Raw genomic sequence first — 72089 nt, 5'->3', positions numbered from 1 at the left:
ACCCCCAGTACCACAAAAAAAAAAAAGAAAACCTCCTTCATTACTTTATTCAAATGTCTCCTTTATCTGAAGTTTCTTTTGTTTCCCAATTTCTTTTTAGTTTCCACCTATGAGAGAAAATATATTTATTTGGTTTCTGCCACAGGCTAATTTTACCAGCATAATATTCTCAAAATCCATTCATTTCCTATGAATGAAATAACTTTTCTTTTTATGGATGAGTAAAATTCCTCTGTGTGCATATACCACAGTTTTGTAATTCATTCATCTGTTGGTGGACACCTAGACTGGTTTCATAGTTTAGCTATCATAAACTATGCTGCTGTAAACACAGAAATGCACCTTTCACCTAGTAATCAGATTTCAAGTCCTTTGAAACGATTCCCAAAAAATGGTATGGCTAGGTTGCATTGTGGCTCCATTCCCATTTTTTAAGGAACTTCTAAGCTGCTCTTCATAGCAGCTATTAAAGGGTTTTTGTTTCCCTACCTTCTCACCAGCACTCATTATTGATTTTATTCTTGATGATTAGTAGTCTAACAAAAGTTAGATGGAATCTCTGAATCCTTTTGATTTACATATTCCTTGATTACTTATGATGCTGAACATTTTTAATAGTTATTGTCCACTGTATTTTTTCTTTTGAGAAGTATCCTTTCGGATCCATCGGCCCTTTTTATTGGTTTTGTTTTTTTAAGATTGGGTTTTTAAAATTCTTCATGTATTCTAGATATTAATCCTCTATCAGAGGAGTAATTGGTCAAGATTCTCTCTGTTCTGTAGGTTCATTCTTTTGGTTCTTTGTAGTTTCCTCTGTTGTACCAAAGCTTTTTAATCAGATGCTATCTCACTTATTCATTTTTATTTTTATTTTCTAAGCTTTGGAGACATTATTGAAGAAGGTTCTATGAGTGCCTATGTATTGGAGAGTTCATCCATTAACCTCTTCTAGTAGATGCAAGATCTCTTGAGTTGATTCTTGTGCAGGATAAAAGGTTTATATCTAGTCCCATTTTTCTACATATAGTTAACCAGTTTTTCTAGTACCCTTTGTTGAAAAGCCTATTTTTTTTCAGCATCTGTTTTTAGTCCCTTTGCCAAAGATCAAATAGCTTTAGGTGTGAGGGTTTGTTTCTGTATCTTCTATTCTTTTCCATTAATCCACGTGTCTATCTTTGTGTCAATACTATGCTGTTTGCTTGTTGTTGCTGCTTTACTATAGCATTGTAGTACAATGTGAAGTCAGGTATAAAGTTTTCAGGATGGTTTTGGTTGCAAAGAATTGTTTTGTCTCTTCTTTTTATTGGTAAAATGTAACATGCATCTTAATTGGGTACAATCTGGTAGAGGCATACATGTGCACATCATTCATGTAGCCCTTCCACAGTTCTGTCCCACTCTCTTCCCACTCCCTCCTCATGTCTGGCTTACTGACTGACTTTGATATTTTTGTGACTGTATTTCATGTACATTAGAGAGTTTTCCTCTTCCCCTTGCCCATCACCCTCAATTAGGTCACCTTATTTGCTTTAGAAGTCTTCCTTTAGAGTTCCTCATATAACCTGTTTTCTCCCTAGCTTCCTAATATCAAAGAGACCATCCAATTTTTAACTTTATGTGACTGACTAATCTCACTTAGCATAATGTTCTCCAGTTTGATCCACTTTTTTTTTTACAAATAACATAATTTTGTTCTTTATAGCTGAGTAAAATTCTATTTGTACATATCCCATAGTTTTGTACTTCATTCATCTGTTGATAGACATCTTGGCTGGTTCCATAGTTTGGCAATTGTGAATTGTGCAACTATAAATATTTATAAATACTTGCTTTACTTTGGTAGTTTGTTTTCTATTCTTTTGGGTAGACATTTAGAAGCAGTATTGCTGGATCATATGGGACATTTATGCCCATTCTTCTGAGGATTCTCTATACTGTTTTCCAAAGTGGTTGCACTAATTTACAATTTTGTTCTTCCATGTGAAATTTGAAAGTATTTTTCTATTTTTGTAAAGAATGATTTTGGTATTTTAATGGGTGTTACATTTCATTTGTATACAACTTTTAGTAATATGACCATTTTGATGCTCTTTATTCTGCCTATCCAAGAATATAAAAGGGCTTTTCTTCTTGTAAGGTGTTCTTTTATTTCTTTCTTCCGTGCTCTGTAGTTTATATCATAGTCATCTTTTACTTCATTGATTAGAGTTATAACTAAGTATTTTATGATTTTTGGAGCTATCATGAATAAAATTTTTTGTGCTTTTTCAGTGGATTGATTATCCACATATAGAAAACTTATCTCTACCATGAAAATTATAAAACACTAAAGAAAGAAATTAAAGAATTTCTTAGAAGGGGGAAGGCTCTTTCATGCTCTTGGATAGACAGAATAACTATCATTGAAATGGCCATCCTTCTAAGAGTGATCTACAAATCTAATGCAATAACTATTAAAATGTCATAGTCATTTTTCACAAATATAGAAAAATCAATCCTAAAATTCTAATGGAACAACAAAAGACTCAGAGTAATCAAACTATTTCTCATCAATAAAATTCATACACTAGACATCACAATAGCTGACTTTAAACTATACTACAGAGCCATAATAACAAAAAACAGTGTGGTACTGGCACAAAAGTAGGCACATAGACCAATGGAGCAGAATAGAAGTTTCAGAAACAAACCTACACATTTAAAGCCAATTGATTTTTGACAAAAGGGCCAAAAGCATACACTGAAAAAAACAGATAGGATTTTCAACAAATAGTGTTGGAAAAATTGGTTATCCATGCATGTGCAGAAAATGGAAATAAATTCCACTATTTTACCCTGTAAAAGAGTCAATTCAAGATGGATCAAAGGTCTGGAATTTAGAGCAGAGACTTTGAAGTCTATTGAAGACGGTATAAAACCAACACTTCAACTTATAGTTATGGGTAAAAATGTTCTCAGCAAGACCTCAAAGGGACAAAACTTAAAATGAGGCTTAATACGCAGGCTTGCATTAAAATTAAGATCTTCTTTGAAGCAAAGAAAACTATGAAGAATTCAAATGAGAGCAGGCAGAATGGAAGATCTTTGCCAGTTACTCCCCTGATAGAAGACTAATGTCTAGACTGTACACAAAACTCAAAAATCTCACTGCCATAAAAACAAATAACTCAGTCAAAAATGGGCCAATGAACTAAATAGACACTTCACAAAAGAAGATATGCAAATGGTCAATAAATATATAAAAATGCTCAACATTATTAGTGGTCATACATGCAAATCAAAACTTTCTTTAGATGTCACCTAACCTCAATTAGAACTTCAGTCATTAAAAAATACAAACAATAATAAATACCAGCATTGATGTGGAGAAGTAGGAACTCTGATGCATTGTTGGTATGATTGCAAATTAGTGCAACCACTTGAAAAACTGTGGAGATTTCTCAGAAGAAAGAGAATGAACCTACCATATGACCCAGTTATACCACTCCTGTGTATCCACCCAAAAGAACTAAAATCAGACTACTATAATAATGCATGCATATTTATATTTATAGGTACACAATTTATAATTGTCAAACTATGGAACCAATCAAGATTTCCATCAAAAGGTGAATGAATTATAAAGTTAAGAGGATATGTACAAAATGGAATTCTACTCAGTCATAAAGAAAAACAAAATTATATCATTTGCAGGGAAATGGATGGAACCGGAGAATGTGAGATTAGTTAGGCACTAAAAGTGCAAATTTGGATGTTCTCCTTTATATGCAGAAGCTAGGGAGAAATTGAGACATATGAGGTGTTAGATGAATGTTCTTACTTCAGAACCCCCCCATAAGCTAAGTTTCCTTAGCTTATGTCATCAGAAAATATAGATAATTTCTTCTTTCCTTATTTGTATCCCTTTAATTTCCTTCTCTTATTTAATTAATTTAGCTAGAATTTTGACTACTATGCTGAGTAGCACTGGTGATAGTTGGCATCATTTTCTTGTTCTTGATTTTAATGGAAATTGTTTCAGCTTTTAGTCATTCAGTATAATATTGGCTTTGGGTTTATCACAAACTTTCTTTATGATGTTGAGATAATTTTCCTCTATAACTAATTTTAACAGTGCCCTTAGCATTATAGGGTGTTGATTTTGCCTAATGCTTTTTCTGCATCTGTTAAGAGGATATGGTTTCTGTCTTTTGTTCTGTTTATTTGATGAACTACATTTATGCACTTGTATATTTTTTGAGGTTTAAATTGTTTTAATGTTTGAATTTATTTAAAAGGTTAAAGTATAATAAAACATAATTAAATAAAATAATCAATGACTGATTATTAAGCATAAGGTTCAAATAATTACTAGTTTATACATTTGTATCAGGATCATACTTTTGAATTTATATATGTATATGAATTCCATATATATGTATTTAATTCATTCATTGAGTAATTTATTAATTTTATGAATTATTTTCATAAGTGAACAGGTATCTTAATTTATCTCTTTCATGCTAGTGTTTCCAACCGACAGAACAATGTCTTCAATATGGCAAAAATGCAATAAATATTTGCCTGGAATGAATATTTAAATGGTATAGATACAAATTCTGCTTTTTTAAATATATTTTATTTTAATACAATAATACTTAATAATACATTCTACACCAGTTGCTGTGTTTTTACTATGATCTAGAGCTGTTATATAAGACTATTGGTAAAAATAAGACATATATATTCCCCATTCACATTATAATTTAGCATCTAATGAAAATGAGTGATGAATTTAAAATTTTTAAATGCAACATAAGCAGAAAGAGGCAATTCATGATAGTGGAGGAGCAGGTGTCTAAAATAGGGTGGAAACAGGAGAGATTTAGAATTATACACTTGAAGAAAGAATAAAAATGTTGCCACTGCTTGAGTTCTAGGATTAACTAGAAAAAAAAAAACACTACAGGATTAATTTAAATCACTTATACAAAGGGCTAAGTAGGTGTATTGGCATTTGCAGATAGAGTAACATGGAAGAGAGGCAGCACTGAGAGAAGTTGAGGTTTGGTCATCTTCAGTTAAGGTGATTTGAGATGTCTAGTAGATTGCTATCATTTCACTTGTTAATTCTTATTTTAATTTCCTGCACTTTGGAGGTCTTATTGAGGAAGTTACTACCTGTGCCTATATGTTGGATTAAAGAATAGGATAGTAAGTGCTGCCCCTCAGTAAAGATTGCCCAGAGCTAACTTTCATTAGAAGTGGCGATCTTCAGTTAGCTGTGTCTGTGAATGCTTCCATGCAGAGGTGACACCTGAGAAAGTGGAAAAGATGAGGGGTCGCTTAAAGGAAAAAGCATTCTGATTGCAAGAGCGGAAAGGTAGAATGGAAAGCAGGGAAGGAGTGGATGGAAGATTTAGCACAGGGGTTGATGTTTCCCATGAGAGGCTGGTTAGGCAAGCAGGCAATAAACAGAACCTATTTTCACCATGTTAAAGGCCATTGAATGAAAGCTGTTGTTATGTTTTAAATAGGACACAGATCTCTCAAAGAATGTTATAGCAATAACAATGGTAGCTCCAATATGTTTATGTAATAAAGGCTTTCTGACTGGAGGAAGGTCAGAATCAGGAAACCTAAAGTGATTTATTTTATGATTATTTTTTAAGATTATGGGCCAGGCATGGTGGTGCATGCATGTAATCCCAGTACTTGAGAGACTGAGACAGGAGGATTACAAGTCTAAGGTTAGCCTCAGCAACTCAGAGAGAGCCTGTCTTAAAATAAAAATAAAATAGGGTTGCAGGTATGGTTCAAAGGTAGAAGGTCCCTGGGTTCAATCCTTAGAAAATAAATCAATTAAAGGATCCTGCTGTTTGTTGTAGATCCATGTTATAAAGATTTATTGGGATGTCCTGAGATTCAGGCATCACAGAGGTTGGATTCTTTGCATGTTACTCCTGTAAGTCCATCATTCAAGAGGCTGTCACAGACTTCGCTGCTAAATGGCTGCTGCTTCCCAACAGAAAAAGCCCAGACCTAGAACCCCTGTTGTAATTTAAAGGTTTTACTGAAGGCAAGAAGGGTCTTGAGTTTCTCTACTTCTCACATAAATCACATGGAATAAACAGGCTTTCACCATCGTGATTTGTTTGTAAGTTTTTCTATTCATGAAGTTATAGAACCATTCATTGTGATCTCTGCAATATGGGTTATGATTCTTCTTTTCTGGACCTTCTATAGTTTATTCAGGACCATGGTTCTTTGTCCCTGTAAATAAAAATAGCAATAAAGTTATTATATTTGCTGCAAACTTTATTTATTGCTCCTCCGGTTGTCGACATACATTGGACTTAGCTCTTTACGAGCCCATTGGGTTTGTCAAGGACTCAGTGTAGATAATGTTATTCATTACACTTTTTTCCCCTTTTGAAAAAATTGTGTAAAAAGAGCCGGGAACTTTAAATGACCGTAGGGGTTATGGGAGACACCTATCTTAACCTCAACCTGTGGTTTTATTTTTGTACTGGAGGTTGAACCCAAAGGCATTCTCTCTCTAAGCTACCCCTCTAGCATATTTTGTTTTGAAACAGTCCTGCTAAATTGCTGAGATCTTGCTAAATTGTTAAGGTTGACCTCAAACCTGTGATCCTCCTGTCTTAGCCTCCCAAAGAGTGGAATTACAAATGCATGCCACCACACCCTGCTCAACCTGAGTTCTTGATCACTAAGCATATGCCAAACCATCCTCTACGTGGGTTTCCTCAAATAAACCATCTTCCTACTCTGACTAGAGCCCTAAGCCAATCTATGGAATCTCACAGGCAAATAGAAACTTTCTAGTCAGTGGCACATACCTCTTCTACAGAGGAAAACACTCACTTAATACATTTGTCTTCAACCCCACACAATTTATTATTGACACATTTTTTTAAAGAACCACATTAAATTTTCTTTCTTCTGTATAAAGAGCTCAGAAAAATCTCACCAACCTGAATGATCCTGTTAATACTTGAGTCTTAATTCCGGGCATCTAAACCCTTCCTACATTCTATGCCAGAAATTTTTGGAATTGGCATGAACTAACACAATAGAAACTCTCCTGAGCCTTCTAGATGGTAAAAGTTGGCTATTCATTACTATGTGCAAGGGAGAAGACAGAATCAGCAGAACTGATGGCCACTTCCCTGCCATGAAGAACCTGGCACATCACACTCTACTGACTCCACCAATCTTCTTTCCCCAGGCAGCCAGCCACATCTTCTTGTACCCTGCCCATTTGGATCTCAAAGCCTACATTTACAGTCAGTGTTTTCAGTAACATATTTTTGAGAAAGCTCAATTTCTGGCAATGGAATATCTAACCACGGCTCTTCTCTATTGTTTTCCCAGCAAGAAAGATTTTTTATTACACTGAGTAATTTTATAGTCCTGCCTCTGAAAAAAAAACAACAACTAGATGACAGCATTGCTACAAAATAGATAAAAGCATTGCAAGGATGCTACTATTAAAAACTTCCAGATAGGGTTTCATTAGGTTCCCCTGAGAGCAGATTTCAGGTGCTAACATATCAAACTGGGTCATGTATATGTTTTCAGAAATGCAAAAGAATTCTGAACAAAAAGCAAAAAAAAAAATGGAAGAGATTGTCTCAAATCCATTATCATCATCCATGCTCTTCATTGCGACTGACAGATTAACCTTCTTTGGAATGGGGGGGGAAAGCAAAAAACATGCATTATAAAAGAATGAGAGATTTAATTAGAAATAGATTACCATTGATGGCATTCATCAGTTTAGCTGATATAAATTATTTTTTTCTCTCATATGAACATCTCCTAAAGCAGCTTGGGAGAGTGTGTTAGTAGGCCATTAGAGGTCCTTTCTTTTTATTATTTATGTATTTATCTATTTTTGTGCAATAATGGAGATTGATTCCAGGAGCTAAATCCCCAGTCCTATTTAAATTTTTCTTATGTATATATTTTCTCTGGTACTGGAGATTGAATTGAGAAACATTCTACCTTTGAACTACCTCCCTGGTTCTATTTAATTTTATTCTATTTTTATTCTGAAACAGGGTCTTCCTACATCGCTGAGACTGGCCTTGAACCTGAAGTCTTCCTGTCTAGTTTCCCAAGTAGTGGGATTATAGGAATGCACATTCACACCCAGCTCAGAGATCCCATCTTCACTCTCTGGAGGTGTTACTGACTTCAGGTTCTTGGGTTCAGACTTGATAAAAATGAAAACTGGACTCAGAAAGAATGGAAGCATAGGCAGGGCTTACCTTGGGGACTTTTGCTCTTGTCAAAAGGGAGAAAGCACTGAGAGAGTGTTAGGCAGCTCAAGCAAAGGACAGAGCAGTAGAGCTTCTACAGCATGGACAGAGTAGGCAGGGATTCCTCAGGGCCTTGATGCTATCCAGGGCAAAGGGAGGTTCAGCTGCCCTTGCCCTCTTCTACTCTTCTTCATCATGCTTCTTCAGGCATTTCAGGTCCACTATTACCTTAAAACTCCACCTAGGGGTGTGACTTTTACTAAGCTAATGAGGTAAAGGTAACTGTGGATGACTTCAGTGTCTTTTTTTTAAGTTTTTTATTGGTGCACTGTATTCATACATTATAATGGGATAAAAATAATACTTTTGTAGACATACATGCACACATCGCCCAGTTAGCCCCTACCCAATCCCCACCCCATTCCCTCCCCATCCCTCCTTCCCATGCTTGGCTTAGTGGTTGACATCTAGTATTATAGAAATTTATCCAATATTAATGTTGAAATCTCATATAACAGTTTCATTTGTCTGATACCAAGCTTTTGATGACTTAAACATAACATTTCAATATTTCTTTTTGCTTTCTTTCTTACCAGAGAATATTTCTTTCTTTTTCTTTTTTAAGGTGAAACTATCTTATATTTATTTATTTTTTACAAAAAGTCTATCCTAATATGGAATATGGACTCTAGATACCCAAAACGATCTCGAAAAAGAACAAAGCTAGAAGATGTATATTTTCTGATTTCAAACCATATAAAGCTACAATAATTGAAACAGTGTAGTACTGCTATAAAGGCAGATATATAAATTAGTGGAGTAAAATAAAAAGCCTAGAAATGAATTCTTTCATATATGGTCAAGTTATTTTTGACAAGGTTTCCACAAACATTTGGTGGAGGAAATAATTAGCTTTTAACTTAATATTATTGAAAAATAATAATTACATGAAAAAGAATAAAATTGGACCATTACTTAATACCATATACAAATATTAACTCAAAATAGATAAAAGACCTAAATATAAATCTTAAGACTATAAACTTTTAGAAGAATATCTGGGTCATAAAACCTCACAACATAGAAATTGGCAGTGATTGCTTGGATATGATTTCAATGGCACAGGCAACAAAAGGGTAAACAAACTCCCTAAAAAATAAAAACATATTGTATATCCAAAGACAATGTAAACAGAGTTAAAAGTTACTGATAAAATGGGATAAAATATTTCCAAATGCTATATCTGAAGGTATATTAGTATTCCAACTAGAAATCCTAAAAATTAGCAACAATAAAAGCAAACAATACAATTTAAAGATAGGTAAATGACTAACATAAATAATGAATCTCCACAGATAACCAATCTTAGTTGTCTGTTGGATAGAAAATCTTGTTTCTCTGGTTCTGGTGTGTGTTACCTATTTCTTCTTTGTAGTTAATCTCTTTGAGTATTTTCTCTAGCACTGGTTTTGAAGACATAAATTCCTTCAGTTTCTGTTTGTCGTGGAAGTTTCTTATTTCCCCATCTAATTTGATAGAAAGTTGTGCTGGGTAGAAAATTTTTGGCTGGAAGTTGTTTTCTTTCAGAGTTTGGAATATGTTACTCCAAGCCCTTCTGGCTCTCATGACTTGGTTTGGGAAGTCTGGAGTGATTCTAATTGGTTTGCCTCTGAATGTCACTTGGCCCTTTGTTTTTGTTGCCTATAAGATTCTCTGCTTGGCTTCCACATTGGTCATTTTGACAATTATGTGATGTGGGGATCCTCTTTTCCGATCCTGTCTAAAGGGAGTTCTATAAGTTTCCTGGACCTGTGTATTGACCTCTTGCTCTATGTTTGGAAAATTTTCTGCTATTATTTCTTTGAAGATATTACTTATCCCTTTGGTTTCACCTTCTTTTCCCTCCTCTAGTCCAATTATTCTTAGGTTAGCTCTCTTAAAATGGGCCCATATTTCTTCAATGTCAGATTTCTGCTGTTGAATTTTTTTTCTAAATTAGAAACTATGCTTTCAGTTTTTGAATGATCTTCTTCTAAGATCAAGATTCTATTCTCCATGTGGTCTAGTCGGTTGTTTGTACTTTGAATTGAGGCCTTTACTTCATTAATTGCATCCTTCATCTCTTTTTGACTCTCTCTGAATTCTTTTCGAAACACCTCTATTATTTCTACAGTTATTTTCCTGATTTAATCTTCTAGAAATCTCTGAATTTCTGTTTTATCAGGTTCTGATGTTGTGGGGTTGTGGGCATTCATTGCTCCATTGTTATTCCTCTTTCCCATGATTTAGGAAGTTTGTGCCTTCTCTGGGTTCTTCCCTTGGGTCACTACGACTTCACTTAAGGTGCTCTGGATCTCGAGTCTGTGGTATCTCGGTTCCCACTACTCCTGTACTGGGTTGTATCACAGAGTCTCAGACCCAGGGAGTCAATCGAGGCTGCTTTAGACCATGGGGGGTGCCAGGTTGGGCGTTCTCCTATGGTGTGATATCTCTGCCACCGCCACTCCTCCACTGGGTCAAGTCCTTGGTAGTACAGTACTGAGATTTCTCCTCCAGGGCCCACAATTTGACTCACTGTTTTTTATTACACAGTTGAAGCTGTAGTGGACTCAGTGAATTCTCTGCTGCTGCCGCCGGTGGCAATATGGCGCCGCTGCCACGCCCTCGGCCGTGAGGCTGGAGTATTTCTTCTCTTTTTTTGAACTCTGCTCTGAGTCCCTGCAAGGTGTGCCGAGCCCAGCCCCTGGGAGCTTTAGATGCTCCCTGCGCTGAGAAATCTGCCGATTTCCTCCTGGCTGATCCGCAGCGGCTCACCTTGGCTCGCTGTCCACCGCTCCTCTCTGGACCCTGGTGGGCTGTTGAGTGCGTTGGTCTGGAGCCGTCAGGTGAACTCGCCGCTGCCGCCGGCATTAAGCTGCTGCTGCTGCGTCCTCAGCCGTGAGGCCGGCGTATCTCCTCTGTGGCTCTGGGCTCTGTTCTGAGTCCCCCTCCTCTCTGGGGCCTGGTGCTGCAAGAAAAGATCTGTCTTTTCTATGCATCTGTCTGTAACTCACCCCTTTTCATCTGAGAAATGGTGTGGTACTGTTTAGAATGGGAAAACCTGTGGCCTTATCTTGGTGATTTTGCTTTGGCTGGCTTCGGCTTCTTGGTGTTTCTGTTGACTCCATAATCTCAAAACCAAAGTTGACTTTCAATCCTTCCACTTTCTGTCATGTAATATTTCTCCCATATCCACCAAGATTGTTTCAAATTTGAGTATGTATGTGTGTGTGTTACTGGAAATTAAATAATTGAATCCAGGGACATTTTATCTCTGAGCTATACACTAGCCCTATTTATTTTTATTTTGTTTTTTGAAACAGGGTCTTCCTACATTGCTAAGGCTGGCCTTGAACCTGAGATCTTCCTGTCTCAGCCTGCCAAGTACTGGGAGTACAGGCATTCCCTGCCTTGTGTTATTTTGTTTAATTTTTAACTATTAATTTTCTAGGCTGATAAACTCATAGACTGAGAGCTAGCTTAGTTATCTTATTTCCTCTTAGAGCTTTTAAAACTTATTTTAAAAATAAAACATAACTATGTCTTATTTCCTCTTAGTTTTTAGTTTTTAAAACTAATGTTTGTTTTTCCCCCCCATGGGGGTTCTTCATTATTGAAGAAAAAGCAGTTACAGAAATAAGGCAGTTCAAGTACCAGGATCTAGATTTTCCCATCCACTTATTGAAGCAATCAAAAGCTAACATGCCCAATAAATGCACAGAAAATACTTTGTATAAAGAGTAATGCATGTAAGGAGAATGAACTAAAGTGAGAACAAAAAGTCAGGGGCTATTTAACTATACACTGCAGGAGCCAGAGAAAGCCACAATGAGGAGGCCACTGCTCTTTATATACCTGTTCAATTAAGCATACCAAGCATGAACTCCACATGGCCAATCATTTCATCAACATATTAGATGAAAACAGAAAAAAAAATCCAATACAGATTTTACTTCTTCACTTCCAACTAGTTCCTTAACAATCAAATGTCCTCAGACGATTTGAGGATCTCATTTTTCACTAATATTCTTTATTTATATTTAGCTTAGATGTGTTACATAATTTGGAAGATATTACAATCTGGGCCAGGCACCACAGTTCAAGTACCCAGGAGCCTAGGAATATACTGAGAGAAGAAGTTGCTTGCAGGTTGGGGGCACAGTGTCTAACTGACGCGGCCAGTTCTTTCCAAGAGGCTAGGATTCCTCAGATCCAACTGTTTTTTCTAAGAAAATGAAGACCTAGCTTACTCTTTCACTTTGTGTGTACTCTAGCATTCATTTTTAAGTATTTTTAACAGGGCAGGGTGTCATATGCCTATATTCTGAGGTTGAGACAGGAGGATTGCAGGTTTGAGGAAATGACCAATGATTTAGCAAGACCCTCAAGTTAGAAAGATTTTTTTTAATAAAAATAAAATAAAAAGGGCTGAGGGTACAGCTTGCAGGTAGTGTGCCTCAGAGTTCAATCCACTATACTAAAGTGTAATAATAAATTTAAAAAGTAATTATTTTAAAATGCTATGCAAATTAAACATAGCTTGTTCATGGTTCACGTTTGATTTGCATTACAACTTTTCCCCTCCTGATTCAGACAAAATATTGCTTTCTGGGAGGGGAAGTAGGAGAGAATAAAATCTTCTATCTTGGAAGTTGTATTAGAAATTTTTGGAAATTTTAACCTATGGTGTTATTGAAATACTTTTTCCTTTGTCACTTTCACAATGAAGTTGTTAGAAGGCACTGTGTTCTCTTGCATTGGGATATTGGTGGAAGGACAAGAATTAGAGATGGCTGGAAAGACATGATCTGGAGCAAAAAGATGACAAAGTACAGAAATAATGAAAAAAATCACTGTTGAACATACATAAAGAACACTGTCTTAAACAGCAGAGAGAGAAATTTCTTTATTGTTTAATTACTTTATTGCATGTTTTTGGTTTTATTCTGTTTTTTACAGGTTGGGAAAAGAGAAGTGTTTGAGTTCCCAGCCAGCTAGAAAAACACACCACTCTTTGGCAGTATCATGCACTGGTGTCTGACTACATAGCCACGCCACGCTGGCTAGGAAGCAGAATTCTGGGCACCATATTTCCCATAATAATGTCTGGTTCCGATCTGTGTATGTCTGTCTGTCTCCTTTTAAAGGCTTACACACACACACACACACACACACACACACACACACACACACCAAAGATCTGTAGCACTTACAATATTAAAAGAGAATTTAATATTAGAATTACTTTCAGACATGTCTACTTTTTATGTTTATTGAATGATTTTGCCATAAGTGGATATTCCTGTTAAGGTATATCTACATTCAGAAATCTTTTAAGATGAAATACTTCACTTTTAGATTAAGGATCTTTCTTAAAGTATTTTATTATGTAATTATGTTAACATTATTTGTACAAATTAATAGTTTTACTGTGATGTGATATATATATATATATATATTGATTTGAGAATATCCACCCTCCCTTCTATACTCTTTCCTAGTAGTTCCTTCAGGATACATTTTTTTCATTACTGTAGTTTCTACGTATAAGAGAAGTATGCAATACTTGTCTTTCTGTTTGTGTTATAGAATGTGACATGAAGACCTCTAGTTCCATCCATTTCCCCACAAAAGATATAATTTCTTTCTTTTTTTGTAGCTGTAGATTTCACGGTGTGCATAAACCATATTTTCTTCATCCATTCCTCTGTTTATGAGCACCCATGGTAATTCTAAAGATGGATTTTTTATTAATATTGAAATAAAAGTGTATATATATAATTTTTTTGTGTGTGGTACTGGGGATGGAACCCAGAGGCTTTCTACCTCCAGGCTATACTCCCAGACCTTTTTTATATTTTATTTGGAAACAGGTTCTCACTAAGTTGCCGAGAGCCTCACCAAGTAGCTGAGGCTGGCTTCGAACTCGTGTGATCCTCCTGTCTCAGCCTCTCAAGAGTGGGGATTACAAACGTGTGCCACCACACCCAGCTACAGGCAAATATTTTACATACTGACTTCGTATTCTTTGTGCATATATCTAGGGATGTATAATTCCATTTTTACTTTTTAAGGAACTTCCAGACTGTTCTCTAAGATGGCTATACTAATATGTATTGACACCAACAATGAATGAGTCTCTTTATTTTCTCATCATTGCCAGCATTTTATATTTTTAATAATACCTATTCTGACTATATTGAGATGGAATCTCAATATATTTTTGACCTGTTTTTACCTGATAAAGATGTTGAGCATTTTTCATAAATATATTGGCCATTTGCACATTTCCTTTGGAAGAATGTCTATTCAGATGATTGGCCCATTTATTGATTGGTTTTCTGATTTTTTTTACTTTTTCATATATTCTGGATATTAGTCTTTTGTCAAAAATTTCTTCACTTTTTATAGGCTGTCTCTTCAACCTGATGATTATTTCATTTGTTGAACAGATTTTTAATTTGATATAATTCCATTTGTCAGTGTTTTTTTTTTTCTGAACGATTAGATTCCTGCCCAGGTATAATGGTTTGGAAATAGAATATCTGCCTATTCCTCAAAGAATAAAAGCAGCAATGTTGGAAGCAGTGTTTGGTTGCTAAGGAAGTTCCTCTGGCAGTGTGGCCCTGGGGGTTCCTCTTCCTCTAACTTGTTCTCTCTTGCTTCTGGCCTCCATGGTATGAGAGAAAAATTTTTACTCTTTCTCTCCCCACTTCCCATTGCCTCATACCCTGAAATTCTGGGTCTTTGGTCTCACTCAGACTGAACCTCAAAATCCCCAAGGGAACAACAATAAATAAAACCATAGAATAATATTTTTGATTAACATAGGTACAAAAATAATCAACTACATGAAAATTGAATTTGACAGTACATTAAAAAGATTACACACTATTATCAAGTAAACTTGTTCTTTTGAAGCCAAGAAGAGATCTATTAAACAAGATAGCCCATTGTTGGCTTTAGAAATGAAGATATCAGTAATTGTAATCCCTGAATGGCAAGAAAAGTATTTATTTTCTCCCTTAGAAGGGAATTTGATCTAAGCCAAAAATCCTTGCAAGTCAGTGAATATGAATGGCCATGAATCTGATGTATCATCTGACTATTGGCATAAAGATTCTGGAGGAAATTTTCTCTAATTAATTGCACTAAAATATCAGGAAACATTCACAAATGAACACTAACAACAAAGTAGAAAGCAAGCCCACTGAGTAAAGGCAAAAGAAACAAAACCCCCCAAAATTTATAAATGAAAGGTTTTCCAGATGTTGGAATAGTCAGGTAAAGAATATAGATGATCTATACAGAAAATGCCCTATGCTTCCTTTTTTTTTTTTTTTTTTTTTTTTTTTTTTGGTGGTACTGGGGTTCCTGGAAGCCCTTCTACCTCCGGGCTACACTCCCAGACCTATTTTTACATTTTTATATTTGGAAACAGGGTCTCCTAAGCCAACGCGCGCGGCTGGCTTCGAACCTGCGCGATCCTCGATCCTCCTGTCTCTGCCTCCCAAGCGCGGGGATTACAAGCATGTGCCACCACGCCTGGCTATGCTTTCTTAAGAGATAGATGCATATACTATATGAAGCAATCTTTTTTTTTTTTTTTTTTGCAGTGTTGGGGATGGAACGGGGCATTCCACCTCCGAACTATACCCTGAGCCCCATTTTTTAATTCTTTATTTTGATACAGGGTCTCACTGAGTTGAAAAGCTCCTCACTAAGCAGTTGAGGCTATTCAAGAACTACAATCCTCCTGTCTCAGCATCTGGAATGCTGAGATTACGAACAAGCACCACCACAGATGGCTGTATGAAGCAATGTTAAACACTGAAATTTTTTAAAGTTACAATCTGGAAATGCAAACTACTATTATTAAAATTACAAGTTAGAGGACAAGGATGCTGAAGATTAGCCAGTCATAGAAATAAAAAGGTCATATGTTTTCTCTCACCTGTGGAGTCAAGGAAGAAATTGAGATATAAGAGGAACTTCAGATAAACAATGAAAAACGTGAATAAAGCAATGAAAGGGATCCAGGGGAGAGAGAGGGGAAGGGGAGAACTGATAAAAGAAACATTACCAATAAAGTTATGTACATATGTGAAATTGTCAATACCAATCTCAATATCATGTATTGGGAAGGAGGAGCGGGATGGGAGCCAGGGGAAAAGCTCACCAAGTGCTATAATGTTCCTTTTACTCTGAACTTCATTATGATATGAAATTATAATGGACAAATAAAAGTTTATTTTATAAAAATAAAAGAGGAACAAAAAATAAAATATCAGAGATTAAGATATATAGACTATAAATAAGAAAGTCAAGCAGATTAGTCAACTTTGTTTTTTATTGCAACCAGAAATTATAAAAAAATGTTCTGGATTAAAGAAACAAAGTTTATCATCCTAAAATTTTCTAGGTGTGGGCCTGTATAGAATCAAGGCTTTGGCATGATCTGGAGGATTAGTTAATTCCAGGCTCACTCAGATTGCTGGCTGACTAGTTCTGTGTGGTTACAAGCAAGAGTTATGTTTTCTTTCTGGCTGTTAACTGTGAGCTGCTTCTAGTTCCAAATGTCTTCTCTTGGTCCTTATACATGACTTCCTCCTCCTTTTCCAGAGCCAGCAAAAGTATGTCAATTACTTCTCACTCTTGAAATTTATTTTTCTCTTCTGATCCAAATCATTTCCAGTTGGAAATAGGTTTCTATGTTCAAGAAATTATGGGACTACATTGGGTTCACTCATGTAATCCAACAGTCTCCTTCTCTTGTGGTCAGTTAATCTGTAGCCTTAGTTATATACAAAAAGACTCTTTTACCATGTAACATGACATACTTAAATTTTTGGCATCAAGGAGATTAAGATAATAGAAACTAAAATTCTATCTTTCACATCTCAGATATATGCAGCATAAAGAACAAGAAAGAGAATATTTAAAAAGAAATTTCAAAATTAAGTCAGAATATAGAATATCACAATGTGAAATAGATCCAAAGTTTGAAAATGTACAATTCATTGAGCCTGATAAGCACCAAAAAGGTTTCTTATTTTACCAGCTCCAAACAGAGCTGGTAAAAGAGATACTTTAACACCTGGAATGATCTAATGAAGCTAGTAAGAGAGATTCCTTTGTGCTTTGTTCTTCATGAAACTAATTATAAATAAAATAAGAAATTTCTGGAACTGGTTCTTATGATGACACAGAGCACAGAGAATATTGTCCTATTATTTTTATTGTTTGGGTTATGGTTCAGTTGTAGACAACAAAAACCACCTTAAATAATTTAATGAGAAAGTTACTTATTATTATACATGGCCAGCACATGCTACTACTGCATATCCCCTGATATCTATGGCCTTGTAATATGCTCTCTTCTTCAGTGTATGGTAATCCTAAGTAATTAACTCAAGTAAAGATAATATGGAAAACCAAAAGACCCAGAATGGCCAAAGTAATTCTTAGAAATAAAAAAAATACATGTAGGAGACATCACAGTATCTGACTCCAAGTTATACTATAGAGATACAGTAATAAACAACATGTTAGTGTCATAAAAACAGGCTCATAAATTAATGACAGAAGAGAATATACAGAAACAAATTTACACTTATAGTCAATTGATTTTTTTTAAAAAGGGGGAAAATGTACATTGGAGAAAAGATATTTTTCAAATAAATGGTGTTTGAAAACTGATTTAACATTTGTAGAAAAGTGGAATTAAATCCCAACTTCTCATCCGGCACAAGAATAAACTCAAGCTGGGTAAAAGACCTAGAAATTAGACCAGAGACCTTGGAATTACTAGAGGTGGGCTTAAATCCAATTCTCCAACATATGGTCATGGAAAGAAACTTCCTCAATAAGATATCCAAAAGCCACAGTAATTTTTAATTAATAAAATAATTAATAAATAGGATGTTATTGAGCCAAAAAGTTTCTATTCAGCAAAAGAAACCATCAAGAGTCTAAAGAGAGAGATTACAGAATGAAAAAAAAATCTTTTTCAGTTATTCCTCTGGTAGGGAACTAATATCTGGACAATTATCTAGAAAGAAGTACTTAAAAGACTTAACATTAAAAAACCAAATAACACAACCAAGAAATGGGCAATTAATCTAAATAGACACTTCACAAAAGAATAAATGCAAATGGCCGACACAAATGAAAAACATGTTCAACTTGTATCAGCTAGGTGCAAATCAAAACTACATTGAGATTCCATATTACCCTAATTAGAAAGGCATTCATCAAGAAATCAACTGACAATAAATATTGGCAAAAATGTGGAGAAATAAGAACTCTTCTTCACTATTGGTGGGACTGAAAATTAATATAACTACTATGTAGATTACTGTAGAGATGACTTAGAAAACTAGGAATGGATCCACCATATGATCCAGATACACCACTCTTGGATATTTTTCCTATGGGACTGAAATTAGAATATTATAGTAATACATGCATATCCATGTTTATATCAGCACAATTCACAATAGCCAAATTATGGAACTAACCTATGTGTCCATCAAATGGATTATAAAATTATGATTAAATTCTACTTAGCAATAAAGAAAAGTAAAATTATGTCATTTCAAAAATGGATAGATGCTGAAAACATTATGTTAAGTGAGAGATTAGCCAATCACAGAAAGCAAAGGGTCATTTTTTTTTTCTCATATGTAAAAGCTAGGGAGTAATTGGGCTACAAGAGGGAGTTTATCTATTGGAATAGAAATCCTAGTGCAATGGGGGAGGTGGTCTAAGGGAGAGGGTGTGTAGTAAGAACCGACATTTTGTACATATGTGTGAATACTAATGATAATTTTATTATCTTGTATGAGAAAGGGAAAGAGTGGGGAGGGAGGTGGGAGAAAGCCCCAAAAGTGCTGTGTGCCTGTATGTCACTATTACTCTGAACTATATTATGATATGAGACTATCATAAGCCAATAAGAGTATTTTAAAATACTAAATTGAGATAGAATTTAAATTAAGTAAATACAGAAAGCACAGGGGATATTTGTCACTTTGGTTATTTCCTACTGTAAAATAGCAAAATGTCACATTAAGTAAATAATAAACATCTAAAACATAAGGAATTATGGCAAATGTGATGAGATTTATTTCCAAAATTCTTGCTAACATCTCTCTCATGTATTCACCCTCTTTGAGGTTGCCATATTGTGACCCACGCCATGGAGAGGCTTATGAGTTATAGACCTGAGCAAGGCTTCCAGCCAACAACCAATGAGGAATCTTACTGACCAGGTCAGCTCACCACTTGGATGAGGTACAAGCAGACTCGAGCCTCCTGATGAACAATCAGATAAAACCATAGCCCCAGGCGGCATCACAATAGCCACATGTCTGGACCTCGGTCACATGCAAATAATAATTCTTTGTTGTATTAAGTCACTAACATTTAGAAAAAAATTGTTATAGGAAATGGCTCAGTCATACATGATAGAGTTGGTGGCAGACACAAAAAAATTTTAAAGCTAAATAACAGGATATACACTGAGCTTCCAGGGACAATTTCTACTCTTAGAACTATGTAGTTTCAGAGCAGCAAACTATCGGATCTAAAAAAAGCCCCTATGTGAATACTCACTGGAAGAAAAGAGTGCATCACAGTGAAAAAGAAGACCCAGGTTATATTCCCCTCCAGTTACCAGGAGGTAACTGGAGGATATACTTATATCCATGTATATAAGTATATATGTATGTATGTATGTATGTATGTATATATATATATATATATATATATATATATATTCATATATATAAGTATATATGTGTATATATATGTATATGTGTGTATATATACATATATAGCCATATATATAAGTATGTATGTATGTATTAGATGATACATTTCTGCCAGGTGCATACTTGTAATCCCAGTACTTGGAGGTTGAAACAGGAGAATCTCAGGCTTGACATCAGATTTAGTAACTTAACAAGACCCTCTACAACTTAGTGCGATCCTGTTTTAAAGTAAAAAATCAAATAGTGCTCCTCGATATTGGATAAACAAACAAAACAAAAAGATAAACTTCCTACACTAAAATATACGTAATTTATTCAACAAGATGCTATTGACTATGATATTTTTTAGTTTCTTCTTAAAAATCAACTCTTCCAGGTGCTCAGTATTGAGAATATGATGTGGTTACTAGATTGGAAATTTAGTGATTCATAGCAAAATTCATGAAATACCACCAAATTAAAATACTAATAAAGTACTCAACAAAAGTTTAGACTTTTGAGGATGAAAGAGGTGACTTCTATACTAACATGTTTTAAAAGAACTCTAGAAGCCAGGCATGGTGGTGCACACTTGTAATCTAAGCATTTGGGAGACTGAGACAGGAGGATGGTGCTTTGCAGACAGCCTCAGCTACTACTTAGTTAAGTGTTTTGCAACTCAGTGAGAACTTGTTTCAAAAAAAATAATTTAAAAAGGCCTGGGAGTGTAGCTTGAAGGTAGAATGCCCATGGGTTTCATCCCTAGTACCGCAAAAAAAAAAAAGCAAAAAACAAAAACAAACATTTAAAGTCACTAACTTTGGCCATATGAACCCATCATCATGATATTATAAAAAAGTCTTATTTATCCTAATTCATTCAGCTTCTTTTTACCATTATTATAGGCTACTCTATATTATAGGGATATAGGCTATCCCTTTCATCATAAAAAATGTTTTGCCCTTTTTTCTTATTTATGACCTTATTTTTATATTTTTTGTTAGAGCATTATAGCTTCATATCACAATGTAATTCGTAGTGATAGTGACATACATGCACAGAAACTGTTTTTCATAAAAGTTACCCAATACATACCAGTAAGTTTGTTATTCACTTTATTGGAAAACAAAAAGGTTTTAAAAATTATGCTGTATTAGTAAATTTCCTTTGGAAAGTAGACACACAACGCTGGCTCCTTTGTGTTTCCTTTAGAAAAAAGAGAGATAAGTGAGGGGGAGCAAGTCCAGTAATAGCTATTCAGGAATAATTCCTAATATAATTACAATCTTCAACATTATCATGGTGAATTTACTACCTCCAAATATCTCTATTAGTCCAAAAAAGTGAAGAATGAGTAAAAATACTGATAGAGGTTTTCAGCCTTAACCTTGCACTCATACCCTTCTAAACTGGAAGGTCAATACATCTTGATAGAAAACATGAAGTTTATTTTTATGGTTTGATCAAATCTATGTCAGATATGAGAGAAAAGAATTTAGTTGTAATACCAATTGATAAAACAATCAAACTTTTATGTCAGAATAAAAATGTGAGCTGTGTTACATATAAACACACTGAAATAACTATTGCTCAATATAAAAAACACTATTGGTATAGGCAAATAAATTTCTGACTTCAACTTACTGTATATTTTTTATTTTTTCAGGGTTTATTCTGAAAAACACTTTTCTATCTAGTTATATAAATCCATGTTATGACTTTTGATACAAAATAAAAGATTAGATATACAATGCATTCTTTCCGGGCATGGTGGTGCACGCTTGTAATCCCCGCAGTTGGGACGTGGAGACAGGAGGATCGCGCTGGTTTGAAGCCAGCCTCGCTGGCTTAAGAGACCCTGTTTCCAAATAAAAAATACAAAATAGGTCTGGGAGTGTAGCTCCGAGGTAGAAGGGCTTCCAGAAATCCCAGTGCCACCAAAAAAAAAAAAAAAAAGATTAAATATACAATGCATTCCTAACATATAATTAGATTATGATCATTAAGCAAAATCCTAGTTCTGTTTCAAAATATCTATTGTTCAGCTTTTGAACATTTTGAAGTATATATTTTTTATTGAAGAAAATAATTTAAACTAAAGAAATGTATAATTGAGGAGAGATCTTTACTCTCCACTCAAGTACTTAGAACTGGAGATATTGAATTGCAACACAAAGTTGTTGTCATTCACTGATACATAGCGAATTATCTGAGAAGACTTTGAGAGATGTGACAGGAACAGTAGTGCATTGCCAGTTCTAGGAAAACACTTTCATTACAAGTGAGTATATAAGAAATAAGGATTATTTAAAATATGTAATAATAAACAGTTATATTATAAATTAATTTTAGAAATTTAATTATGTATACTTTATTTACAAATGAATTAAATATTTTCAATCAGATAGCACTTTAAGATGAAAAATGACAAATTTGAAACTTTAAGTTTATTATACGAAGTAACATTTGAAGGATCATTTATAAAATACTTAGTTACATTGTTAACTTGACAATAATTATATTTAATAATACAATTATATATTGAACATTTTAAGAAAGAAGATTCTTAAATGGCAAGAAATGCATGAAATGATGTTTAACATCTTTAATCACCAAAAATGCAAATTGAAGTGACAACCAATTGAATAAAGTGGACAAAATCTACAAGTAACCCAGTACCCATCACCATGTGAGTGGATAAAAAATTGTTATATATTCATAGAGTACAGTGCTTCTCACTGATAAAATGGCAACATTCTCCTGCACACCTCAAACTCTCTAAAAAATAGCTTTTGACTAAAGAAAATTTAATGTACTAGCTTAAATAAATGAAAGAATGATTCATTCAAAATTCTGTGTATGAAATTTCATTTAGTAACACATGAGTTATATTATATGAAAGTGTTTAAGTGTGGCATGAGAGCACCAACAGTCTCAGTAAAGATTAACCTGAGTCATTTGCACTTGAATATGTGTCAAAGAAGCATTGTACTCTCTGAATGTATAACCATTTTTTATCCACTCACATGGTTACGGGTATTGGGTTCACTTGTGTTCCCGCGATCTTCTAAATTAGGGCCAATAGTGCTAACACATGGATATATGCGTCCATATGTTTGCTTGAGTTAGTACTTGTGAATTTATCTCTATTCAGAATTGAGTTTATCATCAATATTTAAGTTCTTGCCTCTTGTTTTTAGAAAATGACCTTTTTTTTTTACCTTTATTTTTAATTCACTTTACAGTAAGACAACTTGCACTTAATAACCACTTAAGGTATAAAGTGCAGTGTACTTTTCTTACTATACACACTAAAAAAGTCTACGTACAGAATATCTCTATTATTTTAACAAGAACAATTGCAGTCAATTTCATCAGCCTCTAGCTCAAGGAACCACTGATTTTATTACTATCACCATGGATTAACTATGCTGGTTCTTTATTTTCCTATTAATGGAATTATATAGTAGCATGCATAATTTATAGAAGTGTTCTTTTGATCAATAATGTATTTTGAAAAGTTTTCTACTCTGATATATAGGGAAAGTTTATGCCCTTTTATTAGTCACAAGCATTGCTCTCTGTTAATGCATAACAATTTGCTTATCTGTTAATGTGGTGATTGATATTTGAGTTTCTCACAGATTTCAGACCATCTTATGAATACTTTATTGCCATTTCAATTTTAATTTCTGTAATGATTAAAGATGTTAAATATTATTTCATGCAATCTTAACAATTTATGTACATTTTTACAATGTCCAAGTCATTTGCCCAATTTTATTTTAGTAGTTTTGTGTTCTTATGATTAAGTTATAAAATGTCAAGTATTCTTGATTAATGGCTTTTCTCAGACATAAGATATTATGGATATTTTCTTCCATACTACTGCTTGTCTATTACAAAGTAGAAAAAAATAAGTGCTGGGGTGTAGCTCAGAGGAAAAATTCAACTGAACCTAATCCCCAGTAACAAAGTAATATTTTTCTACTTTATGTGATAAAAGTAGCTTACAACAATTTTTGCTTCTTCATATATTATATCATCTGCAACAAATTATAGCATTTTCATATACCATTTATCTTTTAAAGACAATTTTAAAAAGGTAAATAAAACCCCTTAGTAAGTATGTATAGTCATTCTAGAGATCTAAATTGTCTTATTGTGCCATTTTTAATATGTAAATATCTTCCCTTATTAATTCAGTTTTCTTTATTTTAAAATTGTATTTCTGTTTTAAAAATTGAAATTTGTGCATTCTTTTGCTTAACTTGACAAATGTATGTCACCTTTATTTTTGAATATGTATTTCTTTTAAATAGTGGTCTAGGTTGTCATTTTTCTTTTCTGTTAGCCTTTAAAACTATCATTTCAATATATGTTGCAGTAAGGATTTTGATAATTTTTTTAACTTAAAAAAAAGTTTGAAATTATTTTCATCTCTTTATCCTATATGTAGTATGTCCATTTTCTGTGTTTTTTAAGACCAATTACTCTTATCCAGGTATGGAAGTGCTATGAAATTTTATATTTATGGTACTTAGAATTCATTGAGTGTCTTGGTTATGTGGGTTCACAGATTTTTATTAATTTTGAAGAAATGCTGGCCATTATCTTTTTTGTTAATATTGGTTCCTTCACCCCTTTTTTCCTTCTTTGGATCCAATTGCAACTATATTTGTGGTCTCATTTGTTAATTACCATATGGTGCTTTGTAGGTCTCTAGAGTTCTCTCCCTGTATGTGTCCCTCATCTCTGGAATTCATCTCTTCACATTTTAGCTACCTCAGCATCCATGGATTCCGTTCTTTCTGACTGTCATATTTTACTTGAGTTGCCTCTCCTGGAAGTATATAGTAGCACTTTTGTCCTGGCATCAAGCTATGTATGAGGTGACATTTCCAGATTCACCTTTGTTTTTATTTCCTCTTTTCAGTGAAAGCAACCCTACATTCTCTATTGTCCAGTATCTGAAAATAGTTGTTTCATTCCCCCCCTTCTGGTTTTGACTTATTTATGGCAGTAATACAAGCATTCAATGCTTGTCCTTGGCCAAAGACAAAGTCTTACCTTAATTTTTGACAGATTTTAATTAAAGAAAAAACAATAAAACAAAACATTGTGCAATACATTTGTCACAACTGGTAACCACTCTGCCTCCTACTCTACTGGATTTTATCATCATCTCTAGATACTTACTGAATTTAGTTGCCTGGGAAGAGGTAAAAATGTCTGGTCAGAGTCTGTCTTTCAATAGAGGGCATCTGAATTTTAATTCCTGGTTCTTCAAATGATCTTTGAACCTAAAAATTAGAGGATCTTTGAGTCCCACCCCTTGTGTGGCAGTCGAGAAACTTTGGTACATAATAGTCATACATCTTAATGGAGTACAGGATGGTGGAGGCATACCAACACATACCACCCAACTAGCCATTACCCAATTCCTGCCCAATTCCCTCCCCCTTTCTCATTCTTATGTGTGGCTTAATGATTGATATGTTTATTAATGTACATCATGAACATTAGAGAATTTCCCTCTCCCTCTCCCATCCCCTCAGTTAGGTCACTTTATTTGTTCATCTATAGTATCTCTTTCTTCTTGTAGAGTTCCTCCTATGACCTATTTTCTCCCTAGACTTTGCATATTAGGGAGAGCATCTGATTTCTAACTTTTTGTGACTGAGTAATCTCACTAAGCATAATTTTCTCCAGTTCCATCCATTTCCCTGTAAATGATGCAATTGTTTTTCATTATGGCTGAGTTAAATTCCATTCTGTACATATCCCATGGTTTTGTAATCTTTAATCTGTTGATGGACATCTTGGCTGGTTCCATAGTTTGGCAATAGTAAATTGTGCAGCTATGAACATAGATATGCATATATTAGTTTGGTGCTTTGCTTTCCTTTCATTTGGGTAGATACTCAGAAGTGGTATTGCTGGATAAAATGGTAAATTCATTCCCATTCTTCTGAAGATCCTCAATACTATTTTCCAAAGTGGCTGCACTAATTTTTAATCCCACCTACAATGTTTTAGAGTTCCCACTTCTCCACATCCTCACCAGCATTTGATGTTGTTTGTGTTTTGCATGATTGCCATTTGAGTTTTAGTTAGTTGAAATCTCAGGGTATTTTTGATTTGCATCTCACTGATTGCTAATGAGAATGAGGGAGGGGAAGGTAATATGGAGGGAATTGGCTAAGAGCCAATTGGGTGATGTATGCATGTATGTCTCCACCATCACTTATTCCATTAAGATGCATGACTACAATGCACCAATAAAAATTTTTTAAAAACCTCAGGGTAATTTTGATTTGCATCTTTCTGAGTGCTAATAATGTTGAACATTTTTTCATGAATTTATTGGCCATTTGAATTTCTTCTTTCATGAAGTGTCTAGTTCTTTTTTCAAATTTTATTAGGTTATTTGTGTTCTTAGTACTGAGTTTCTTGAGTTCTCTGTATAAGTCTAGATATTAGTTCTCAACTGGGGGAGTAGGTGGAAAAAATCTTCCATTCTGTTAACTCTCTATTGAGGTTCTTGATAGTTTCCTTTGCTGTACAGTAGCTCTTTATTGCAATCCTGCATATTAATCTGCGTTTTAGTTTCTTGTGCCCTTGGGGTCTTGTTGAGAAAGTTTTTACATGTCTTATGTGTTGTAGTGTTGGACATTTGTCCTCTTCAAGGAGTCTCAAGGTCTCTGGTTTAATTTCCAAATCTTTGATCCATCATGAATTGACACTTGTGCAGGGTTAGAAAGTGGGGTTTATTTCCATTTTTCTGCATATGGTTAACCAGTTTTACCAACACCATTTCTTGAACACGCAATCTTTTTCCTAGTGTATGTTTTGGCCCCATTGTAAAAAATCAATTAGCTGTAAGTGTGTGGATTTGTTTCTGAGTCTTCTATTCTGCTCCATTGGTCTATGTATCTGTTTTTGTGCCAGTACCATGCTGTTTTGATTACTATGGCTTTATAGTATAATATAGAGTCAGGTATTGTGATTCCTCCTGTATGGTTTTTATTGCTGAGAACTACTTTCACTATTCTGGGATTTATTTTGTTCTTCAAAATGAATTTAAGGACTGATTTTTCAATGTGTTTAAGGAATGACCTTGGTAATTTAATGGATATCCTGTTGAGTCTGTAGATCACTTTTGTGAGCATGGCCATTTTGATGCTTTTTATGTTTTTAAGATTGGTTTTGTATCCTAACACCATGCTGAAATTGATGTCAGTTCTATAAGCCTTGTGGTTGTTTGTTGGGTCTTCTAAGTATAGTATCATGTCATCTGCAAATAGTGAACATTTGAGTTCTTCTTTTCCTATCTGTACTCATTAGATTTCCTTTTATTGCCTTATTGCTCTGGCTAGAGTCTCAAGTACTATTGTGAAAAATAGTGGTGATAGTGATCATTTTTTTCTTGTTTGTTTTTGCAGAAAATTCTCAGAGTTTTTTCTTATGTATGATGTTGGTTGAAGTCCTATTGTCAATTGCCTTGGTGATGTTGAGGTATGTTCCTTCTATTCCCATTCTCTACAGTACTTTTAGCATAAAAGGATGTTGAATTTTGTCAAATGCTTTTACAGCATCTATTGAAATAATCATGTGATTTTTGTCTTTGGTTCTGTTTATATGATGAATTACATGGATTGATTTTTTTTTTACGCTGAATTAGGCTTGCAACGCTGGGATGAACCCTACTTTGTTATGGTGTATGATTTTCTTTATGTGGTTTTGAATGCGTGTTGCTAGTATTTTGTTTAGCAGTTTTGCATTGAAGTTCATCAAAGACATATGCCTGTAGTTGTTATTTCTTGAGCTGACTCTATTTGTTTTTGGCATTAATGTGATATTGACTTCATAGAATGTGTTTAGGAGAGTCCTATTTCTATTTTATGAAATACATTGAGGAGTATCAGGATTGGCTCTTTTATAAAGGTTTTATAAAATTCACTTGGGAAACTACCTGGTCCTGGGCTTTTCTTTGATGGTAAACTATTATTGTTTCAATCTCTTTGATGGCTACTGGTTGGTTTAAATTTTCTATATCTTCTTGATTCAGTTTGGGAAGGTTATATTTATCTTTAAAGTTGTCAATTTTTTCCAGATTTTCTTTTTTATTGGAGTATAGATTTTCAAAGTAATTTCTGATAATCTACTGGATTTCTACATTCCTAGTACCTCCGATACATACTGCATTTGTCAGTTAAAATGGTTTTATGCCCAAACACACACACGAAGATACACACACACACACACACACACACACACACACACACACACACGCTTCCCTATTCTGTCAAGCTCTCACTTTATGAACAACCACTTCTGATACAGAACTTCCTTTTTACTCACACTCAAAGAACCCTGATGTGGTTTCTTCTAACTAATTGAAGGGACCTTTATTTTATAGTGATGTACTTCTTGCTATCTATATTTTCTATTAGAATATTAGCTATGAAAACAGGAACTGTGCCCACTTTTGCTGATTTTCTGCACCAGGAAACTCTAGTTCTTGTTTATATAGGAACTCAACAAATATCAAAATAAGTCCTAACTGAAGCTTTTTCATAATTTGAGTCTTCAATAAATGTTATTCCCTATCACAGATTGTACTCTTTCTCTCCTGGGCAAGGTGGTTTATACCTATAATCCTAGAACCTGGGAGGCTAAGAGAGAAGGATTTCAGGTTGGTGGCCAGCCTTATTAACTTAGCAAGACTCACAGCAACTTAGTAAAACTGTGTTTCAAAATTAAAATAAAGAGTTGGTAGTATAACTCAAGGGTAGAATACTACTGTGTTCCATCCCCAGTACTACAAAAACATATATTTTGTCATAGAAGAAAAATATAAATATATAGTTTCTCTTTCTCATCTTCCAAATTTTTAATACTTTGATATAAAATTACAGCATGTGTTAGCTCTCTTTGCCTACCAGAGCTAGATACTTTTAAAATAATTAGAAAGCAAAGTGTAGGACACTGAATAATATCCTCTCATTTGTATAAAATATGTAACTAGTCTTTGATGTACATTTGTTTGTGCTCCTATGAATAGATAAATAAACAAATACATAAATGTAATAAATAATATAGGACTTACCATCATAAATATTTCTGTCAAGTGACAATCCCAAGAATATGTTTGGACATAATCTATGAGTTTAGTGATGAAGAGTGAACCTTCAGAATTCCTCCAAGACACATTATCTGTAAGAAAAATAGTCTTGAGATATAGCCTTCAGCCTTTCCAAAAAGATATAGACTGTAAATAACTTTAGAGAAGTTTAGGCAACTAACAAAATTGAGGCTCTTGGATACCTGTGCCTGGACTTAAACACAAGCAGTAACAGGATGAACTTAGATCAAACCAAAACAGACATCAAGAATTGTAGATCAAGCCAGGCATAGTAGTGCATGCTTATAATCCCAGAACTTGGGAGGCTAAGACAGGAGGATCACAGGTTCACGGCCAGCTTCAGCTACTTAGTGAGGCCCTCCACAACTTAGTGAGACCCTATTTCAAAATAAGAGAATAAAAAATATATAGGGCTGGGAGTATAATTCAGAGGTAAAATACTCCTGGGTTCAATCACCAGTACCACACACACACAAAAAAAGAGTTGTAGTGTCATAGGTACAGGAGAAGGCTTTCAACTCATAGTTCTATGGTTCAAAATATAAGACTTATATGCTTAAGTTGGCATTATAGATCATATTTTATAGTGTATATTCTCTGAATTAATTTTTAAAATTTACTCAAGACAAAATAGTTACTCAATGATGGTACAGTTATTGAACTCACACCTCTCTGGATCAGTGGATTCTTCCAACCACTCCATACTTGTCCTCTTCAGATAACCATTCAGCCAGCAGGACACACTGAGGTGTTCTCTAAGTTAATGCCAGTTAGTCTAATGTATAAGTAAATTGTGGACAGAAATTATTTTTGCTAAGAATACTGAATTCTACTATTTCAGTAACTCTTTTCTGGGCACAAAATTCAGTATTTTTTTGACATTGGAATGATTAAGTTCCAAATAAGGTAGCTTGTGCATTATTTTCATTGGTTTTCTCAAAATAACCAACAATTCAGATTCAAACTGACTTGGGTTCATTCCTAGCAATTACTGTCAGTGTGTATTTAGGCAATTTACATAATTTTTATTAACTTCCTCTTCCTAACATGTAAGGGTAGGATGACAGAGCTTATCTGGAAAAAATGTGCTTCCTATTAAACACATGAGCACCAATAAAATAAATGAATTATATATTAAGTAAGAAAAAACATTTTCTTGAACTACTTTTTTGTACTGGAGCTAAAAATTAGGGACATTCTACCTCAAAACTATTCCTACAGTCCATTTTTTTATTGTTTGTTAAAAAAAAAGTTTCACTAAGGTTGCTGAGAGCCTCACAACATTGCTGAGGCTGGCCTGGAACCTGCAATCTTCTTGTCTCAGCATAAACAACACTGAGATTACAGGTGCATGTCACCATACCTGGCTTGCTTGAACATTTTAAAAATTCTGTTTTTTCCAAGTTTTGTACTCTCCTTTCTGTCTCTTCTTTCTCCAGAAACTATCTCCTTGTTCAAATTATGTCACTTTAAATATAATAGTTTCTGAAACTGATTCTTTTTTAAATTTTTTTATTGGTGCATTATATTCATATATCATATTAGGGTAAAAAACTTTTGTGTACATACATGTACACATCACTGATTTAACCCATACCCAATTCCAACCCCATTCCCTCCCCATCTCTCCCTCCCTTGCTTGGCTTAGTGGTTGACTTTGATATGTTTAAGTACATTGTGTGTTTTAGAGATTTTCCTTCTTTCTCCCCTTTCTCCTCCTTTAGGTTGTCTTGTTTGCTCCTCTATAGGATTTCTGGTTTCATCTAGAGTTCCTCCTATGACCCATTTCTCCCTAGCTCTCACATATTAGGGAAAGTATCTGATTTCTTATTTTTTGTGACTGACTAATCTCACTTAACATAATGTCCTCCAGTTCCATCAAGAGATGAGTGGATTATAAAACTGAAACTGATTCTTTACAATATTTTACTACCCCTAGATTGTAATTTTATTCTACCATGTGCTGCTTATTGCTTGATGATTATTCATGATATTTCATACATAATTTATTTTTAAAGAAAGATTGTATTCCATTTTTATAAAAAAACAACATAATTATTTACTGGTAAAAGCAATGTACTCATTTATCATGTGCCTACAAGCCAATCATTTACTGAGACACATTTGGGTGGAGGTAGAGGCAGAGAGGCTGAAATACCACAGAGAAGCTATAAAAGAAGGTTTCAGAAATTTGAATGGGGCCTCCATTTCTTTCAAAACCTCTTCCAAAGACTTTTAGTCATGTGGGCAGGTAGTCCTCATCTCCACAAATCCTTACCCATCAACAAAAGACACATACGTGGTGTTGAAGAGCAGAAAGCAACAAAGTCCTTCTCCACATGAGTCTTGTGAACACCATCATGTGTCAGGTCTTCTGGAAGCTGTAAAGAACTGTCCACTGGGCCTGCTGGAGAGTCACTGACCCATACCGTTCCAGTGTTTCCTACAGAGACAGGATTCTATTATGTACTGATTCTCTGCTTCAATCATTGTAATAGTCCTTTGATACCTAAATAAGTAGGATACATTTTATAAGCATATTCAATTAATTACACACATACACACATGGATCTAACATAATTTTATCTGTACTTGTATCTAATGGGATGTCAGTGAATAGCAACCATCTCCTCTGGATCTGGTTAAGTACACATTGAGTCAGGCAATAATAGCACCAGCAACTACAATTTACTATTCTTAAGTAAAAGATTAGTTTTTAGTTTAATGATAGAAAGTACTATAAATTCAAAGGCAAGGAAGGAAATGTCTGGTCTCTTTGATAACAGACATGACATTTGAATCTGATCTTTATTTCTTTTACTTTCTCATTGTTACTTTGTGCTTCTAAACCACTTCCTCCCCAAGTGGTGTGATTACACTAAAGTTTGAAGTAAAAAATTTTGGGGAGAAAAAAAGGCCACCATAACTTGTTTTTTATTGATTTATAATTTACATAGAGTAAAAATACCATTTTAGGTATATAATTTAATCAATTATATACATAGTATATATAATAATTATTATATACATAATAAATTATATATTATGTATACATATATATGTCATATTATTACTTCTCTAACCACGAAAGAGAACTACTCTCCTTCTTAAGCCAATGAAAATTATTGACTTACTATTATATATTTTGCCCTTTTCTAAATGCCATTTATAAAATAGTATCATTTAATATGTAGTCATTTGGTTCTATTTTCTTTCATTTAGTTCCAATTTTTAAACTTTATTTTCATTTAGAGACTGTTTTTTGCTATTTTTCTCAGGTTCCCAAACTTCTGAGTTCTTCATCCTCCACAGACCTGAGACTACAGGAAAATGTTATCTTACTCAATTTTATTTTAAAAGCTAATACCTAACTACTATGAAAAATACAGGTCAGAGAGTATACAATTTTGACCACTGAAAGTTGAAATTAAAGCCTTTTTATATTACAATGTTTTTAATTTTAAAAAAGTTTTTGTGCTTTTAAGGTACATTATAGTCTCTAATCATAATGTAAATCATGTTGAAAATGACATACCTGTATATGCTCTTGGCATCCCCCTTCCTCATTTCTCTTCCTCCCAGTACAGAGTACCCAGATTGATATTGGTATATATTCACATGTGTTACAAAATAATAGGACATACACACAATGGAATTCTACTCACTAACTAGGAAAATTAAATTAAATTATATCATTTGCAAGAAAAATGGAAGGACCTGGAGAATGTATGTTAAATGAGATTAGCCAATCACAGATGGTGAAGATTTATATGCTTTCTTTAATATGAGCAGAATGGGGAGTAACTGAAATTCAAGAGAGACTCCAGATGATGAAGAGAAACCTCAGAGAAGCCAGGTAGGAGATATAATAGTAGGGATGAAGAAAGCCTTAGGTTCATTAATAGAAAAACCACAAATACAATAAAACGTTGTAAAGATAATATAATTAATATTATCATCAACACATATTATGGTTCATTGACAGTGATGACATTAGCATTTTTATTGCATACCATCTCTTTATTATCACCCCTAAATGCTCTTTCCTTAAAAATTACATTTGATATAATTGCACAAAAATGACAGAGAACATTTTTGCATAGAATAAGCCTCAGCCTTCAAGACACATTCATCCCTGCCTGTTTTTAATCGTGGAACCCATTACAACTCACCCCCTCTGCAGGCTTGAATTATGATGACCTTGGGTTTGTCCTTCAAATGGGAACAGTTGCAATTGTTGAAAATCTGGAATATGGTATCATAAGGCAACACATCTGACATTTCATCACCATGTGTAACCCCACAGATTCCTTCTAGGATGCCATGGGACATGAACACCAAGAATGTGCTATCTGAGGACTTGTGCTCTGGCTGGGCCGCAAACTTTCTTAGGACTAATTCCATGTCCTGAAAGAGAGTAAACACTTAAACATCAGATCACAACACACCGTCTACCAAGAATGTTTTGAGCAATAAGAAGAATAAACACAAAGTTCCTCGCATATGACAGTGTCTAGTCTACAGAAGGTCTACAGAGTTGAAAACTATTACTGTTCATTTTGTTATTATTGCTATTAATGATGTAGCTGTTACTGTAATTTAGGAAGAAACTTCAATATTCTATTTTCATAAACTTCCCTTTATTATTTTATCATGTACCAGCTAATTTATATTGTGGTAATATAAACATAATACATATTTACTATTTTTAACATTTTTTTTATGGTTCTGGTGATGAACCCAGAGTCATTCTACCTCCAAGCTACACCCCAAGCTTATTCTTTATTTTGAAGAAATAGTTGAGAAGGACCTCACTAAGAAGCTGAGGCTGGCCACAAACCCCCATCCTCCTGTCTCATCCTCCCAAGTGCTAGGATTACAAATATGCTTGACTATTTGCACAATTTGTTAGTGTATAATTCTGTAGCTTCAGATACATTTACAGTGTCATATATATCCATTGTTACTATCCCTAGCTAAAACTTTAATGACTTCAAGTAAAACTGTACGCATTGAATTTTTACTCCTTATCTCCTAGTAAACTCTCTTCTACTTTCTTTGTCTATGAACTTTCCTAATCTAAGTATATCACATAGGTGGAATCATACAATATTGGTTCTTCTGTGTCTAGCTTATTTTACTAAACACAATATTTTCAGATATTTATGTTTAAACATTTATCAAAATTTTATTTAGATTTTTGTGACTAAATAATATTGCTCTATTTATGTACCATATTTTACTTATTCATACTTTTGTTAATGGGAACATTATAAATCCACACTTTTGTTGTTATGCTTCTAGAAATAATGGTGCACAAAAATATATGCCCAAGTCTCTGTATTCAATTATTTTCTATATAAATATACCTAGGAGTGAAATTGCAAGAATATATCGTAGCGTAACCTTTTAAGAAACCCACAAACTGTTTTTATAGTGGCTGCACCTACATTCCCTTTAGCAATACATGAGAGTTCCAATTTCTTCACATTGTGGCTTTTATTTCCTCCTCTTCCTCTTCTTCCTTCTTCACCTTCTCTTCCTCTTTCAATTCCTACTCCTCTCCCTCTTTTTTTCCTCCTCCATCAGAGCCATTCTAGATTGTGTGAAATGGTGACTCACTGAGATTTTGATTTATATTTCTAAAAGAAATAATGACATTGGGAAACTTTCGGTGTTTATCGGCTATGTCTTCTTTAAAGAGGTCTATTAAACTCCTTTGTTCATTTTTTAACTTGGTGGTTTGCTATTGTTTCTGAATTTTAGATGTTCTTTATATATTCTGGATATTAGTCTTTCAGCAGACATATAATATGAAACTTATAATGTGGTTTTTATCTTATTACTTTTATATCTTTTGAGAAGCTAAAGTTTTTAATGTTTATGAAGTTCTAATTACCAGTTGTTGTTTTTCTGCCTAAATATTTGGAAACATATGCATGAAGCTCTTTCAAAATCTAGTGTCATTAAGATATATTTCAATATTTTATTCATTTTAAATTAATAATAACATTTTATATCAATATAGTAGGACTGAAAGTTGATCTTGTATGAGAATATAATTTTTCAAGAATCATTTCTTGATAAAAAGCTCTTCTTTTCCCTTTGAATAGTCTTAGTTCTCTTGATGAAAGCAATGCAAAATACATGTGAAAGTTTATTTCTAGACTCTGTTCTGTTCCATTGTATCATATGTCTCTTTTTATGGCAACATCATATGTTTTAATTATAATATATTACAACATTATTTTATCTCTTTTTTATTTCTTTCTAAAAATTTTAGCTAGAACTTTCTATCTAATGCTAAACAGCAGTGTTCAGACTAATAGTCCTTGTCTTGTTTCCTAATCTATGAGGAAAACTTCCTAACTTTCACCATTCAGTTTGATGGTGCTTATGTTTTTCATAAATATTCTTTATCAGTTTGAGGAATTTTTTCATTCCTATATTTTTAGAGCTTTTATCACAAAAGGAGCCAGATTTTGTTAAATGTAATTAATCTGAATGTTTACTTTTCTCCCTTCATTCTATTACACTCTATCTTATTCCACCACCCTCATATTCCTGGAATAAATCTTTCCTGGTCAGGGTAAAAAAACTATATATATATATATATATATATATATATATATAAAATTTGGGGTGGAACTAAGAGGCTTTCTACCTCCTGGATATACTCCCAGACCCAGACCTATTTTTATATTTTATTTGAAAACAGGGTCTCACTATGTTGCTAAGAGCCTCACTAAGTAGCTGAGGCTGGCTTCAAACCTGTGCAATCCTCCTGTTTCAGCCTCCCAAGCGCTGGGATTACAAGCATGCGCCACCAGGCCTGGCCATAATAATATTTTATTATTTTATTGAGTCTTTTTTCACCCATATCTACAAAATTATATTGGTATGTAATTTTATTTTGTGATGTTATTATCTAGCTTTGAAATCACATTAAGTCTAGCTTCATGGGATGAATTAATGGATTATGAAGTGGTTCATTTTCATTTCTTGGAAGTATGAGAAGAATTGATATTAATTATGTCAATTCTTCTTTAAATGTTTGAAATTTCTACTACCTATTCACAAAGCCAGTAGTTGTTTTTTTGTAAGGTTTGTGATTATTGCTTTAATCTCTTACTTGTATATATTTATCCAAACTTTTATAATCCAGTCATGACAACTGATGTTATAGATAATTTATCAATTTTATCTAAATTCTTCAATTTCTTGACACATAATTGCTTATAGTATTCTTATAGCATTTTTTATCTTTGAAAGCTTGGAACTAATGTTCTCGCTTTCATTTTTTAATTTCAGTAACTTTGATTTTCTCTATCTCTCTTGTTTTAAAAAAACTTAGGTCTTATTTTATCTATTTGTGTATTACATTTCTACTTTATTCAGTTATTACTTTTTAGGTCTAAAGGATTTTGGACTCCTTTATATACTTCTATTGGCATTCTCATTTGTTTATAAATTGTATATCTGCCTTTGTCCATTTATTTTGTTATTTTTCTGAGCATTTTTAGGAGAGTTATATAAAGTGTTTGATTAATAAGTCTACCATCTGGCCTTCTTCATTGATGGTTTCTTTAGATTTATTTTGATTCTCTAATTATTTTGAATGGGTCATACTTTTCTTATGATTCTTGAAAAACTGGATGTTTGAGTTTTATACAGTTGTCCATAGGCATTCATAGGAGATTGGTTACAGAGACCCTTAAGGGTATCAAAATACTTGGCTGTTCAAATCTCTATATAAAATCACAGAATTTTCATATAATCTATACATACTCACCCAAATACATTAAATCATCTCTAGATTTCATATAATATATGATACAAACTAAATGTTATACAAATAGTTGTTGTATGGTATCATTTACTAAAAAAATACAAGAAAAAGAGGTATGTACACATTCAAAACAGATGTATTTTTTTCGAATATTTTCAACTGAGAGTGGCTGAATTTGTTGATGTAGACTCCACATTTGTTAAAGGTGAACTGCAATGGTGTAACGAACTCTGAAAATCAGATTCTTCCATTTTATTGGTTTTGATTTTTTTTGTGTGTGTGTGGGTCTGGGGATGGAACCCAAGGGCATTCGACCTCCAAGGTACACCCCCTGCCCTAACTTTTATTCTTTATTTTGAAACAGGGTCTCACTGAACTGCAAAGAGCCTCACTAAGTAGCTGAGGCTGTCCGCGAACCGCGATCCTCCGGTCTCAGCCTCCCAAATGCTGGGATTACAAGGTGTGTGCCACCATGCCCAGCTGGTTTTAATATTTTTGTTTATTTGTTTTTGTTTGTATTTGGTACTGGGGATTAAACTCAGGAGTGTTATACCTCTGAGCTACACCCTAGCCCTTTTTATTTTTTATTTGGAAATAAGATTTTACTAAATTGCTAAGGCTTGCCTCAGACTTCTGATCCTTCTGTCTCAGTCTCTCAAGTATTGGGATTACAGGCATGTGCCACCACACCCAGCTTTTTTATTTAAAAATGTCTCTGTATCAGGAATCAGTTTGAGGTGAAAGTTTAAGGTCTCAGTCCTTGGCATATGTGGTAGCTTTCTAAATTTTACCACAGATGCTGCTATGTTTAAACGTCTAAAACAAACAAACAAACAAACAACAGGCCAGCCCTTTAAATCTTCTGGAGGCTATTTTAATTGGTAAGGGTTCAAGCAATGACATCCAGCTTCTATGTCCACCCTTAGTGGTCCAAAATAGCAATCCACAATCACAACATAAAACCCCAATATTGGAGGGCAAAATCTTTTTCCCATATTGACACCAGAGAGATACACCATGAATGCAGGTTGCCATTCCCATAGCTAACTGACACAAATCAAAGGGTGAAACGACAGCTGGATAGGCACCAGAATTACCTGAAATTTACCAACCACTCTGTACTCTAAAAGCTTTCAAGTATTCAGATAAAATCCAGTCTCAGACTAGTAAGTAACTGCAGGCTGTTTCTGCCAGTATGTTTTTTTTTATTTATTTATTTTTTTTTTTAACAGAGAGATTTTTGATGCTTCCTACTCTGCCATCTTACTGCCAGATTATTCTCTTGTGATAGTTATTTTTTAATTATTCCACTTTTTGCCTCTATCATCCTTATTTGGTATCTCTATAGACAATACCAGTTGAGATCTTAGCATATTGTTTTTGGCTAACAAGAGACACTGTCAGGAGATTGGAGGAGACTGGAGAAGAATAGAAAAAGTTTAGATATCCTCCTACTCCACACACCCACATACTCCAGTGTTGACACATTTCTGTCTCCAGTAACGTTTTCTATGCCTACAGTACCTTTTGAGCGAGTCTCTCCAGCCCTCAAAGGTGTGTGTGTGTGTGTGTGTGTGTGTGTGTGTGTTTTCTTAGTAAAATGATCTGTTTTGGGTTTTCTAATGCTAAAATAGTAACAAAATTGTCAATTTTGTGGTTAATATTTCTATAGATATGTGTACATATAAATATATGTATATATATACATATACATACATATATATATATATACACAAATGGATACCTGTATATACATACATATATACAAATAAATACATGTACATGCACATACATATGTGTATTCATATTTATTGCTCAGATGAGTTGCAGGAAACTGTAACTCCCAACCATCTTTAAGATGTTTATTTGAAAATTCAAAAAGTAAGTCCCAAATAACTTAAATCAATAGCTGCCAAATTATAAAGCTGGTTTAATGTTACAGAGATATGGGTATGTATGCTGATACACGCTGCATACAGGACAGGTCCTTACCCTGGCTGTGAGGTCTTTTTCTACGATGACAGTGTAGCCCAGGTCTTTAAGCAGCTCCTCCATTCTTTGGATGTCATATTCAGACCCATTGCGCTTCGGAAGGCAGTCAAACTCTGTGTTACAGATGATGAGGGCCAGGCGAGTGCGTTCTCCCTTCTCTCTGATTGGATAGATCTATGGGCCAGAAAAAGTTATGTGAACTAACTTGTCTTGTGACATACTCACAGCACTATTAGAACATCACTCTCAATGATGTAACATGGCTATTTATCTGCTAAATTTTGCTAGAACCACTTCTTTACTTTCTGTATTCAATGAATGGTAAAAGGAGTTTCCGATAGCAAGCAGAGGAAACAGGTAATAGATTTCTACCTAGGTATTACTAAGAGAGCAAAACCCCAGAGTGGTGAATAAGAAAGTTGTGGGACACTTAGTCAATAATCTTATAGAGTACATTAGAATACGGGCTCTTCTTTCTTTCCTTTCCTTTATATTTAGCCAAGCCTTATCTAATATTCAAGCCTAATCTTAAAACACTCGAATAACTAAACCATTCCCGCCTATTTCAGTCTACACTGATTATAACAAAGCTATAACCTCCCCACCATTAGCATTATTTTACAATACTATATATACGTATTTATATTACATCAACAAATATACTTAACATTATTGATTCTTTCATTATTGCATATCTAATTTTTCTGATAATGAAAATACCTACCTGCCGATATCATAACAAATGAAAACATACACCTTAATTACTTTTAACCACTGTGGTGCCCCGAGACATCTCTCCAAAAAGATAGTATCACTCTCAGGTTCTCTGTCTGCATATCTTATATTTAAGGAACATTTCTACTCCCTATTATTCCACATTCCATCAATTGACATCTCACCATTCCAGCCTCTTTTTTGCATCGTTCCAGAAATTTTTGATATGGGCAAAGCTTGAGTTTGCCTTTTGTATTTTCAGTTAGTGGGTGTTCTTTTGAAGTGGGAATTTCTGTAAGGGATGTAAGGGACAGGACATGATGTGAGAGATGATATATGATAATGATGTGGCTCTCTTGCTGGTCTCCATATCAACCTAGTAATCATCAGAGCAAAAATTCACAAATTATCCTGCAATATAAAAAACACATTGTAGAAAAACCTCTTAGCTAACAAGAACTATAGTTTTGTCCATGATTTTGTTAACCTAGGTGAACTGTGGCTGGGCAAGGGTTGCAGCTGCTTTGTAGGAAAAGGTTTCTGATTATGAGAGCTACCCCAGATCTAAAAACTTAATTTAACTCTGTGGTGAAGACTGGAGGACAAAGGATCTGTTAAGGCTCTGTCAATAGCCTCAATTCTAAACAGAATTCATTAAGACTCCCCTCTAAGCTGGATATGGAAGTGCAAGTCTCTAATCCCAGTACTTGGGAGGCTGAGGCAGGAGGATAACAGTTCCAGAACAGCCTCCGAAGGAAGTGAGACTCCCATCTACCTAGTGAGACCCTATTTCAAAACAATAAAATAAAATAAAATAAATTAAATTAAATTAAAATAAAATAAAATATAGCTGTGGTATAGTTCAGTGATAAGATGCTCTGGATTCAATTCCCAGTATCAGAGAAAATATTAAATCTAGTCTCTAATTTATAAAGATTGACTGTTTGGTTCCCCAGAATAACTAGGATAATTTTGTTTTAAATAGCTATCTCTCAAATTGCATAATATATACATTAGATACTTTTTCTCTTTGATTTCTTTAAAATGATACTTTAAAAATCTGGATAGTTGTCTCTATTTAAAAATGAAAGTTTTTTGGTTTTATTTTATTTTTTTTTACTTTTCCTTCCAAATTGTAAAAGAGTTGGGATGATGGGAGAGTGGCAACTTGCGAGGAGGTGGGTAATGGAGAATTATACTTGTAGTGGATCCTGAACTCAAAATAGAGGTCAACTAACTGGGAAAACTGTGTTGAATATCACCAGAAAGGCAAGTTCAAGCTGCAGAATATTGGTAAGTTTTTCCACACAGAGGAGTCTTTGATTTTATCTTTGGGAAATAGTTGGATAAGGCCTAAATGAGTTCCCAGAAAAGAAAATAGAATAAAAGAAAAGATATTTGGGTTTTGCTTTTGGTTTGGGGTTTGTAGTTCTAGGGAATAAACACAGAGAGCTATTATACCTCTCAGATACATCCCAAATCCTTTTTAAATTTTTTTGTTCTAAAACAGGGTCTGGTTAGATTGGTGAGAGTCTTGCTAAGTTGCTGAGGCTATTATTGAATCTGCTATTCTATTTCAATCTCTTGAGTAGTGGGATTACAGGCATGTGCCACCAAGCCCTGCTGAGATTTTCTGTTGTTGTTTATTTGGTTGAGAGGTTGGTTGATTTTGGTTGCTATAAACTCAGGGTAGAGGAAGAAAATTGAGTTAACAATGTGCTTGATGTAGTAATACATAGAGCTATAATTTAACATAATTACCTAGAAATACATATTTGTACACATCCACTACAGTTTAAATAGTCCTAAACATGGTCTTTCAAAGCAGGCTTAAATCCTAATTCTACCACCTAGTAGCCAAGTGAACTTACTTTATGTCTGTTTTTTTTTTTTTTCAATTTCCTCAGTTGAAAGTGAGAACAAAAAATACCTATTTTTGTGAATATTTAGTGAGGTAACACAAGAGAAGTGCTTGGAGCAGTGCGTACATATATTATGCTTTATAAATAAGTGTTAGCATCATTAATATTCTCTAGTTACTAAAATACATGATGTGAACACAGTAATGAGTGGAATGAGAATTAGGTAATATAAGTACATATACGGTTCACATGACATCACAACACATTCATGTGCCCTGTATGTTATTACACCTGCAGACTGAGCTGCGTTATTTTCACTTGGAGTTTGGTGCTATCTTTGACTCCCAGGATTCCTTAAATTCTCCTGGTACTTTATCATAGGCTTCTTTCTCTCCTCTAATGTAGGGGTCGCTTTTAGTCCTGAGATGTTAAACTGAGAAGTCATAATTTTATCTATCTAGCTCTTCTGATATACAAACTCATAATCAAACTCTTCCTTGATATCTCATATTTCCATAACAGACATATTAAAATTAATGTGTGCTAACTCAGACCCTTGATCTCCGAATCAATTCTCTTATGGTTTGGCTTCTTAATACATGACATCACTATCTATTCATATGCCCAAGCCACAAACTTACAAGCCTTCCTTGATTCCAGTATTTACTTCACCCTCTGCCCCTTCCCCCACTCAGTTTTCTCAGCATATCATGTCAACTGTATGACTAAAATACATTATTTATGGGAGTCCTCCCCTCCCCACTGGGCCTTCCCACTATTTGGCATCTCCTTCGTGAATCACTGAAATGGCTACCAATCTCCATCTCTACTTCCACTCTCATCCTACTATATCCCACCCTCCCAGTAATGACTAGAATGACTTTAATAAGAGATTAATCTGGCTCTCTTTACATCAGAGACTTTTCCTCTATTTTTTTTTTTTTTGTTCTCACTCTAGTACATTTGAAACAAAAAGAGTTGGTAAAAAAATATCAATCTAAATAACCTCAGCAATACAATTTGGATCGTAATATTATGGCATTTAATAGACAAATTTACATCCCTTCTCTAAGGTGATTCTTGGAATGTAAGAGGTTTCTTTGTCCCCACAATTAGCTTTGCCATCTGGACAATTATACTGGCACTGAATAAAATGCTCTAGTGGCTTTTAACTCCACTTAAAATAATATTTATGTAGATTTAAAATGTCCTCTGAGAACGTGTATGATCCAGTCCTTGTCTCAACTTTGACTTCCTTCACTTTTTGCTCAGCAACATACACGATTTGCCTGTGTTTCTCAAGTATCTTGTGCCGGCCATTGCTCTGGTACAGTTAAACATACTGTCTACTGCATTTGGTGCTTATTCTCCAGAACTTCGCAAGACTGAGGCTGAATTCATTATTCACATCACCAGCCTCCTCTCAGTATCTCTGTCCGAACATATTCGATTACTACTCTTGGCTTTTTAAAAATAATTCTCATGACTATCTGCAACCTTTATATATACATTTTATTTCTAATTGCCATCCATTAAAAATTAGAATCCCAAATGCATGTCTTATTTTCATGCTATCTATATGCAAGACTTCAAAGAGAAATTGACTGCAGTTAATTTTTTTTTCAGAAAATAACAATCAAATGAGTGAACTGCTGAATACAAGCAATTCAGGTTAAAATTTGAATTAAATTATTTTGTCAACTTAGTCAATTGGCAAGCTAATCTTTATGACATCAGTGGAGCCATAACAGAAATCACTGTAAGGCCCTTGAAATGAGAGTGTATTCTACTAGAAGAAGCCCAATGGAAATTGATTATGAAAATTTGTTCAAAGAAGGATAGAAGTTGAGCATGGAGATGGAAAATGTCTGTGCCAGGATAAAAATGTAGGCATTGACCTGGGGATGATGGTAGAACAATAAAAGGGCAAAACATTTTAATTTGTAACTTTTTTATATCATTGTACTAGTCCCTATTATCTTTCCAATTGCCATTACTATTTTGTATCTTTTATGAAGCAAAAGCTCTTGAATTTAACACATGGAAGGCTATGAGATACATTTCTAAGATTTGTAATTGTTGGAAGGAAAGTAGAGGAAAGAATGATACACTGCATTTTACTCATACAGAAGAGAGTCTGTGTTATTGTTGGAAAATTTAAAGCAATATAGTATAGGAGTGGACATACTGACAGAGAAATGGATTGAAAAAATTTATATAAATCACAGGAATAAAAAGGAGAGTAAAGAAATATGTTTCTCACTTGTCATCAAAAAATCTCATGAAGCCAGTCATGGTGGCGTACGCTTGTAATCCCAGCATTCGGGAGGCTGATACTGGAGGATCGTGGTTCACAGACAGCCTCAGCTACTTAGTGAGGCCCTCTGCAACTCAGTGAGACCCAGTTTCAAAATAAAGAATAAAAATATAGGACAGGGGTTGTAGCCCGGAGGTCGAATGCTCCTGGGTTCCATCCCAAGACCCACAAAAATAAATAAATAAATAAATAAATAAATAAATAAATAAATAAATAAATACATAAATGAAATCTCATGATCCGCAGAAGCCTACTTTCAGTGACCAAAATAAAAACCTTTGTTTCTTTTTTATTTGTAGAGACAAGAAAAGAAAAAATAGTCTTCGCAGGACTCTATTACTATTCTCAAATAAAAAGATATTTCAAATAAATGGTAAAATACTGTTGACACATGAAGCAGAGACTAGAAAAATTTTATCTTAACAAAATGAAGAAAAGCAGGAATAGCAGGTCTATGGCAAGGAGAGCCCAAGGGCGATGAGAGATAAATTTATGAGCTGCTGAGTTGTCTTTATCTGGCAAATAAGAAAGCACATGTTGGTGCCAAGATATAAGGACAAGTTGAGACATTCCTAAACAGAATTTATAATGTGACTGCAGTTAGTAGTAATGCATTTTATATTTAACAATTACTTATTATTTATTTTTTAAAAAATTTATTGGTGCATTATAGTCCTACATCTTGATTTGGTGCAAGATGATAGAGGCATACATGTACACATCACTTATTTATCCCTTTCCCAATTAATAATTATTTATTATTTAAAGAGTAGATTTTAAGTGTTCTTACCACATAAAAAATGATGAGCATGCGAAATGATGGATATGGTAATTAGAATGATTTGTCGGCCCACAGTATATATCAAATCATTGTATTGTATGCCATAAATACATATAGCTTTTGTCAATTAAATTAAGTAATTGTTTTAAATATAATTTAAACATCTTACCTGAAGAAAATCCCAATTCATAAGCAAGGGAAGCATCTCTCTTGCAGAGATAATCAATAAATTTTTGGCTGGCACAGGACCCTTTAAGAACCACAAAGTCAATCAAATCACGGGCCTTGTCTTTCTTTGTAATGTTTTTCTTTCTCACCCTTTCAGCCTCCTCTTGGTTCAGCACTTCTTCACTCAGTAAGTCATCCAGCAAGTTATGAAGCGTATCCTCAGACACTGAGCTAACAAATTCTTTCCTTTTATCTTTTAGTCTCTTATCTGTTGAAAGTACACACGTATTGAAACTGATAGCCACTTTAAGAAATATAATCACTAGCACCTTAACTGGGCATTTTCTTTTTCTGTATTCCTCTTAAGTTATCAAGTATCTCAAAGAAGAATCTACTGACTGTATTTAAGATCTGTAATTTTTTCTAAATCCCTGAACAGTAACTTCTAAAATTCTAGCCCAGCTTATTAAAAATAAGGCCATACTTACCCAGACTTTTCCATGGATCCGCTTTAGTGAGTTACCATGAAGGGCCTCAGGAGTTTCAACTACACTATGCTTTGATGAATATTATCTATGGAAATCAGAGTCATTTCATTTCCACTTCTCTTATTTAGGGACAACAAACTTTGGTGATCCTATTATGTAGATTCTGAATTTCAGGTATGTGTAGACATTTAAGCATTGAAGGAAGATCCATAGCTGATTCCAAAGGAGGCCTCTGATAAAGAACCTGATAGAGTATAAGTCAGGCAGGGGAGGCTCCATCTATTCCCTATAGCTAAACATTGCTTGCAGATTTTTGTTTCCTAGGCTCTAGAGAGTCTAGTAAACAAAAATTTCAATGAGACAATATCACCCCTTACATATCTTTTCTAAATATCTGATTTGATAAAAGAAGCCTTACCAGCCATGGTTTCTGTGTCTCTCTTCTTATGAGGCAAGAAGGAAGTAAAGAAAAAAAAATACTAAAGTAAACAGGTTCTTCCTGTTAGGCAGGTCTGAGTATGATTAGGACAGAGCTATTGCATTGTACATGTGGATGTCATTCATATAAATAGGTATGTTCCTTTACATAAAATAAGGAGGCATTGAGCTGGGAGACAGCTAAACCGAGAATTAAATCAGTTGCCCTAATACAAGCCCCCAGTCCATAGGACCGTACTCTTATCTTTGACAAGTGGGTCACAAGAAAGACAGAAACTTGACTCCAAGCAGCACCTATCTAATGCCTGTCTGCTCCTGGACACACGAGGATTAAAACTGATCTTTTAGAGGTTCCTTTCACCTTTCAAGAGACAGAGACTTTAACGACTTCCCTAGCTAATATTCAACAGGTTGTTTTCTAATATGGAGGCCCATTAAACAGTTGCTGTTCTTCACTTCTACCTCATATATACATGTACTTTCTGTCATAGGAAAGATGTCACAGTGTTATTTGACCCCATTCACAGCTTTAATTAAAAGGAGCATAATAAGTCCCTACAATAATGTTTTTCCATGTCTATAGCCATAGTTTTATCAGAAAAACACCAAATACAATTATAAAATGTATTAGATGGTATCTCTGGACAAGTCTGGTACCGGGCACCCTAGGTGATCACCAAAGCCTACCATATTCCTTTATGGAAACAAGATCATTCCATGACTACGAAGGACACTTTAATGAGAGGTTATATGTTCAATCATGTTTTATCTTTTATTAGTCACTTATTTTCCTTTAATTATAGCCATGTGTCATATGCCAAAGTCCCAAGTCATTAAGCTACAGACTGATATAGTATATAAAAATGTCCTTGTGCTAGAAAGTACATGATTCCTGTCTAGTCCTGGCTTTGTTCCTGTTAAGCTCCATACCCATGGACAAAATGACACCCTGTCTGAGTCTCATCTTTCTTCCTACAAATAGGAGTGTCACAGATGTCACAATGTGAGAGGAATTTTGTAAAGATAATAAGATCCTTTATAGCTAAAAAGATTTACCGAGCAAGAATACAGAACTTGTAGTTAAATATGTTCCAAATTTTGCAGGTAGCATTTTTATCTAAATATTTGAGGCATATACTATTTGTTATTCAACTGAAATTTATTTATTTATTTATTCATTCATTTATTTGCGGGTCTGGGGATGGAACCCAGAGGCATTGGACCTCCAAGGTACACCCCCTGCCCAATTGTTTCTATTCTTTATTTTGAAACCGGGTCTCACTGAGTTGCAGAGGGCCTCACTAAGTAGCTGAGGCTGTCCGCGAACTGCGATCCTCCGGTCTCAGCCTCCCAAATGCTGGGATTACAAGCATGCGCCACCACGCCCGGCTCAACTGAAATTTAATGTAACCGATGTCCTATGTTTTCTCTGGGAGTGCCATTGGTATTTTGGACCAGGTCATTCTGGGTTGGAAGACTGTCTTGTGCTTTATAAGATGCTCAGCAGTGTTACTAGTTTTGAACTACTAGACGTCCACAAAACTCTCCTGGGTAGGACAACCAAAATTGCCTCCAAATTTTGCCAAATATCACCTATTACATTTTGAGTTTCTGTGAATTTTGAGTTAGAAATAGATATTTAAAGCCTCTACTTTCTTTCTTACAAGTTTTACCACCTCGGACAAGTTACTAAGCCTCAGCTGCTTAATTACAAAAACAATGATAATACTGTGTTGTTTTGTGGATTAAATAGCAACATTTATTCAACAAATATATTGTGCTTTGAACATGCAACTTTCAGTTTTTCGCTCATTTAGTACATATCTTCTTCCTGTGAGATGGGTAGTATGAGTAATACCATGTTATAGATGAGAAACTGAGGCACAGAGCTTAAACACATTCCCTCAAAGCACACAACATAAAAGTGGCAGAACCAGAACCCAAACCCACGTGGTCTGGCTGCGAAATCTGGTTGTCACTGTGCCAGGCTGTCTCTAAGAAACAGTGTAGAATTGGTGTGGTGGGCCATCTGATGCATAATAAGAGCATAGTACATTATGTTGATTGCTAGTTAAATTAGTGTTCTTATATTAACCAGCCCTGAAAGTAGGTGCCGGGCCATATTTACTTTTGACCAGTTTAATATTGTGTCCATTAAACACCTGTGAGTTAAGAGGTACAGGAAAGTAATAGTATCTATCTCTGATGAATAATGAGCCTACATTTTTTCCAGGCGGATGATATGAGTGTGAATGAGAATTTAGCTCTCCTCCCTGTGCCAGCTCTCACTAGTATCACAATCCCCATCTCTCACTAAGTGGTAGTGCAAACTAAGAGTGCTATAATGGTATTTAAACCAAAGGGATTTAAAAGATTAGAAGGCTAAGGAGAAATGGGTCATAGGAGGGACTCTAGATGAAAAAGGAAATCCTATAGAGGAGCAAACAAGACAACCTAAATGAGGGGCTGGGAGGGGGGAAGAAGGAAATTCTCTAAAACACACAATGCACTTAAGCATATGGAAGTCAACCACTAAGTCAAGCAAGGGAAGGATGGATGGGGAGGGAATGGGATAGGAATTGGGTAGGGGTTAAATCGGTGATGTGTACATGTATGTACACACAGGTTTTTTACCCAATATGATGTATGAATATAATGTACAAAAAAATTTTTTTTAATTAAAAAATTAAAGTGTGCTAGGGTTTGAAGAATGACTTTGATCTGGGCATTGCAGATCATGCCTATATCCCAGTACCTGGGAGGCTGAGACAGGAAGATTCTAGGTTTGAAGCCAGCCTCAGCAACATAGTGAGACCTTATTTCAAAATAAAAATAAAATAGGAATGGGGGTATAGCTCAGGTATAGAATTCCCTAGGTTCAATCTCTAGTACCACAAAGAAATAAACAAAAAGGAAGAGAAAAAAGACTTTTGAATGCTGAGATAAAGAAACCATATTTAAAGAGAACCTACTATGTAGCAGACATTGTGCTGGATCCTGTATATGAAATAGGCCATTGTTCATTCAGCCCTTTGAAGGTGTTAGTCCCATAGCCCCATTTTATAGATGGAAACGGCACTTAATCACATTAAAACTCACAAAGAAAGTCATATTGTTAATACAGAGATAAAATTTAAAGTCACTCATTCCATTCAAAAGTAAAAGCTATTTCATGTACAAATATAAGACAGGGAAGGGTATTCCATGCCCGCAGAACAGCATAAAAATTAAAAGCAAGGAATCACAATGGTATCAGTGAAAACAAAGACAAGTAAATAAAACTATTTTTAAAGCAAAAAATGTCTGTAATAGAAAAACCAAGGTTATCTAGGTAAATTCATTTCTTTACAAAGCACTTATTAATAAATTATATTTTCATTGTTATTTGCTGCCTATCTCCTTCTACTATAAAATTAATCCCCAAGTGTGCCTTCTCCATTTCCTTTGCTTCTATATCCATATCACTTACAAAAATAATTGCTGTATTGACAGTAAAAATGTGAATGTTTTAGAAGAATAAATATTAAACAGATTTGTGAATAAAAAATTTAGAAAAATAATCTGATACTTCAGATAGCCTGTTTAAAATTCAAACTCAAGCCATTAGCATAAATGTAGGAAGGTTAAGTGGGAGTTAGTTAATTTTATCATAAAATATTCCCTTATTTATTTTCATTCAAAAATATGTTTGTAGCATGTCTCATAGATGTCAGGCATGAACATGGATCTAGGAATTCAAAACAAAAATACAATATTGTCCTTTTCCATAAAGAGTATTGCTGACTACATGGGCAGTTAATGTACATAATTAATTGCTTATTTGCTAGATGAACAGGTTTAGAAGTTGCTTTTGTTGGAATAAAAGTCCTGGGCTATTTTGTTTTTAGTCTCAAAGTTTAATGGAGGATAGGGCAACTTAATATAATCTTATAGTCATCTAAACTTACTCAAAAGTATTTCTTGTGATTCTATTTGAAATTGTACATTATGTTCAATGAGAATGGTATAAATTAATAAGTACATAGAATCTTGACTTCACAAAGCTCTCATGCTAGTAGGAAAGAGACATTTAATAAGTTCATAGGCCAATAAAGAAAATTATTATTGTTATAGCATATACTACCTATATGTTTGTGAGGGGGTTTTATTCCTTTTTTTTTGTTTTTGTTTGTTTGGTAGTATGGATTGGACCCAGGGGCATTATATCTCTGAGTTATACCCCAGACATTTTTATTCTTATTTTTAAAAATTTTGAAATGGGGTCTCACTAAGTTGTTGAGGCTGTTTTTGAACTTGTAATCTGCCTCAGCCTCCCAAATACTGGGATTAAACATGTGGGCCACCAGGCCCAGTGTATAATAATTGTCACTTTAGGGCAAGACAGCAGGAACCACATGTTTATCAAGATAGAAAATAAGAGAAGGTGAATACTCATTGAGGGGAAATTTTACATCTAGTTAATTAAATACCAGCCATGAAACCCTGAGAACTTCTGAAAGCAGCATCCCAGTGGAGATCCTAAGTGGTGTATACAACATAGAACAGACCAGGAACTTAATCTCACAGAAATGATGGGACTTGCTCGGCAACTCTGCTAATCTCCTACTTCTAGATGGTTCCCCTGAGCCACTAAAATCAAAATGATCAGAAAGAAAAAATATGGAAAACTATGCAAGGATGTGTGTGCGTGCATGCGTGTGCATGTGCGTGTGTGTTCAAGCACACTTGAGAGTAAAGTGGATGGTGAAGGTTCTTTTTATTCCCAGTTCTGATAAATCTTCCCTAGATATTTCTTTCTCTGTCCCTTTCGCTCTTTCTCTTGCTGTCTCTCGCTTTCTCCCTTTTGGAACTACTAATCTAATGTAGGGTTAGGATGCTAATGTGACTATATGCACCCATGGTTTTAGGAAGTAGCTCTATCCTAATGATGGAGCCATTTTCTGGCTTCTCCTTCAGTGAGACCAGAGGACAAAAATGGCCAACAATCCAGAGGCTTGGCCAACTTAGCTTTTTTTTCTGAATAAATGCACCTGTTTCTTCCCATATTTCTGAAGTGGGCAATGAAGAGAATATCCACCACTTCTTGGAAGGCAGCCTAGAGAACTCACTGGAGACCTGGGCTTTGCACACTCATACCTTGTGTGTCTGTAGCCAGTTGTTGGCTTAGGAAGAGTGAAATGTGTCTGTGTTTCAGACCCCTGTAGATAACTCTGAATTGCAGATGGACTAATATTTGGATGGGAAGAAATAAATCATCCATCTCACAACTCTACTGGCTGTAAGATAGCAGTTCATTTGACCAAGAATAATCAATGTTATGCACATACATAGCTCCACAAAGAGGATAAATTGTGAATTCCTGTGGTAGGCCTGCCTCCCTCCTCAGTGGTAAGGCCTAACAGACCTAAAGAGGAATCCAATTTCTCCCTAGATGCTGAGTTTTATAACTTAGATTTAGATGATCATTTGGAAGATTTACACCAAGAATCTGTGCAGTTTCGTTAAACATGTATCTATAAATATCAGGCATTTCTCTTTCTTGAATCATAATCAGCTATGAAAACTCCACAGGCCAGGATTAGAACTTTGTCTCACAGTCTACCCCATCAATTTGCTGCTATCTTTTCCTTTTCTTGGGATAATGGATGGAGTTTACATCAAAACAGATTGTTGGTCTGCTTCAGCTATCACCTTAATCTAAGTGCATTTGACTTTCTACCCACTTATTTAGAGGATTCTCAGATGAATTTTGGTATTTAAAACCACAATTAACATTTATTTCTTTTCATTATTCACCCCTAAGTGGCCATGCAACTAGATAACAATAAACTTTTTTATATTGGGAGGAAGAAATGTTTATAATTTTTTTTCATTTGTTTTGAAAAATTCTTATGAACTTCTGGGTACTTAAATATTTTGAAATTTTAGATTTAAATATTCAAAATTATTGTTATTCATTGTTTGTGTTTTTATGTGGATATGCTTGTGCATTTTAATTGCCAATCTATTTTACGTCTTAAGAAGTAGTTTAGCTATGCCAGCCATGGTTGTGCGTGCTGTAATCTCTTTACTTGGAAGGCTGAGACAGGAGAAAGTCAGGTTAGAAGCCAGAATCAGAAACTTAGTGAGATACTGTTTCAAAACAAAAAATAAAATTTGGTTGGAGATAGAACTGAGAGTTAAATTCCCAAGTTCAATAGTTCATTCCCTAGTAACACACACACATACAAACACAGTTTAGCTAAATAACTGTGAAAAATATTCTCCATAGAGTTTTTTAATTTGTTTTTTACCGAAATATGGGATCAACCATTTTTCTATGAATTCTGATTATGTTTAGTAAGGAATAGTGTCAAAGACAAAAATGTGATGCTACCAATTTGTTCAGAGGCCTACACAGATGCACGGTATAATATTTACACAGGTTTTTAGACTAACATACACTGAATTAGGGCATATTAGTTCCTTCTGGGAGAAAAAGATAAAACTTTTTATTTTTCAAAGGGGCCAGTAGTTTATGTCTCTCTAACTTAATTCTTTTTCCTTTAACCTTGTCTTGATATGAGGGCTTGTTAATCATATTTTTCTGTTTTATGGTCTATTTGATCTATCAAATTATACACTATTAGGTCAAACATATATTTATATTGGTGACCCAAAAACTTAGGAATATGTATTTATTCATTTACTTGTTTGCTTACTTGTTAATTTATTATTTTACTTTTGATTCAGTCACCTCAGAAATGACCACAAATTATACAACTCTAAAATGTTTTCTCTAGACAGTGTTAGTTACTTAGTGGGAACCTTTGCAATTCAGTGAGACACTGTTTCAAAAAATAAGAATACAAAAAGTAGGGCTGGGGTATAGCTCAGAGGTAGAATGCCCCTGGGCTCCATCCTCAGTACCACAAAATAAAAAAGATTATTTAAATTTTAATTGCTTAAAAATAAAAATTAATGAGTATGAAGAAACAACCAAATACAAACCTTTGAGACTAGTTGAAAAGATTTACAAAAATATTTTCATGAACATGAATATATTTGAGTTATTTGCTGGTTAACCTTAATATTTCACTCTAACCTGGTAAATGCAAGTATTTATTGCTTCAATTTATAAAAATTTGTGCTGGGCGTGGTAGCACATGCTTTTAATCCCTGCGCTTGGGAGGCAGAGACAGGAGGATTGCACAGGTTTGAAGCCAGCCACGCTGGCTTGAGATTCTGTTTCCAAAAAAAAAAAAAAAAAAAAAAAAAGGATAAGTAATCTGGGAGTGTAGCCCGGAGGTAGGAGGGCTTCCAAGAAGCCCAGTACCACAAAAAAAAAAAAAAAAAAAAAAAAAAAAATTGAAAATTTGGAAGATATTAGGAGAGGCAAAATATACAATCAAACAAATAGTAAGAATTGCCCAAGCTTTTTTCAGAAAATTTAAGTGGAGCAGTTTCTGTGGCACAATTATTTCAAAGGCTCCAACTTATAAATGACAGCATTGTATCTGGAATATGATATATTTTGATGAGTACACTGGTACGTGATGGCCTCTTCTCATGTCTGAGCTACAGCACTGATCAGCTCTCCTTCCCAGATATGAACATAGTGTTTGTGTTTTACATTGGCTGCTGCATCCCACCATGCCTTCCTGGGATGCAGGTGGACCTCTCCTTCTAGGGCACAACACCACAGTTTCTTTTTTTGTGTGTGGATTATAATTGATGTTTTGCTCAACTTCTAAGTTAATTCTTTCAGCATGGTTGTATTTGGGTTATCTTTGTGCAGTTTAATCTGATTAGAGACTGAGTATCTATCACCTGTTCCTTTTTTCTCTCACTGCCAAAAATCTTGTGTGTGTTTGTGGTGTGTATGTGTATGTTAAGCCTTGTAAATAGAAACCTAGTTGACCAAACTTTGGACCATCTTTCAACTCCTTTTAGAGATCATCAGGTTGTACACTGACTGAACCAATGATACTAGAGGCCGAGGAATTATGCTCAGGATTCCTTGTCGTGGATTAATCTTAATTTATCTGGTGGAATAAAGCACAAGAGGCAGGAGAACAGTGATCAAATTCTGCTGATAGACTGACAGAACTCCTTCAGAAACAGCTCTTAGTTTCTCAGGCTTCGTTCTGAGTGGTCATTGTTCTTTGATTGACTTCTTTGTTTTTTGTTTTATTTTATTTTAGTGCTTTGTAATTATACATCAAATGAGATTCAGCATAATAAAAACATGTATGCACACAGAACTTTTCATGTGTTTCCTTCCAGGTCTCACCTCACTCCCATCCTCCATACATAATAGTAATATTGATATCAATAACTTCATATATGAACATATTCTAACAAATGAAGCCATAAGAGTGGGAATGTGTCTTCCCTTCTGTTCCACTGCTAGGACTTTTAGGAAGTCGGGGGCTACAGAGAGTGAGCCAGATGGAGGGTATTGTGTGAAGCTTTTGCACTGGCCTCTTTTTTTATTTTATTTATATGTGTAACATATTGAAAATGGTATGCATTTAGACTGTGCTTGGTGCCCTCTCCCACCCATTCCCCTTCCCCCCCACTCCCAATAATGACTGTCCATGTTAACCATGCTATATTCATACTTTACACATATCAGATGTAGCTCCTCCATTAAACAACCTCAGCCTTCTTCCTCTCCTATCCTTCCATTCTAGCTTTGCTGAGGTTTCCCCTCCATTATCTGGAGTCCCCCTGGTATCCCCAGTGCTCCCTAGCACTGGCCTCTTTTATCTCCTGAAGTTTCCCAGGAAGGTCTTCTTCAGGTGGCCTGTCAAAAGGTAAGATGGAAATCAAATTCTCGTTACACCACTACCTTTTTCTCCTCTGGCTTACATCACCAAGTTGGGACAGTTTAAAATGATAAATAGATACTTCTGTTTGATGGGATAATGGTAGTCTGTGTAGAGAGACAGGCTGTACTGGAGAGCTGGAGGCAGAGCTATTGTTTAGGGCCACCTGGTTTGGGCTTTGTTTTCTCCCCCAGATGCAAGTTAAATTCAAGAACCAGCAAGTGCCTTTCTCGCCTTTGTCAGTGTTTCCTTGGTGTGTCTCTCCTTTGGCAACCTCACAGGAAGGAGGCGTGTCAATGTCTTTGGCAGATATCAGACATTTTCCTTCTTGTCTATCAACATTATTGTCTTAGAGTTGCAAAGAGCATTATTACAATGCATAATGAATGATAGGCATTCACAAAAGTTCATTTAAATAAATAAGCTAAGCATTTTTATTATTAATTGTCTTGTAAGATAGTTGGTGCTGAGAAGACTACCAGGGTGATCCTGATGTGACCCATTGTTTTAGACAATTTCAGGACACTTAAAACTTTAGAGGCAGAATAACCATTGATAAATCAGCCTAATTGGGAGAAAGATCTTTTATCATACATATACAAGCCTGCCTTCCACTAATTTCTAATAACTTCTGACATCCTAGTTTACCCAATAATGTGTCTTACTGTTAAAAACTTGTTGAGTATTCACGAAATTGGCATCCCTCATATATTCTCCTCATGTAGCCCTACTCTCATAACCTTCATCAGATTCATAGGCTCACATGGTATGTAAGACATGGAACTGGAAGCAGACACAGTGGTCATCTGACTTCTGCCTAGTGTACTTTCCATGTCACCATGGCCTCTCTGAAGGAATCGGTCAGAATTTAGATTTTCATTTACTACAGGGATTTATTAACCTACTGAAAAAAAAAGAACTACCATAATTTGTTAAAGGAAAAAATAACATTTGAGAAGCCAGGTGTTGTGACACTTGTTTGAAATCCCAGTATTTAGGAAGCTGAGACAGGATGATCTTGAGTTCATGGCCAGCCTCATTTACTTAGTGAGGCCCTCCACAACTTAGTGAGACCTTGTTTCAAAATAAAGATAGACCTGGAGTGTAGCTCAAATGTAGAATGTTCCCAGGTTCAATCTCCAGTACAGCAAAAAATAGAAAAAGTAACATCTGAGACTATTTAATTGTGATCCCTTCCCTACTTGGGGTCCTGAGGCAAGAAAAATTCTGGTGGAACTAGACTTTGATATGGTAAAACCTCCATTCTTGGTTACAATATTCCACTTTTAACAGCTACATGTTCTGTGTACCTCAAACTGAACACAAAAAAGGAAACAGTAATTAAATAATTTGAGCTTAAATTATGGATACTCAGAGATGACCTCTGTTTATTTGTCTATTTAATTGTTTAAATACCTAAGGTTTTCAAAAATGGCAACCTTGTAAGAAGCATTCTCCATGTTGGCTCACGAGGTAGAACTAGTTGACCTTCTTAGCCCAATAAGTGCCAATGAGAAACAGCTGGAGGAAAGTTAGGCCTTTCTGGAAAGGAGACTAAGACAGAAGTATCCTGAGTTAAGTAGGATACACACTCAGCTGCTGGGCAGAGGCCACATTTCAATGACTTGACTAAGATAAAATTTTACTTCTCTCTTTACCAACAGACTGAGCCTAATGTTCCAGGGCTGATAAAATGAGATGTTAGGGATCCAGATTATTATATTTTATACTGGTTTAAACCAACTGCTTCAGCTTAACCTACTTTGCCTTCATTCCAGACAGAAGGGATAGAGCAAGGAACAGGAGAGGATATGTTTTATGTCTCTTCAGCCAGTCTCAGAAAGTCAAAGGTTGTATGTTTTCTCTCATATGTGGAAGCTAGATCAAAAACAGGAAACAAAAAGAACTCAGTGCAATGGGGAGAGAAACAAGGTGAATAGTAGAAGGAGTTTGGGGAAAGGAGAAAAGGAGGTGAAAGGATACTTGAGTAAAGGAACGTTCAAATAAGGCTATGTCTACACGTGAAGGTCTCATTACCAATCTCACTAACGTGTGGAATGGGAAGAAAAGGAATATGGAGAGAAACACATCAAGCAATATGTGCATGCACTTATATATGAATTGGGAACCTCACTGTGATATAATAAAATCATAAAATTAATAAACTAAACTCTGAATAATATTAAAACTTTTTTTTTTTTTTGCGGGTCTGGAGGTGGAACCCAGAGGCATTTGACCGCTGAGCTATACCCCTGCCCAAATTTTTATTCTTTATTTTGAAAAAGCATCTCACTGAGTTGCAGAAGGCCTCACTAAGTAGCTGAGGCTGTCTGCGAACTGCAATCCTCCAGTCTCAGCCTCCCAAATGCTGGGATTACAAGCGTGTGCCACCACACCCGGCATAATATTAAAACTTTAAGTACAATAATAAGGTAAAGTAACCTTCCTTTCTCTAGTTTCTCATTGGGAAAAACCTGGTAATATGGCCAAAGCTCACTGCAAGAGAAATGAGAGGAAAAACAAACACATACAAACTCGAGACAGACCCACATAGATCCAGCCAAAATTTCTATTACCTTAGTAAGGCAAAAGATAGAAAAATAGTGCCGTGGTGGCCTGAAGGTTAACATGTATTTTACTCAAATGTATTCGAGTTTGGCACATAAATGATAGGTCACCTTATCTGTGGCCTTCATGTAACATCCTGCCCCATACACTTGCCTTCTCACCCAAGTCTATAAAGAAAGACTATGTTAACCATGTATGAAAAATAAACCTGAGGCAAAATTTCTAACTCCTATCAGAGAAGTGTGACTTTCATACTCAGGAAATTCATTTTATGAGAGAAAAATATTAATAGAAGTCCTTGCATTTTATAATTTTTCTCATAAGATATTCACAATTATATTTTTTGAGTTATAAACACTTGTAAGTTTAATGAAGAAAAACCTTAAAGTGTAGTTATTTTATAAAGAATTTGATCATGACTAAACATGAACAAATCACAGAATGAATACCATGCTCATATTTTGGCATTGTTTCTCTGGCCAACTCCTGTCACTTTTCTTGAGGAACAAATTTTTGGATTTGATTTGTGAATTAGTAATCCTTTATCCCATAGAAAGGCATCTTACCAGAAATTAGGACTATCAACTGGTATAAAGATAGTATCACTTATTTGCTGAAGTGCAAGGATTTATGCAAGCCTTTATATGTTATGATTCAGTAAGAGGATTAAGGTTATAGGATTCAGTAACAGAATTAAAGGTGAGTGATAGTAAGACATTTCTACCAATTATGCAATTACTTAAAAAATCTTTGAGGAAAACATATATTAACAAGGTCTCCTCTATCTTTTTCATATGAGAAAAAAGTCAGCAGTCTGTCATGTTATCTCCTTGTCATATTGAATGGCACATAATATGGACCACGGAAGGCAGGAGTATATTGTATAGCGGGATGTGTGTGTGTGATCAATCAACAAATAAGTAACCTTGAAAATTATAGGACATAGCCAAATTTCAGTTGATTGTAGACACCAAAACCAAGAATTAGAGGTCAAGACAAAGAACTAGAAAAGTTCCATTGTCTTGGAGAGATGAGATGCTAAATATTTTTGCAAAAAAATAATTTTGACCTCAAAATTTCACAGTGGTTTTCTCTCACTCATATTTCAAATTCATCATGGTTTGGGGTGGTTGAAGCTCTCCATGTCATGTCCTCTTTATACTGGAAACTAGGCTTAAGGAGGAGACAGTTTTTGAAATGTTCTTAGTCATCGTGAAAGAAAAAAAAAAGAAACTTCAATAACTATTCACAGACTCCTTAAACTTCTTTCTCAGAGACATTCATGATTACTACTCACATTTTATCGGTCAGATCTTTAATCCTGAGTTCAATAGCACCTAGATATACAATGCATTATAAAAAAGCATATATTTATATGATCTACTAGCCATAGAGGAACAGTAAGCCAACATATAGTAAGCCAACCTCAACAGGGAATTTTAAGCATTGCATATATATTCCCCATTGGGATTACAGGCTAATATTTTTTTTTATTTAAGGTTATATGCTTAAGCTATTTTAAGATTTTGTAAGCACTGTTTTCCATAACCTTTACAACATTCCTATGTATAAACATTTATACTTTCCCCATATTACAGGAAATAAAACTATGGCTTAAAATTTTAAGTAATATGTTAGAAGTTACTCAACAAATTAGTGCTGAAGAAAGAACTGAATCTTAAGGCTCTCTACTTTGTAATAGTAACCTGTGTATCTGAAAGTTGAAAGGGCTAACAATTCTCATTCTTTTAACATTTATAGACAATAAAAAACAGATTAATTGGAAAGAAGAGATATATTACAATAAAATTAACAGAGAGGAAACAAATTGTTTTGTATCAGATAGGAACATACATTTTACTACAGAAATATTTTGCACAATCTAGGGACTAAGGCCACTGTAGTCAAGGGTATGGCACTTGCAACTTCAGTGGGATTTTCATAGACACTCTTTGGAAGAATTAATTGCTGTGAAAATTGAGTGAGATTCCCAAACCTCAGGCATGAGCCCAAAGTGGATTTCGAAACATGTAAGTACCTAGAGAAGTTAATGTGACCCATATCAAGTGTCTCAGTTGATAATATCACTGATATAACCAAAAACAACTAACCATACAATTTAGAGCAAGGAAGATGTATTTTCTCACAGGTTTTTGGAAATCTTAGAGTTTCAGTCCATGTCAGCCCAGGGTCTATGGATCTCAAGACATGGTGGTAGGAAGTGGGGAGAGGGAGAGAGCAAGGGTTCTGCTCTCACATCATGGAGGCTAAAAGCAAGAGAAAACAAACAAACAAAAAATCAGGTTATTCAAAGACAAAGGCACCATTTGTAAATCTATACCTCCAGGGGCCTACTTTATCCTACCACAATATGCCTGCCTAGGTTACCACCCAGTCAATCCAGTACCATGGCTTCATCCACTGATGTGATTATAACCATCACAACTTAATTGTATCAACTCTGAACATGAGCTCATCAGGAGATATTCTACATCTAATAGCAACACTAGGCAAGCAAATGAGGGAGATAATGGAGCTAGAGACCCTCCAGTCCTTTCCTAATGCCAGACTAATGGATTAGAGAAATTATTGAACACCCACATGGATTCCAACTGGTCCCTATTTCTCTCTCTATTTGTTGGCTATATCTCTTGTCCATATCATCTAGCTAGTATGGTTCATTTCTTTCTCACATGTACATTATGGGTTGAACTTGAAAATGTTACTTATTTGATTGTAACATGCTTTTAATTATATAAAAACTTCTAATATCGCTGGCGTGGTGGTGCACGCTTGTAATCCCCGCACTTGGGAGGCAGAGACAGGAGGATCATCCAGGTTCAAATCCAGCCACGTGTGCTGGCTTAGGAGACCCTGTTTCCAAATAAAAATGTAAAAATAGGTCTGGGAGTGTAGCTCAGAGATAGAAGTTCTTCCAGGAACCCCAGTACCACAAAAAAAAAAAAAAAAACCTTCTAATATTATAACTGGAAGTTTACCAAAAGTGTCTTTCTTTGAACCACTAATGTCAAGCTCTTGATATTAAAAAAGAAGACGAGGCAGAAATAAGAGGATCCCAAGTTCAAGGTCAGCCTCACCTACTTAGTAGGATTTTATTTCGAAATAAAAATGGCTGCTGGAGTATCTCATTTGTAGAAGGGTTCTGGAACCAAGCACCATGAAAAATGAACAAAGAAATGGAGAGAGGAGAAAAGAAAGAAAAGAAGGAAGGAAAGAAGAAAAGAAAGAAGAAAGGGAGAAAAGATACATATTTGGAGAATTGGAAAGAAAAATCTAATAATAACCCTTTCTATCCTCAGCTCCATTCTTAAAGGTACTGATAAATTTTTCATGTTCTTTTTTTCCCTCTATGTTGTTGAGGACCACAAGATGTAAAAAAAAATGAGAAAGACCACACAGAAATTACATCTTAAGTTTCAAGCAGGGGAAAGGCCCTAGGAGGTGTCTCAGAGAAACAAGGAGAATGAAGCACTGTGTGTCCCAATGGTGTTAAATATAGGAACTATAGTGTGATAGTAAGTGATGCTCAGTTAATCTAAAGTACTGAGTGGTCTCTGGGCTTAACAAGAGAATTCGGAAACTGAATATCAGGCTCAAAGCTACTTTTACTATTGTCTCCTACTCTTAACAGGAGTAGTGATGTTGAAAGCAGACCTTGTCTTTCTCAAATCACAGCCTCTATAGAAAACAAAGCTCATCATTCTTTCCACAGATCTTTTGAATGTAAAGGAGAAATTAAGAGAAAGAATATTCTCCTTTTCTTTTGTATCAGAATGTTTATGTATTCTTGTTTCACATGCATACCTACTAGAAAGTATTGTAAATGTGTTTCAGAATTATTTTCCCGGATAAGGGTAAAAGGTGGTAGAAGAAGAAAACTCCCTGGGTCCCAGTGAGTGAGAAGTTACTGGACCAGGGATAATGGTGAAGAGACTGTGGTTATAAGCTAATTAATTGATTGATACATGAGAGAAGGCTTTGTTGGGAATTTACAGAGGTAGGAAAATAGTATTTGACTTTCATTTTTATGCATACCAGGAAGGCAGGTTTGAGAAAAGATGATTGATAGGTACATCATGTTAGAACTACAGGTTGACTATATCTCGGGAGGTATGGCACTAGAAGGAAAATGTAAATTACAAATCTAAAAAATCAATTCCATTATCTTATGAATAATATACAGGACTAAAGAGAGGGAGAAGTCTGTTGAATTAACTTTGTAATGTCATATTTACATTGGTGGCTAAGTTGCATTATACTTTATGCTTAATTATAAAATGAAAATTTAATATTGCTCATATGTTTCTTTTCTTTTTGTAGTGCTGGGTACTGAACCCAGGTTCATTTTACTTCTGGGCTACACCTCCAGTCCCTTTTTTTTATATTAAAACAGTTTTACTTTTGCTGAGTCTAGTCTCAAACCTTTGATTCCTCTGTCTCAGCTTTCTAAGTACTGGATTCAGGGCATGTGCCTGACCCTGTGTTTCAGTGACCTTAGTGAACACACTTTTGTCTGGCTTAGAATATAAGGATCCATGCTGTGGATACAAGAGCAGGATTGTTTGGAAAAAGCTATTAAATTACCTTGAGGAAAAATTAGTTAACCTACTTACAAACAGTGTAGATACAGCTACTTTTATTCATTTCAGTAGGAGTTGAGTTGTTGATCAAGCAAATCAGTGAGTCATAGTAAATATATATATATATATTTTTCTGGATGAGGATGAATGTGAGGTACATAATCATTATATGAACAGGATGTTCCTTTAAAAACCCACCAAGACCACACATCTCAAGGCTGTTTGTATTACAACTTAAGGGGCTGGGATGGCCATAATATTTTTTTCCCTTTTGCTTCTCTACAATATAGTCAGAGGTCAGAAAATTAAACCCTTTGGCAGACAAAGGCCTCATCCTTGTTTAATCTACAGATATAGCGACTCTACTCAAATGTTTTATTCTTCAAGTTTCTCAGACAACTACGCTTTAATCTTTGACTCTGGGTTTTATTAAATTAAATTTTAAAAGTGAATAGTATGAAGACTCAGGATAGAAGTTCATAACAAAGTTATAAAAATAGTTCTATAAAAGCTTTTTAAGTTTTAATATAATATGTATGCATTATTTTTAATTATAGTGATTATGGTAGATAATCTTTACAAGAATGTTAAGAGGAAAGATGCTATGGTTATGTTAGCTTTATTAGCAAAGAAAAACACAGTTTTATTATGTAAAATTGGAAAACTGTGAGGAAATTTTAAATAGAAGAGAAAGACCACTTGTATTTCCATTATGTGCACATATAGTAAGTTTTCTGTTTTGATTTTGGTGTTTGGTTTTTTGGTTCATTCATTTGTTTGATTGGTACTGGGGAGGAAACCCAGGGACATTTTACCTCCAAAATAATCCCCCGTCCTTTTTACTCTTTGTTGAAAAGCAGAGTCTGTCTGGATTGCTGAGTCTCGCTAAATGGTTCTGCATCATGATTAACTGTGTTTATTTGCTTTTTGTTATGAGGACTGTCATGTTATTGCTGCATTATTACTAAGCACATTTAGGCAGCAGTTTCAAACTTAGAAATTTATCAAAACATGTTCACGATTTTTCCCCCCTCTGGTACTAGGGATTGAACCCAGAAGCATCCTATCTTTGAGCTATATCTCCAACCCATTTTTATTTCTTAATTGAAAGAAGGTCTCAGTAGGTTGATGAGTCTTAGTACTTGCTGAGTCTGTCCTCGAAACTGTGATCTTCCTGTCTCAACCTCTCAAGCACAGAAACTCAGAAACTATAGGCGTGTGCCACCATGCCTGGCGCACCACATCAATTTTACACATAAATTATAGAAACCTCCCTGTGGTTGAATATGTAAAAACATCTAGAAATGGAGCAGGCAGACAGCGATGATTAAACTGCTACAAATGTAATGCGTTTAGAATTGGAAAGAAAATAAATACTAAGAGAATAGAATCACATTTGCTTTCTTAGTGATTCGGTCTTATCTTGTAATTTTTCTCTGTCTTCTTTCCTAAGTTAAATTAAATAGCTATCTACCACAAGGATATTTTGTACTAATAACCTAAAATTGTAATGATTTTTGAGTTGTTAAAGAGAGAATATTAAAGGGCAGTTTAATTCCTCATAACCATGTTAATTTGATTAGAACTAAAATTAATGACCTAGATTTTATTCTTTCACTTTTGTAGCTTTGTTTAAATCATTGTACATTATTTTTATTTTATAAAGATACCAACAGCATTTTACATTTTTTGTGAATGAAACAAATAGCAAGAATTCAATTTAGTTTAATAAATACTAGCCTGGACAAACAAAAAAGATTAAAAAATGTTGATGGTTCTATAAACATAACCAATTGGAACATAGCTGTATTTCTAGCATTTTGTCATTTCAATTTTATCATCATAGCACATAAGAGAAATGTATTGGCTTACATGAGATAACTATAATATCGAAATAACACTTTGCATGTGTATGGCTTCTCAATTTGCAATGTGACCTTGAGCAAAATCTAAAATTATGCAATACATCAGAGGGACAATATTAACTCTACAGAAATGGGAAAGATTTCAAATTAATATGATAAAACATATTCTGCTAGTCAGAGAAATCGATAGGCATGCTGCAAAACTAATTCTAAGTAAAAGAAAGATGTAAGAGAAGCACAGTGCTAAACAGAGCAGGCAAAAATACCAAGAACCAACCATTTCTTATTCTATGTAAGGTTGGGCATCTGATAGAAAAATAAAAAACATGGATTTCCCTATTCTTGTTGCATCTCCAAATAGAAATTATAAAAGAAAATCACACTATAATAATACTTTAGTATTAAAAATGTCATATAGTTAATATAAAATAATAGAAAATACTAAGATGTCCTCTAAACTATAATAGGTGCTCATTTCTGAAGTTTAAAAAAAGAAACATATGCTGTACCTTGGGGTTAGCTATAGAAATGGCACGTTCTCTCTGCTTTTGAGGACAGAGGTAGGAGTACTTAGTCCAGCACCATAAAGCTCATCACAAATAAAATGAAAAGAAGCTTGGGAAAGACAAGGTCCCTGGCTAGATAAGCGATGCTGTGTTCTAAACATTTGCTCTACACAGAAGCAAAAATCATGTTGTCTTGAAAGCAAACTTAAATAACTGAATTGGTTAAACTAACTTTAATTTTTATTGTTATATATATTGTAAGTTTATAATTTCACTCTCAGTAAATTTTTGCTCTTTACTATTATTTGGTTTTATAAGCAAGGTCCATGGAATTGGTTTGTCATAACCAACAACACATAAGCATACACATGTGATAATGTAGTATGTATTGTCCAATGAGCTTTGAGATCACACTCAGGCTCAAGTTCACTTTAGCTTACCTTTTCTGAGGCTTTTTTATTTCACATATAAACATAGTGATGATATTTGGCATAGTTTTGTGAACACTCTTCATATACATCTGTACCACAGTGTATATAAAACAATCCCCCTTTTATCCTTTTTAGTCGAATCAAAACTTTTGGTGTTCAATTTACCCTTACATCTTAATTTAACAGAGCTTTGTCTGGAGAATAGTTCTAACCTATAAGAATTCTTATTCTTTGTTCATTCCTATTGACTGTGTTTGAAGTTGCTAGAATTTTTTATCTCTAGATTATAAAAACATCACTGTACGTCCCTGTTTTGGTCAGTTCACGATTCTATTCTGCACACACCAGGGCCTAGTTCATAGACTGGAGGAGAGGAAAAGAAGGTGGCAAGAACACACCATCTTGTATCTTATTAAAATGTATGACTACAATGTGCCAATAAAAAATTAAAAAATATACTTCACTGAATGCACATATACTTTCTCTTTTCATCATTTCATAATCTGTCAGTCTGTATTCTCCTATTCAGTTGGGACTACATATCACAGTTCTTTAGGATGTTCATTGAATTTTAGTCTTGAGAGAAAGTTAGTTGCTGGCACATGATTAGCACCCAGACATATTTATTTAACAAATGACCATATGAACAAAAGAGTGGCATTCATGAATTGTTTGATTACTTGGTTAATAAGGAGAATATTTTTCCTGCCAGCCTTCTCAGATCATTTTAAATACTCTTTTTTTTGTTCTTACAAAAGTATTAAATTTTAACTCTGCTTTCATTTATTGATGGAAAGTTTCTTCATTATCATAAGAGCTAACTGTATTTGTGAAGCTATTAATTTTAATAACTGGGTAATTTTCATTAAAATATTAAAAACACAAGTGACAATTCCCAGTTCGAAAGCTCTTAATGGCACTCTGATTTTGGTCTTTAATCTTTACCCACTGGGTCTCAGAGAAGCACATTCACAAATCACAAAACAGATTAAGTAATATTTCTTTACCAGAAAAAAAATGGTCTGAACTGCAGGAAATTTTTAGCAGCACTTAATACTATTTCCCTCTTGATTTTGTTTCATTGGAAGAAAAAAATCCCCAAAAGACAAACAAGCAGCCCTCTGTGAATTACTGCCAACTATAGCTGGAAACAAATGGGTCATGTTGTTGACTGATAGGTAACTGACCAGATACCCATCAATTTTAATTGTTATGACTCTGCAGTTATGCATTTTTAGTTACTGGCCATGAGGTTTCATTGTCCACTGCAATCGATGATGGAGATAGATGTTTCAATCAGAGATAATATTTTGGCCATGGTGTAAAATTTAAAGAACTCTTGCCGGGCATGGTGGTACACGCTTATAATCCAACAAGAGAATCGTGCAGGTTTGAAGTCAGCCTTAGCTACTTAGTGAGGCTCTCAAAAACTTAGTGAGACTTTGTTTCCAAATAAAATAAAAAATAGGTCTTTGAGCGTAGCCTGGAGGTACACTCCAATACCACAAAACTCCATTCCCGGTACCAGAAAAAAAATAAAGAACTCTTTATAGTAATTTGAATAGAACTAAATAAGAATGGGGAAATAATTTTGTCTTCTTGAAAATAAAATAAATGATCATAAATATTCAAAATATCCAAAACTATGTTGGATAACTTAAAGATAGGTGATTTTAAAATTAATTTCAATTTATATAAGTTGCATATTTGACATAGATTTTGTCATGGTTATGAATGACACACACAAACACACATTCACAGAAGAATGGTGACACACTCTGATGCTGAGATGTCTTTTTCTCCACTGTTCTTAATATAAAAATTGTTCCAAGGATAAAATCCATAGGTCAAGGCCCCTCAGTTGTAATGAACATCATAGTGAATTGATTTTTGTAATGAATCAGAAGAAGGAATAGAGAGAAAGAGCATCATCATTAGAGAGATATGTTAGCATCTAATCGAAATGTAAGGTCATTTAGTTAAATCTCCATTCTTCCTACAACATAACTTGTTGGTATATCTAAATACAGATGATTAAGCTTTTCAGAAGTGGAGCTCTCACTAAACTTTCATTTTTTAAAAAGAGGGGTCATAGCCGGGAGTGGTGGCGCACGCTTGTAATCCCCAAGTTTGGGAGGCGGAGACAGGAGGATCGCGCAGGTTCGAAGCCACGCTGGCTTAAGAGACTCTGTTTCCAAATAAAAAGTATAAAATAGGTCTGGAATGTAGCCCGGAAGTAGAAGGGCTTCTAGGAACCCCAGTACCACCAAAAAAAAAAAAAAAAAAAAAGGTGGGGGGGCTTCTATCTTGAGGCTTTATTTAACATTTTTTAAAATGGCTTCTGTTGTACTAGGCACTGTAAACTGTAACACATTTTTTATTTTTCTTAAAAAAAGGGTATTCTAGTATATAACAGCTTGGTTAAGTTACTTGATTTCTTATTGTTGCATTGGTAAAAGGTTTTGTATGTTTAGGGTAACAGTCTTATTGTATATGTACTTTGTGAATATTTTCTCACATTTTTGGTAAGTTTCTTTACTTTTATGACATTGTCTTTGGAAAAGAAGAACTTTTTAATTTTATTGTGTGTGTGGTACTGGGGTTCCTGGAAGCCTTACTCCGGGCTAAACTCCCAGACCTATTTTATATTTTTATTTGGAAACAGGGTCTCTTAAGCCAGCGGGGCTGGCTTCAAGCCTGCGTGATCCTCCTGTCTCCGCCTCCCAAGTGCGGGGATTACAAGCGTGCGCCACCACGCCCGGCTGAACTTTTTAATTTTAATAAAATACTTTTATCACTCATTTCTTTTACTGATTTATTCTTTGATATTGCATCTAATTTGTTACCATTCTCAAGTCTTGCTAAGATTCATGTTTTAGTTTCTGAATATCCAGTTGTTCCAGCACCATTGACTAAAAAGACCATGTTTTCTTCATTGTATTTCTTTCTTTTCTTCTACAAAGACCAGTTCTCTGTTTTATTTCTGGACTTTCTATTCTTTTCCATTGTTCTACTTTTATTGATGCATTATAATTATAGATAATAATAAGGTTCAGAGTGATAAAAACATATCTGCACATAGAAATTAGTCGGTGTCCTTGTGGACACAGTGTCTCAGCCCTGTGCCTCTTTTCCCATATATATTATTGTGATTGAAACTGATCACTTTATATATTTGCAAAGCATTATTTTGCTGAGCAACTCTTTTATGCATACCAATTCCCTCCCCAAATATCCTTCCACTATTCTATACATATCTTTCCCCCTTTCCCTTCCATATTTCTCTCTAGCTTCTCCAAATGAGAGAAAACATATGAGCCTTTATTTTTGGAGAGTGGCTAATCTTATATAGCATAATATTTTCTTGTTCCATCCTTTTTATGAAAATGGCATAATTTTGTTCTTATTTACAGCTGAGGAAACTATTTTTCTGTGATAGCACAGTTTCATAATCCATTCATTTGTTGATGATTACATAGTTCAGCTATTGTGAAGTGTGCTGCTATAAACATGGATACCCATTTATTAATATAATATTATAAATTCAACTCCTTTGAAAAGATGCCAAGGAGTGTTATACCTGGGTTATATGATGGTTTCCATTCCAGGAGTTTTGAAAAACCCCCTTACTGATCTCCTTAGCAGTTATACTTATTTGCAATCCCACCAACATCATATAAGGGTTTCCATTTTCCACATCCTCCCCTGACTTTATTTTCTTGGTAATTACTATTCTTTGGAGTTAGATAGAATCTTGGTGTAATTTTGACTTGCATTTCCCTGACTGCTAATAATGTTCAACATTTTTTTATATTTATCAGCCACTTACATTTTTTCTTAAGTGTCTATTCTGTTGATTGCCTATTTTACTGGGTTATTTTAAAATTTTTTAACATTCTTGGTATTTTCTAGATATTAGTAGATCTTAGCTCATTTGTTGGGCTCTCTTTAGATTTCTTAATGGTTTCTTTGGTTTGTTGTACAAAAGTTTTTTTTTGTTGTTTTTTGTTTTTTTGTACTACTGGTGATTGAATCCACAGTCATGGTCATGCTAGCAAGGTGTTCTAGCACTGAGATACATTTCCAGCTCTATATAGGAGCTTTTGAATTCAGTGTCATCCATTTGCTGTGATTCTCAGTTTTATTTAATGGCCTTTGGTGGTGTTATTGAGAAAGTAATTCCTATATGTTGGAAAGTTGGTCCTGTATCCTCTTTCGGTACTAGGAAAGTCTCTGATATAATTCCTAGTTGATAGGAATTTATCTTGAGTTGAATTTTTTGTGGGACAAAAGAAAAAGATTTAATTCCATTTTTCATAAATATGGATAACCAGTTTTCCCAGCAACATTTGTTGAAAAGGCAATCTTTTTCTCCAGTATGTTTTTGGCAACATTGTCAATGATCAACTTGGTATAAGTGTGATGATCTGCTTTTGTATTTTCTACTCTATTCCATGGATCTACATGTCTATTTTTGTGCCTATACCATGCTGTTATTACTATATCGCTCCATAGTATAATCTGCAGCCCAGCATCATAATACCTCCTGTATGGTTCATATTGCTCAAAATTGCTTTGACCCTTCTGAGATTTTTATTTTTCCATATAAATTTTAGCACCTTTTTTTCTAGTTCTCTGAAGAATTAAATTGGAATTTAAATAGGAATTACATTGAGTCCAATCACTTTAGGTAGTACTGAGTGATAGCTGTGATAGCTTTAGATAGTATCGCCATTTTGGTAATATTTATTCTGTTTATCCAAGAACATGCGAAGTCTTTACATTGTGTGTGTGTGTGTGTGTGTGTGTGTGTGTGTGTGTGTGTGTTACTAGGGTTCCTGGAAACCCTTCTACCTCCGGGCTACACTCACAGACGTATTTTATACTTTTTTTTTTTTAATTTGGAAACAGGGTCTCCTAAGATAGCATGGCTGGCTTCAAAACTGCACGATTCTCCTGTCTCTGCCCTCCAAATGCCAGATTACAAGTGTGTGCCACCACACCCAACATACATCTTCTAAGATGTTCAATTTCTTTCTTTAGTTCTTTATAATTTTCCTTGTGGACTTATTTTATCTCTTTTATTAGACTAATTTCTTAAATTATTTTGTTGTCTTAGGGTTTTTTAAGACTATTGTAAGAAGAATTATTTTCTGGATTTTTTTTCTTCCACTGGATTCATGATTAATGTATAGAAAAGCTAGTGACTTTTATAAATTATTTTTTCTCTTTCTCTTCCTCCTCCTCCAATTCTTTCTCCTTCTCTTTTTTCTCCTCCTCCTCCTTCTTGTGTGTGTGTGTGTGTGTGTGTGTGTGTAGTTACTGGGGGTAGAACCCAAGGGATCTCTACCTCCAGCCCTTTCTTATTTTTTATTTAGAAATACCTCCAACTATTTCTTATTTTTTATTTAGAAACATAGCCTCGCTAAGTTGTTGCTGAAAGCCTCACCGAGTTGCTGAGGCTGATTTTGAATGTGCAATTCTGTCTCAGGCTTCCATGTACTGGAGTTACAGTCATGTGCCACCACACCTAACTGTAAACTGATTTTGTACCAGCTGCTTTGATGAATTTATTAGCTCTTGAAGGCTTCTCATTGAGATTTTTGGATATTGTAAATATAAGATCATGTTCTTTTACTTTTTCATCATTGTTTTTTAGTAATTTAATTGTGATTTATAAATTAGCATACAAATCCCTGTACATATTTTGATAGAACTGAAATGATTTCGCTATTGTTGAATAATTTCAGAGGGTATTTTATTTTTAATTTCAGTTTCCACCTTCCTCACATTTTAAAATCTTTTCACTTGTTTCAATCATGTCCCTAATTACTTGACAACGCATTTTTATGATGGATGCTTTTAAATCCTTGTTAAATAATTCTAACATCTGTGTCATCTCCATATGACATCTGTTGATTTTCTTTTTGTCATTCAAGTAGAATGCTTCTGGGCCATAGTATAATGAGTGTTTTTTAATGAAATATGAAAATTTGGGTGCATTATGTTATAAGATTGTGGATCTTATTAAAATGTGCATTTTATAGAATCCCTCTGGCACCACCCCATAGGAGAGGAGGGCTGTCAATCACATTTTTGCTAGTTGGAGTCCACCACCAGCCACTGGTGACAGTGAGGGTGAGAGGCATTAACAGGACTGCTGGGTAGAGCGAGGATATAGGTTCTCTGTTAGTTCTCAGTGATACCAAAATGGCTGGGAGGAGGAGGGACAGCTTATTCTTGCCCCCCCCCACCTGACCTTTACTGATATTGCAGTGAGATGGTGGAATTTTGAATGTCAATATTTGGTGAAAATCTCAACTTTTCACTTGGCTTTCTTAGCCTTCACCCTCTGTGGAGAATGGCAGGGGGTCTTCATGGCAGGCAGGACAAGGATCAAATCAAGGTTTCCCACAAGATCTTCACTGAATCCACTGTGGCATGATGCTCTTTTTCCTCTCAGCAGATGAATAAATCCTAGCACTTCAATCTGCCCTTCTTAACCCTACACTAGTTCCAAGGTAGAAGATGTCTATTAGAGCCTAGCAAAGGTAAAATATCTTGGCTTTTACACTTGTTGGTTGCTGGAAGTGATGGAATGTTTTCTATGGTGCATGGCTAGAGTGGATGATTACTGTCCAAAACTTTTCTGTGTTGTTAGACTGTACTTTTCCTGACCTTTGGTTAGACAAAACAAGTTTCATAATAAATTCTGTGTTTGTCCATTAGGATTTCTAGGTTGTTAGCTTCTCCTGTATTCAGGCTGGTATATAAAGCCTAAAGAAAAATGTTTATCATTATTTTATTTAGAACCATACTCATTAAAAGAAAGAAAAAATAAATTTCTTACTATTTCCAAAAGCTTGAATGATAGGAGAAAAAGTCTTGTCAAAGCTTATTGTGTAAGATGCCATTGCATTGAAAAATAATCACAAAACCTTTATGCCTCCTTCTACAAGTCTTTAAAGAAGTCCTGGATTTGAGAGACTAAGATAGACACACAGTTTAATTTGTTTTTAAATGGGATTCCATGGTAAGAAGATGGAATTTTTTCATCTGCTATAGTAATGAATCATCATCTATTGTCTGTATTTATTGGAAGAGTTGCCATATGAACCAGACGGAACCATCTGGACCAATCTTACCTGTTATATTAAGTAGCTTTGGGGAAATTATTTATAGAAATTGAGTATTTGACTTTCTTTTTTTCTTCCTTTAGTCTTTTTTGAGGAGTATTTTCCTGGCAGAAAGACTCATTTATATTATCTTTTGTAAGAAATCTGAGTTGCATTTAAACTGGATAAAAAACTTTCCTGAGTTAAATCTTAAAGCTAGAAACCTAAACAGAAATATAAGCCATAATGCTATTTTCCTAAAACCTGATGACTTGTTGTGTGTAGGCATCGCGTATAGTACTTTAATTGCTTTCAGTTACAAGAACAGATTGTTGAAAAGTTGCAATTGGAGCCCTTCATGAAGATGATATAAATAAACAATTTCTATGACTTTACAATTAGAAAGGAGTCATGATTCAGTGATTACAACCTATGCTTTT

The 72089-nt window shown here is 34.6% G+C and overlaps 1 protein-coding gene across 1 annotated transcript; it reads right to left on the bottom strand.

Moving 5' to 3' along the window:
* Nucleotides 1–25260: 25260 nt before the first annotated feature.
* On the bottom strand, nucleotides 25261–45740 carry LOC308279878 (caspase-1-like; the record flags this gene model as incomplete). The annotated part of the gene is made up of 8 exons (XM_080720060.1): nucleotides 25261–25359; nucleotides 29169–29275; nucleotides 31504–31647; nucleotides 33377–33611; nucleotides 38986–39159; nucleotides 39885–39991; nucleotides 44829–45095; nucleotides 45734–45740. 8 exons carry the CDS (start codon nucleotides 45738–45740, stop codon nucleotides 25261–25263), a joined length of 1140 nt encoding a protein of 379 aa, XP_080576186.1.
* Nucleotides 45741–72089: the final 26349 nt, after the last annotated feature.

This window comes from Muscardinus avellanarius (assembly GCF_963383645.1).
Source record: "Muscardinus avellanarius genome assembly, chromosome: 1".
Lineage (NCBI taxonomy): Eukaryota > Metazoa > Chordata > Mammalia > Rodentia > Gliridae > Muscardinus > Muscardinus avellanarius.
This window is presented reverse-complemented; position numbering and strand designations above follow the sequence as displayed.